The sequence below is a fragment of the Sus scrofa genome, chromosome 11 (assembly GCF_054392235.1).
Source record: "Sus scrofa isolate SSC_HxYL_T2T_F1_AM1 chromosome 11, Sscrofa_HxYL_maternal_Yorkshire_Landrace_v2.0, whole genome shotgun sequence".
Classification (NCBI taxonomy): Eukaryota; Metazoa; Chordata; class Mammalia; order Artiodactyla; family Suidae; genus Sus; species Sus scrofa.
The window spans coordinates 47,406,969-47,479,057 of NC_139393.1; positions in this window are offsets into that span (position 1 = coordinate 47,406,969).

Sequence of the window (72,089 nt, forward strand, 5' to 3'; positions counted from 1 at the left end):
ACAAAAGATCCAGAATTGCCAAAGCAAAAACCAAGCAAGAGGCATAACTCTCCCAGACTTCAGGTGATACTGCAAAGCCACAGTCATCAATACAGTGTGGTACTTGCATGAGAACAGACATACAGAACAATGGAACAGAAGAGAGAACCCAGAAATAAACCCTGACACCTACAGTCAATTAATCTTTGACAAAGGAGGGAAGAATACAAAATGGGAAAAAGACAGTCTTTTCAGCAAGTACTGCTGGGAAAATTGGACAGCTGCATGCAAATCAATGAAATTGGAACACACCCTCACACCATGAACAAAAATAAACTCAAAATGTCCTCAAGACTTAAACATAAGACACCATTAAACTCCTAGAAGAGATAATAGGCAAAACATTCTCTGACATCAACTATACGAATGTTTTCTCAGGTCAATCTCCCAAGGCAACAGAAATAAAAGCAAAAAATAAATCATTGGGACCTAATTAAACTGAAAAGATTTTGCACAGCAAAGGAAACCATAAAAAAACCAAAAAACAACTTACAGAATGGGAGAAAATAGTTTCAAATGATGCAATTGGCAAGGGCCTAATCTCTAAAATATACAAACAACTTATACAACTCAACAGAAAAAAAGGCCAGCAACCTCCTGGAAAAATGGGCAAAAGGTCTCAGTAGACATTTCTCCAAAGTTATACAGATGGCCAACAACCACATGAAAAAAACGCTCAATATCCCTGATTATTAGAGAAATGCAAATCAAAACAACTATGAGGTACCACCTCACACCAGTCAGGATGGCCATCATTAATGAGTCCACAAACAACAAATGCTGGAGAGGGTGTGGAGAAAAGGGAACCTTCTTTCTCTGGTTGTGGGAATGTAAATTGGTAACAGTATGGAGGTATCTTAGAAAACTTAATATAGAACTACCACATGACCCAGCAATCCCCCTCTTGGGCATATATCTGGACAAAACTCTCCATGAAAAAGACACATGAACCTGCATGTTCATTGCAACACTATTCACAATAGCCAAGACGTGGAAACAACATAAATGTTTATTGACAGATGATTAGATTAAGAAGTGGTATATATACACAATGGAATACTACTCAGCCATAAAAAATAACAAAATAATGCCATTTGCAGCAACATGGATGGAACTAGAGATTCATCCTAAGTGAAGTCAGAAAGAGAAAGACAAATACCAAATGATATCACTTATATCTGGAATCTAATATATGGCACAAATGAACCTTTCCACAGAAAAGGAAATCATGGACATGGAGAACAGACTTTGGTTGCCAAGCAGGTAGGGGGAGGGAGTGGGATGTACTGGGAATTTGGGGTTAATAGATGCAAGCTATTGCCTTTGGAATGGATAATAAATGAGATCCTGCTGTATAGCACTGGGAACTATATCTATTTGCTTACGGTAGAGTAGATGATATAAAAAAAGGAATGTATATGTTTGTGTGATTGGGTTACCTTGTTGTACAAGTAGAAAAGTTACAAAATACTGTAAACCAGCTTTAATGGAAAAAATAAAAGTCATTAAAAGGAAAACTAGGGTGAAAAGAAAACAAAAGAATAACCTCCATTTTCACTTTTCTAATACTCCCTGCTCCTTTTAGATTTCAATTAAAAATAATGTCTTCATTAGCAAAGTAATATTAATACTTTATTACATACAGTAGTGAAGAAGTGCATTTGTGTGTATGTATAATAGAACAGTATCTTAGGTTTTACATAAACTGAATAAGATAAATACTTTTTGTTTCTTTGTTATTTATTTTAGAATATATATTAAGTAACTGCTTTGTGAATTTTTAGGATAGTATTAGAAATGCATAGTTTATCTTAAGAACTATATGAGGTAAACTCTATTTTATTATTCTTAATATGGCAAACATAAGCAGAAAGGATTTCTCAGAAGAATGATTTGAGGGGAAAATGCAAGAACTTGCTTCTTATAATTTTGCAGATAGTAGCTAAATCTCAGCCACTATTTTTTGTACTTAATCACTGAATTTTGCTTTTATTCAGTCCAAAGAGATTGTTTCATATCTTTCTCAAACACCCTTCCTTAAGAAAGGAATCCCACCACCATCTTCTCCTCTCAGCAGACCTTGCTTCTTGTTTCAGAAAAAAATAGAGTCCATCTGTTGAAACTTCCCTTATTTTTTTTTCTTTTCCATCTTTAAACTTGCCTTGAGGAAATGGTATCCCATTCTAATGCACTTCATTATACCGCTTTGCATCTTTGGGACAAAATTGACCTTTCAGTTTTAAGTTCTTTAATTTATTTTCAATCTCTCACCCTCCAATGAGTCCTGCTTCCACCCATAAACATACATTTTTAAAGAATATGAAACTTAGCAGTTGAGCAACAAAAAATACTCATATTTCCAACTGCCAATCAGATTACATGCTATTTTCCTTTAACATCAAATTTCTCCCAAATTACTTACTAGCTCCCTCTCCTTGTTTCATTTTTTCCTTAATTCTTTCCTAAACTCCTCCCTTTCATTTAATTTCTTAAGTTAAAAAAATATGTATTACTGGGTCACTTTGCTATAGAGCCAAAATTGGCACATTATAAATCAACTATACTTTAATAATAAAAAATAGGTATTAAGTACTTAATATGCACAGGCTATTCAGCTAAATGTTGGGGCTGGCTGTGCAGCTGAAGGAAATAACATCCTGTTTATATGTCAGTTCGTAGAAGTCTTATTGATAACAAATCACTATAACTCACTGCTATGATAATCCCAACAAAAAGGCAGATGTGAAAAGAATAGAGAAATGTGCTTAAATTTATAAATTAAATATTCTTTAAAAATCAATTGGAAAAGGAAAAAGACAGCTAACATATAATCAGGGGTTATGCATCTATTCATCCCCTTCACTTAATGACCAGTTACTAGAAAACAGTATCAACCTGAGTATCATCTTATGCAGTGAGTACAAACAGAAGGAAAAAATGGCATGGCCCTTAGGTAAGTAAATATTTACTGAGAGCAATGGAGTAACTGAAAAGGCAAAAGGAGGTGACTATTTCAGTCTATCATAGAGAGATTATAGGGGTGGCTATTTATGACTTGTTCATGGAAGTTCTGACCGATGAGTCTATAGAGAGATGGAAAAAGGTGAGCACTGCAAAGGGTACACTGAACTCCAGAGAATAATGGCCCATAGAGCCTCAAAGTGGTTTTGTACTGGGAAGAGTATGTCCCTATTTTGCCTTAAAAACACATGCAAACTGTGCATACTCATGATAAGGGATTTGGGTTTTTTGTTTGTTTTCCCTTTCCTGAATTCTATAGTAAGGTAGCAGAAGATATTCAGATGAAAAGTGACATGAGTAGAGTTGATATTTCGATGCATCATTTTGTCAGTCTTATACAGGTAGATGGACTCTCTCATCCTGCCCACTGCTCACCTTAGTAGTATATTCTAATCTAAAGAAGAAGTACAGGGACAGGGTGATGTTAAGAAGTTATTTGAACAACACAGGTGAAAATGTGAGAGTTGGGAATGAAGAAGAGTGGGACTGAATGGTGTGGCTTTATTATTGAAGAGAAAGGTTGAAATTTGAAAATTAAGGAAATACAATGCTATATCACTGAGGGCTATTTGGGAAAAGATTTTAAGAGAAACAAGAGTACCTGCAAATTTACAGGTTTCTATGCTGTGCTTCTGAGTGAGAGAAGCTGCTCTTTATGGAACTGGGTAACATAAAAAAGTTTTGGAGAAGGGGAGGGACTCTCTCATTGTCCACACACTGTTTCCTAAATAAATGTATGAGAATCACCTGGGTGTGTATTAGAACTAATGATATCCAGACCTCAATTTAGACTTACAGAAACAAAATATCTAGAGTTACAACCTGGGAACCTACTTTTCTTGCAGTTTCCCTATAAGAATGTTAATATCAGTTGACTGAACACTACAAGCCTGCCTTTGCAAAAATATTTCATATAAAAATAAATCTAAGTTTCTAAAACTGGTCACAAAATGACCATTTACATATTTCCTAATCACGTTGATTTCTGCAACAACTACCACTTCAGTCTGGATATAAAATTTGTCTCCCCAATCAGATAAATTCAAATATGAATTTGTTATTAGTTGCTAATAAATTAATAATTTTTGAGAGATAATTACTTAAAGATGGTGTATTCAAAAGAAGTTCATAAAAGATTAGTGATAGACAGAAGTATTATGGATGAAAAGAAATCATGTAAAATCTGTGTTTATAAAGTGAGCAGAGACTAAATTCAACAAAGACTGACAGAAAGTTGTATGAAACTGTAAACAATAAAGTTTGTTATACTACACTCCTTACTTTTATAAATGCTTGAAATATTCCAAAATATACTTTGTGAAGCACTAAGGTTGTTGGTGGTACAGGTATCACTTTTTATATATTTTTTCTAAGTTCAGTAACAGACTACATTTTCCAGGCCTGTTGCAGTTTGTGGATGACATTATGGTTAAATTCCTAGCAATGAAATATGAGCAGAAATGATTTCTGCTGTGTTCCCTGCTCTAGGAATTTTAAGAGAAAAAGTCTCCTTCTTAGTCATTATCTTTTATTTGTCACTGCTAGAACCTGGGTGTGGTGAGCCAATATCAAGAGAGGTCTTTCCATAGCAACACCTTATGAGGTGGTTGGAGCCCTCAAGGAAAAGGCTGGGATTTTATTCAACAATTGGAAAAGAGTCATCCTCAAGTCTTAAACGAATAAACAGATGACAACAACAAAAATAGTTGAAAGGTCATGTGAATAAGAAATAAATTACTTTTTTTGTTTTTTTAAGTAATTAATTTATATTCAAGCATAGCTGATTTACAGTGTTGTGCCAATTTTCTCTACAGAAAAGTGGCCCAGGAATACATACGTATATATTCATTCTTTTTCTCATATTATCTTCCATCGTGGTCTATCCCAAGAGATAGGACATTGTTCCCTGTGCTATAGAGTAGGACCTCATTGCTTATCCATTCTTTTTTTTTTTTTTAAGCTGTGTTGAAGTATAGTTAATTTACAGGGTTGTAATAATTTCTGCGTATAACAACATGACCCAGTCATACTTATACACATATTAATTCTCTCTCAGATTCTTTTCTCACATAGAATATCACAGAATACTGGATAAGCTACTTTGCATTTAAGCCATTTTATGTTGAGTCTCTCTTGTAGCAGTTTAGCCTACCCTGATGACTGTGATGAGAGTGTGTTGGGTACACTTTTCTGAAAACAAAACAAATGTTAGAGATTTTTAGAGAAAACATTAAATATTAATTCAAAATAACACTGAGATTAATTATTAGATTATTTATAAAATTCATAATATCTGTTGAGATATAAATGTAGCTAATTGCAGATAACGTTAAATATTCAAAGAAGGGGGACTTCCCGTCATGGCGCAGTGGTTAATGAATCCGACTAGGAACCATGAGGTTGCGGGTTTGGTCCCTGCCCTTGCTCAGTGGGTTAAGGATCTGGCGTTGCTGTGAGCTGTGGTGTAGGTTGCAGACGCGGCTCAGATCCCGCGTTGCTGTGGCTCTGGCGTAGGCCAGTGGCTACAGCTCCGATTCGACTCCTAGCCTGGGAACCTCCATATGCCGCAGGAGCGGCCCAAAGAAATAGCAAAAAGACAAAAAAAAAAAAAAAAAATTCAAAGAAGGAAATTTTGTGAATGATGATATACTGCTAAACTTATGATAAAATTATGCGATCAAGTTATTTTATCATTATTGTATTATGTAAGCTTTTGGTATAAAATTAAAAGTACAAATTTGATATAGCATATAGCCTATAGAGTTTAGGAAAAATATTATTAAGGTAAAATAATAGCTTATATGATATTTATTTTTTCTTTCATTTACTCAAAATACTTTTGAACATATATTATAAGCAAATAACAGATCATTCATCACATTGTTAGAAAAAATGAAAAACTTAAATAAACAGTTTAGTGCCAATAAGGACCAAACACAAATTACTAAAAAACTCAGCAGTCAGATAAATTTGGGCCTTAGAGGGATGTGTAATTACGTTCTGTCCAGGAAATGAGTGCACAGGATTTTTGAACACACACACACACACACACACACATACACCAGTAATGAAAAGCCTTTTGGTATCCAGTAGAGCTGGATCTTCAAAACAATAGATACTAAAATTCAAAATGCATGTAGAAGTATGAAATAGACTGTCTCAGGTTTGGCTCTCTGGTAATAGCTGCTCTGATGGAGATTTGCATGCATAATATTTTTTAGGGATAATACTCTTGGAAAGGAAAGGGAAATGAAGCAATATTGGGTAAAAGTCATCTTTTAAAGCAGGCCCTGCAAACCCTCGGTCAATCCCATCAGGAGCTATACAATACAGCCTTTCAGAAGAGTCTTGCAGGGGCTCAAAATGGCTGCATATTTTTACCCCTGGCTGATGCAGGCTGGTCAGGATGAGGACCAGCTGGTAAAGTAGTTATGAAATTGAGATGAACCCTGACATAGATAACAGCTGGAAAATGTATTGACACTTGGAGCAGTGTCTTCCCTTTAACAGGGATCTAAAGAGCATATCTCCATGTTAACCTTAAACTTGGAAGATACAGTGAACTAGGGATTTCCTTTGACCTAATGCAAATAAGAAATATGAACTGGTTATAGAAGGAGAGCTGGCTGGGTTAGGATGGGTCCCATATCCCATACTTTACCCAAGCAAATGATGCTTAGAAAACATATTCCATGTACCAGATAAGAGCTATGATCAGTGTTGAAGTAGCATAGGTTATCATGCTAACTGTGCTAAGGGGATCTGAGACCTCAGTAGAAAGCACCTAGAGATGTACCTCTGGCTATCTGCATATCACCAAAGGAGTTGAAAGCAAGACAGAATAAGGATGCATGTTAGTTACTGAACTCAAGCTATCATTCTAATTGCTTAAAACTCTCTTTTATTATCTGAAAATTATCAGAAGAATATAGAGTCCATCCAACTTTTCTTCTAGAAAGGTAGGGAAAAATTAATTTTGCAGAATAAGATAAATATCAAGTTCTTTGACTATTTTCTGTGCATCCTACTTGTTCAACAAAATGACTGCTCACATTGAACTTTATATTTTTTATGCTTGCTTGCATCATTTTGCTTAAATTACATGTAAAATATGTATTTTATAAAATAGGAACTAAGGTTACATTTTTTACATGAAATTATTATGATTCATTTCTTCTTCATATATCCTTAACATGTCTACATTTTGAGGTATTTTTTCAAAAAATCCTAGAAACCAAAGCTTCTACAAAGCTTGTAATTTAATATTACTAGAAACATCAAAATTTGAAGAAATCAAAATTCCCATCATGGCTCAGTGGTAACAAACCCAACTGGTATCCATGCGGACATGGGTTCAATCTCTGGCCTTGCTCAGTGTGTTAGGGATCCAGTCTTGCCATGAGCTGTGGTGTAGGATCCTGTGCTGCTATGGAACCTGTGTTACTGTGGCTGTGGTGTTGGCCAGCAGCTACAGCTCCAATTCGAGTCCTAGCCAGGGAACTTCTATATGCCATGGGTGTGGCCCTAAAAAGACAAAAAGAAAAAAATTAGGAGAAAGCGAAATATCATATTAAGCAATTTCAAGTGGAAAAACTTGGACTGTGTGCTGGGCTCTATAATTATGCTCTTATCACTGAAATAATTTGCCAACTTGCTCTGAGAACGAAAGAGGGAACCTTGTCTTTGACAATGGCATGGCTTTGTTTGAACCAAATTAGGAGAGACCTGAATAAAAAATGTCTTGATACATAATAATTACCTGAAAGAATAGCTCTATAACTATAGTTTTTCTTTTCTCTTTTATACACAGTTTTGCCTATTAGAACACATAGTGGCCATTTAAACCTTACTTGACTAAGGCTGTCATACTCTATAAACGGTAAAATAACTCAGCTGTGGTTTTAACATGGAGTGTTTTCAGTAACAAATTACAATAGAGTATAATCAGAAACTTCAAAAGGAAAAGACTGCATTTTTGCTTTTTCTACCCACTTATGTAAATTTATCATACTTCATGGTTAGTGAGTGACATTATTGCTGAGAATATTCACCTTGTATAAAAATAGAAATCAATCACTGGGGTGAGCATATCCTCAGGGAATAATAGCATAAAAGAACTGGAAGGAGCTTAGCAATTATCAAATCCTGTGGTTTTGTAACTGGATCTGTGAGAATTTGTTTCTCCCAGAGATGCCACAAAGACTTCCTTGGGAAAGAGGACCTATGCCTGGGTTTCATTCTGTTGGCTCAGCTAGAGTGCATCAACTTCTTATCTGTTCAATAGATTGTGGAGGTATTAATTTTATTTACTAAAAAAAAAAATGTTCATCACTGAGTTCAAAACACTTACTGGGCATATAAGAAAACCAAAACTCAGAAGAAGATTCCTAAACATTACAATGAAGCAGTAGATGAGGACATGTTACAGTGATAGAAATATGGTTTAGCTTACTGTGATTTACTTAAGCAAATTTTATACTTAGAAATATTTCCTTATCACCAGAGGGAATTCCCATGGTTCTCTATAAGTGATGCACCCTTTTTAACTCTTAGTATAAACTTTTGATTATTTTTCTTCGAGACAATTGTAATGGGTTGCTAAATGTTCTTGTTGCCTGTATCCTCTCTGTGTCTAGTCCATAGTCTTTACACTACCTCCTCTACTAAATTGCCTTCATTGGCTCCCAACACTAAGGCACATTTTAAACTCCGTAACAAAACCAACCAATTATTTTATGACTTGAACCCACCACTCATTCCAATCTCAGCTTTAACCATTCCATTCTATACACACCATGCTACACTCCCCCTGTTCCCTTTTAATACAATGATTCCCCACACAATATCCAGACATTATTTTCACTTCCTTGAATAATAATCAGGGGTCTCTGCCTGTTAAAATATTTTTTTTCCCAGAAATGAGTGTCAACTCCTCTATGAGGCTATCTCAGGCAAGTCTAGCTCTTGTTGCTTCAGTGTCTTCACAGATGTTTTCCGTATATCCACATGATGTGAGTGTTACTGTTTTACAAAAGTGTGTGTGTTTGTATAGGGCCCTCTGCTTCTGGCTGCCTTGATCTGGACTCTTTTAAGGCCTCATGCCCTCAGAGGCCACAGAGTACAGACAAAGAAGCAGTAGGGACCCTGAAAGTCTTTTCTCCCCCTTCCACACTCCCCACCCATACCCCTTTCCCCTCACTGCTACATGTATGCTTCTGTGATTTCAGTTTGTATATTGAAGGGTTTGTATATTAAATGTTTGGCTAGTCTAAAAATAAAAACACTTCCTTTAAAATTTCTCATATTTGTGAAAGAAATGCAAGACTGAGAATAGGAGATCCTTCTTCTGATCATTTACTGAGTACTTTGTCTCCCATCTGACCCCTTATTTGAATTCCACCTTTTACCATCCCAGTGAATCAGCAAAGAAGTGTTGTTCTTCTTGGGAAGACTAATTCTAATAGAACTAAACATGGTTTGAAGAGGCAGTCTATTTTTCCTGGCTATGAGATATGGTATCTGTAGGCTGGTGAGGTGCTTCACTGAGCTGGGTTGATCCTTACCTCCTGTACTTTAATTCCTGAGGTCTCCTTGGTGTCCCTGACAAATTGAAACTATTGCAGAGCTCTCTTTACCCCCATCCCAGTCTTAGTTCCCTTTTATTATTTATAGCTGAATTTTTTAACACTCCATGATCTTGAGCAACCATATCAATGCATCTTTGTAACTGACACAGTCTCTCATGTCAGATTTCCCAGTGGCAAATTTCCTAACTCATAATCAGGCAAGGAGGGGTACTGATGCAGAGATAGTGAGCTTTTTGATTTTAATACAAAAATTTGACTTGATAGCAATAAAATATGAAGGAAAGTGTTAAGACTATCTGATGAACTAAAATCCTGATGACATGTATCAAGGATACTGAGTCAGAGCTGGGACATCTTCTGAATGCAGTGTGGATCACAGTAATTCTTATACAAAAGTCCTTAAACTGGAAGAATACCAGTAACCATTGTTGTTGGCTTTCTTGATTTTATCTTATAATATATAACTTAACTAAATCTAGTATAAATGTTCTAGTCCAGAAAGGAGAACTGGTGATTTTATGCTGAGAAATCTCTAAGGTACATTTGCCCACATGTCTCTGGCAGAAAAGATAAGCTGTGATCCCTTCACCCTGGGAAAACTGAGCCAGATGTGATTAGAACATCTGTCTTTCAGATTTCCTGTTTGGCTTCCTTCATAAGTTGAAGATACCAGTGAGAATTTAACTACTCACCCTTCAGAAAGGGGATGAATTTTTTTATTTCTCTGACTCTCAGTCTTAGAGTATTTTAGTTTATAACCTTGTTGTATTCAAACTAGGACTTATCTTTTTTTTTTCTTTTGCTTTCAATATTATATTTAGAGCAAATCATCTATGCCTTAGAGCAGGTGCTCATTAAGAGACATATGATCAATAAGTAGATCAGATTCCAGTCACTAGAGATCTGTGACGTATCCTATTATGCACTAGGCACATTTTAAGTACTTAGACTCATAATTTTAATTGATACTAAGCAAGCATGAACTAATCAAATACCAAAACAAGCAAAGCACTAAATCTCCATATCGTATGATATAAATGTATTTTAAGTGTACAAACTCAATATATTTAATAATATACATACTGTATCTTCACAAGGGTTATATATATATATTTATTCTGTTTATCTTTGTATCTCTGTGCCAGGCAAACATAGATAATCTACCAAGTTTTATTGAATAAAGAAATAATTTTGTTCTTGTCTAGAATTTTAATACCATGCTTATATTGACCTTTAATAGTTTATTTTTCATAAATATTCCTGAGTCATACAAGTCAAGTAAGAGCCTTAGTATTCTTTTCCACTTCTCACATTTAGTTTGCAAAATCGGTGAGTAAAATTTATAAGCATGATGCTCAACTTGTGGTTCGTTATATTAAAATTGTAGAAAAGAACAAAGTTATCTCTTTATTCAATAAATCTTGGTAGAAGATAACCTCTTTAACTAATGCTCACTAATTTGAAAAACGTAGTGTGACCCTATCTACTTTATCATAAACAAAAATAACAATTCTCAGCCATGTAATTTTCTCTAGCACAGTGTTTTAAACTGTCAGTTTAATCCTCCTAATCTCCCATAATCTGAGGAACAAAATGTCATATTTTGTAAACTGATAACAATGCTTGTTGCTCTTCATCTTTCAATATAAACTGAAGAATTAACTTCAAATATACATGTTTGAACTAACATTGAGTGATAACATTTGAATAGTAATCTTAAAGTGATCTAAGTAAAACAAATTATCTGTTACTTAAGACCTATAATCTTCTTATTGAAGACAGATTTCTTTCAAAGGAACTCAACAGTTTACAACTTTTTAACAACCTAGTTGTGTAGTATTTGGATTTCATTTATGCAAATATATGTAGTTACACACCCAAATTATTTCTATACCCTTCTCACTACCCACTAGGTAATACATACCTCTTGGATTTACGAAAGGATGAAAATCATAATGGCTTAAAAAAACAGCATATGCTGCACAATCCAGCACTGAGACGCTGGATAAGTTTTCAGGGGTGAATGTGATTCCCATTGAAGGTCCAAGAAGAAGATTCAAATAGGTGTAACATTGGGCATTGGTGACATAAAATAGAAAAGCAAAATGTCACTAGAGGTATCACAGAGAATTATACATATGAGCAGACATAATTCTATTCATAGATACTGAGAATATAAAATATAACTTTACTTACAAAGAATATCAGGGTATAATGTAGATCCCAGAACTGAAAAAAAGGATATTGAAGTGCTTGCAAGGTAAAAACTTGGATATATAATTTTTAAAAATGCCCAATTACTAAAACTATGTTATAAGGCAAAGGATCAGTTATATGAAAACTTTCTCACCCTAATTTTTTTCACTTGATTTAAATTATTAATTTTGAGAAATTATCAGTGTAATTTTAGGAGCTGGGTATACAAAGATAAACAAAGCATACTTCTCTCGGGAAATAATAATATTTGGAGACAGACAAATAAAAATGTATTATAGTGTGCTGGGTGATAACTGAAGTATTCCCAAAGTATAAGAGATGACACAAAGAGAGAGTGTTGAGTCTATTAGGAGACAGAAAATTTGGAGATGCATTAAATGTTTAGTCTTACATGCTTTTCAGGGCTTACCTTAGTGGTTGTGGTGAAGGATTTGGGAAGAATACTTAAGGATGAAAACAACAATATATACAAAGACATGGAAGCATGAGAATTCCTGGCACATTCTGGAAATATCATAACTGATTTTAACTAAACAAACTCTCTGAAGAGTGAAGCATCAAAGATTAAGCCTGGGGAGATAGGGCTGAGAAAATATTGGGAAACATTCTTTGTATAGAAATAAATTTGTGATCTCCATCTTTGATGTGAAGAATCCTGAAATTTTCCACTGTGGTTGTATATATGGACTAGTATTTTACTTTAGAAAATGAGTTTAAAGTCAAGAAAGATTGGTTTGGTTTACAGAATGGAGACAACATGGCAAGAAAATGTTGAAGAGTTCCTTCTGTGACACAATGGAGTCAGCTGCATCTCTGGAGCACTAGGATGCAAGTTCAATACCCAGCCCAGCACAGTGAGACAGTGGGTTAAAGGATCCAGTGTAGGTCACAACTGCAACTGGGATCTATTCCATGGGCTAGAAACTTCATAAGCCATCTGAGGCAGCCAAAAAAGAAAAAAAGAAAAAGCTAAACAATTCAAAGCCAAGGATGATGAGTACCTAAATAAATATGGTGGCTAAGTTGGTGAAGAGAAATGAACATATTAGGATTCTCTTTGGAACACTGATTATAAGATATCATAAGTGATGGAGAAAAATTGTCAATCACACCTGGATTTAATGCTTTGGACATATCAGCCTCTAGTCTGATATCACTGTAATATGTCCATGGAGATTTTGAGCTGGAAATGAAGGTCTGAGATGCATAAGATGAGTGTGCATAATAAAGTAAAGGTCTTCATGCACTTTTAATTATTTGCGATTACTGTTGAGAATAATTTGTGTATGTGGGTTGAAAAACAACTATTTTCTGTCAAGGTCTGATCTTTATCAAAAAACTTTTCAGCAGTTCTAAAAGTTTTTTTTTTTTTTTTACTTTTAGTCAGAGTTAAAGCACAATGATTAGCCTCTGATTCATCTTGTTTGCCTCTCAACATGATTTTCAGTTTTTACCAAGAACTGATTTACTGAGAAAGCGCAGTAAGCAGAAATTGGCATGCTTATTTGCTCTCCTGAAAGTGAAACCCAGACCCTGAAGGATAGATTTCTGGAAATAGCTTTTTAGAAAATTCGAAGGCAATCTTTACAGAAAATTAGTTAATAGCCATGACTTTAGTTTCTTAAAACACAAACTTTTGGCCATTCTTCTTTATGGTTCTGCCTTACTAAGAGTATTATAAATAAGATTGATCATATAAGGTAATGAGAATATTCACGATCAGGGGAATGACAAAGTTTTAAAACTGATCAATTTACAGGAGATTGAAATACCAACCTGATAAAATTTTGTAATTATGTGAGTGAATTAAACCATACATAATAATAGCTAGTAGTTCTGGTTCTTAAAATTCACTGGGAACTATATCTAGTCACTTATGATGGAGAACGATAATGTGAGAAAAAAGGACCTATAGATGTATGTGTAACTGGGTCTCCATGCTGTACAGTAGAAAATTGACAGAACACTGTAAACCAGCTATAATGAAAAAATAAATCATTATTTAAAAAGTCAGTGATAGTAGAATGAGCAAATGCCACTCCCTAAGTGTGGAGATTCTTTCTAAAGACTCTTTACTATTGTGTGATAAATATAAGCACAGATATATATAAATGCTAATTTTGGATGATCTGGGTATTGCTTATCAGAAAATACAATAAAATTTATTGGAAAAACTAGAAGTGGAAAAGGTAGGAAAAATTTTGGTTAAGAAATGTTTGCCAAAAAACATATAAAAAGTAAAGTAACTGAGAGGTTATGTGTAGAGAGATATATGTAGAGGCAAGTGTAGAATTAGGGAGAATTCCTGAAGAGGCTCTATTTTCATGCCTAGGAGAAGAGAACAGCAATTCACTTTTGTGGGGGCTAGGTGGGAGAGAACATTCTTCCATTCATGCTGTCACAGACCTTCTGGAAAGAGAGCAATCTCAGGGAAAACAAGAGAGTTCTTTCTCTGAGAAGCCAGGAATAGCAAAAGCAAACAAAATAAACAACACACAAAATGTTCTATCTTGTTAGTGGTAAAGGATCTTACAGTAAACCTTGTTATTTCTTAAATACAAGCAGGGAGAAACTAATTCAATCAATCAAGCTTCTTATTTGTACAACATAAAGCTATCGCTAGTGACTGTCCTTCATCAGAAGTATGTCTAAATTTTGGAATGTGAAATTATCCAGAAGAAGAAATGCCTGCATACTGCTTGGCTATAGCATCTGAAAAATCACTGTGGCTTTGATGAACACCATTGTGCTTCTGCTAATTGGCACCCATTAACAATGTCAGAAGTTCTTCAAATTGAATTTGATTTGTCTATTTAATTCCTATACTCAGATTAACTCTTTACCTTTGGTCATTCCTAATTGGAATCACTTTTATTTTATTTTTTTAAATTCGTGCTTCCTCTAGTAATCATAATTGATGTCTGAATAATTTTAGCTCCTTAGTTCTCATCACCTATCTTCATTCTGTGTTAGATCCAAGCTTGGGAAATCTTCAGTTTTATTCAACTATCCCACAAACAGTAGGTCTCCATTTATGGCCTGTGTTAGGACAGTAGTTGGCGGCATTTCCTCCGGACACATGTAGGGTAACTTAGAGATTGCAAGTCACATCCCTATTAGCTGCATTTATACTGTCTCCTAACTGCTCTGAGGCCAAGACTGAAAGACTAAAATGATCTAAGAGAGTCTTCATGGATACTCATGGAATTCCCATTCTACACAGTGTAGTAAAACCTAGTACGGGAAAAGGCAACACTTCAGATTTCCTCTAAGAATGACTTGGTTACATTTTTAGGAAGCCACTTTACCAGTGATGCAGAGAAGTGGGTTGGGTCAGAGGCAGGACTAAAGTTGCCTTAGATCAGTAGGAATAAGCTATGGTTGAAATACGACAATGTTTGGGATATAGTTTTATCAGGGTACAGTAATCAGTCCAGCACAAGGCAGAACCTTCTTCCTCATCAGCTCAGAACATGATTGAAACAAATCAGAAGCTACCACCTAGTCTTAGTGAAGGAAGTTTTTGATAATTTTCTTGAAATAATTTTCTCCTTATATGTATAATAAATAAACTCCCCAGCCCTCATCATTCATGCATCTTGGTAGAGGTAACGTTTGTATTTTAGATATATGTCTAAGCCACAATCCTGTGCTAGCTACATTGTCCAATGGGATCCATTTCAGAGATTGCATTGATAAGCTATCTTACTTTTGTTATTATAAATAATTCAAGATGCATAGTTTCTCAATACCAGTGAGCTGAAGACCAAACTCCGTTTTCACTGTTGTCAAAGTAATCATGTTGTTTGAGTATTATTTGAAATTTGCTTCTCTGCAACAGAATTAATGCAATTAGCCCTTTCCAATAAATGTCTACATTCCTATGCATTCTGCCTACTATAATGTCTTAATCCTATAAAGATCTTTAAGTTTCTCAAGAATTTTTTAAGAATCAGAAACTCTATGGAGTTCCAACTGTGGACCAGTGAGTTAAGAACACAACATAGTGCTTTTGTGAGGATGTGGGTTCGATCCCTGGCCTTGCTCAGTGGATTAAGGATCCTGCATTGCTGCAAGATGCAGCATGTATGTCACACATGTGTATGTCACACACATGTATGTCACACATATGTCCACATTGCTGTGTCTGTAGTGTAGAACTCAGCTGCAGCTCTGATTCAACCCCTAGCCCAGAAACTTCCATGTGCTGAAGGTGTGGCCATTAAAAAAAAGGAACTGGAAACTCACATTTATATAAGCAACATAAGTCTGCCCCAGTTCAGACTGTAACAAAAGTAAAGCAACTATGAATGGGTTATTACATTTAATGGGTCAGTGCGAACTGAACTAGAGATTGCACCCACAATCACTGGTCTCTGATGTTCTAAACTCATTGTAAGAGAACCTAGATTATGTAATTCATTTTGTCACAGCCTTGTGAAGTTTTAGGAGTGTTTAGGATGAACTAAATAATCTTCTAGATACATTCATGCTAAACAAGATTGGCTGAGAATGCATTTCCAAAAACATTGAATCAATGGGTTATGCTAGTTAAAAGTTATAATGTCCATGTGATCCAGCGATGAATGACCAACTAATCAAACTGTTGTGGGATATTTTTAATGGAATCACTTTCTATATGCTGAGATAGAGAAATGCAAATTTGTCTCTCAGTGCTTTGGAGTGGAGACAGCTGCTCACACATTTTGTTACCTCCATCTTATTTATTTATTTATTTATTTTGCATAAAGCATTGACCTTGAAAAATGGAGTGTTCTCCTATGTTACATGTTCTTCTCTCCATGGATGATATACTTTTCCTAGTTTCTCATTTTTTTCTGAAATGTAATTTTAGACAAAATGTGGAAAGATGCATTATTAGCTTATAGATAAAAGAATATAATGCTGAAAATATTTTTAAATAGTGTATAGTCATAGTATCAAGACAATGTACGACCATGTTTCAAAACATCCAGAATCTGAGCAATCTCACCTCTTGTGCTGCCGCAATCCTGGTCCAAGCCACCACCATCGCCATCTTCTGTCTGGATTGTGCTAATAGCTTCACAACTGTCTTCCAGGCCATTGTCCTTGCCACTCTCTAGTATATTCTCAAATGAAGCAGTCAGAGGGATTCTTTTAAAATATGAAATTGGAGTTCCTGTCGTGGCTCAGTGGTTAATGAATCTGACTAGGAACCATGGGGTTGAGGGTTTGATCCCTGGCCTTGCTCAAGGACCGGGTCAAGGACCGGGCGTTGCCGTGAGCTGTGGTGTAAGTCACAGACGCGGCTCGGATCCAGCGTTGCTGTGGCTCTGGCATAGGCTGGTGGCTACAGCTCTGATTCGACCCCTAACCTGGGAACCTCCATATGCCACGGGAGAGGCTCTAGAAAATGGCAAAAAGACAAAATAATAATAATAATAATAACAATAATAAAAATAATTTAAAAAATAAAATAAAATATGAAATAGATGACAGTATTTGTATGTTCAGATAACTGCTGCTATTTCCCACCACTTTCAATGTAAGAACAAATCTTTCACTTGGCTTGGATTACCCTGGCCTCTTTCACCAAGAACCAGTATGTTCTTCACACCTGCCCCTTTTCTGACTTCATTTACTACTAGCTCACCTGACACCCTCCTGATTTGTACATTCTGCTCTGGTTATACTAAATTTCACATACTTGGATCTCCATAAACACATTTCTCCCACAGAGCCTTTATACTTTCTATGGAACTCTTTATCTAAATACCTAATCCACCAGCCTCTGTCAATCACATCCTTTGAGTATCCACCCACATATTACATTAGAGAGAAGTCCTTCCCTGACTACATGAAATAAAACAACGCATGTCCTAACCCAGAGCATGTCTTTTCTCATCCATGGTTATATTTTTCTCCATAATATTAAAGTCACAGATGTCTTTGTTTTATCTGACTTCATTACTAGACTGAAGGTAAGAATTCTGTCCATATTACTCATTTGTGTTCCTGTCATATTGGGAATGATGCCTAGCATATGATAGGTACTTAATAAACGAATAAATTAAATAAACAAACAAAAAATAAATAAATAAACGTGTTAAGTGAATGACTGGGATCATTGCTTAATGATGGGTTAACCTATGACCACTGGGTTTTATTTTACTTTATAACTGCTTTTAAAGCAACCTTAGGTGAGTTAGGGCAATGTCTTCGCTTTCAATAACATGAAAACCAATTTAATCCCTGGATATTGGAGTTATCTGAAGAGAAATTCAAATATATATTTATGTGAAGATTTTTTTTAAAGCATTCTCTGCTAATAAATTATTGTGAATTTGATACTCATAAACATTGTCTCCAGAATATTCAGTTAACTGACATAGTTTGATACGAGGTAGTGTTTCATCAGCAGATGACCAAAACCTATGCCTATTTTTAGTATGCTTACAGATGTGTTTCTGAGAAGTGCATTATCAATGGATTCTGATTAGGTTATAAAGGAACATTCAAAGATACCCAGTTATTCCCTGAAGAGTGTGTTTTACAAGGTTAACTCAAAACTTGTAACATCTGTGACAAACAAACAGAAAACCAATGCAAAGACATTGGAGCTTCTGCTTTCACTGACCCCTAGATGGCTCTATGATATTGAATTCATTTCATAGTCTTGCTCCCCTGGTCACAGATGAAACTGTGACATATTTTATTTAGAATCTCTTCAGACTCCATTTCCTCCCAGGTGCTATACATTTGTATAAAAAAAGTCATCTTTTGATGGTCTTTTTCTAAAAATCAAATTATGTTAATTTTCACCACTCACTACATTCTCAAGGCCTTCAAATATGCTGATACATCTGTACGGTGATACCAAGATATCAAGATTATTATATCCAGCTAGTTTCATGAGGAAGCAAAACAAAATTTGTGCGACCTTGAGTGAAAACTCTTTACTTTGTCTGTCCTTCTTTGCACTTCCCAAAAGTCATGGTGTCATTCTCACTACCACAGAATAGAATGCCACCTCAAAAGCAGAGGGTTTTGTGAGGAAAACATTTGTAAGAGCTTTTAGCTCATTTTCTCATTCCTGTTGTTATTAGCACTGATATTAATTCATACTTATATCCATAGAAATTTATCTTATACATTAAAAAAAGGAGGACTCAATTTCTCAAAAATATGATTGTGGCAAAGCGTATATCAAGGCTTGGTGGAAAGGTTTTCAGGATTATAAATATAAATATTTTGCGTTTTCTTCATTTAAAAAATTACGGCTACTTTACAGCTTTCGTAGAGTTGTGAGGAGACATATATATATATATATATATATATATATATATATATAAAATCAATTCAGGAAAACCAAATGAAATCTTAAAAGATTATTTATTTAAACCTTAATTTTTCACTGGAAATAGTGGTCAAAATAATTAAAATAAAAGTAAATTTATAGTGAGTTTTGTAAAGTTTTTATCCTTTTCCTATTTGTCTTTCTCTGTTCCCCTTAAACCTTAATTATAAAAATGAGATCATGGGAGTTCCCACTTTGGCTGAGCAGGTTAAGAATCTGAGTTGGACCCAGGTGGAAGCAGGTTCGATCCCTGGCCTTACTCAGTGGGTTAAGGAGTTGCTGTGAACTGTGGCATAGGTTGCAGTGATGGTTTGGATCTGGTATGGCTGTAGCATAGGCTCACAGCTGTAGCTCTGATTGGACCCCTGGCCTGGGAACTTCCATGTGCCTCTGCTGGGAGCTATAGCCATAACAAAAAGATAGAGAAAGAGAAAGAGTGATCACACTGAAACATGTAACCTAACTCCTGACTTCTACATTACTGAATGTACACAAGGCCTTGCCCACCTCACCGAGTCCTTTCCAGGGTTAAAAGGAGTAAGAATGAAGAGTTCAGTAGTTAAAGAGTGACTGACTTTCCACTCCCAGCTTCCTCTTAGCAAATTTACTGGTGGACAAATTGGGCAAAAGAAGATCCAATTGCAGGCCAATTGGATCCAATTTCCATGAGCAAGAGCATCCAAAGAAAGAACAAAAGTCAGCAGTTTTGCATGCAAAGGAAAGGTTATAAAGAACCTGACATCCTACCTTAATGACTAACTGAGACTGTTCCCCTTTTATTCTTTAAAAACTGTCATGGCTTAGCACAGTTTTCAGAGCTGCTCTTGGGACATGAATCCACCTTCTCCCCAAATTGTTAGCATTTCTGAAGAAAGCATCTTTTCTTTCTGCCAACACTTGTCCCTCAATTATTGGCTTTTGAACAGCAATCAACTGAAACTGAGTTTGGTAATATTTCCTTGAGTGGATCCTGATTCTTCTCTCCTGAAACTTTGTTATCTGATTTTATCTAGTGCCTTGGCTCAACCTTTTGAGATTTTTCCTTTATGATTATATGTTTTGGGATTATATGTTTTGGGATCACACTCTACCTGGATCATTTGCCTTTTAAGTCTGTCTCTCTTTAATGGTTTGGTGGCCTGAAAGCTGCTTTATAGTTCAGAGAATTAAAGATATTTTTCAGGGTTTTGCTTTTGTTTTTGTTTTTGTTTTTTCTCATTGTATCTTAGGTAATATGGTTCTCTAATCAGCTTCTTATTTCTTCACGTTCAGTCAGTTCCTTGCACAAGTAGTTGTTTTCCATGACTTTTTTCTCTTGCTGTGGGTCTCAAATGCATTTGATTCCTTTCTTTAACATCCATATGCTTTTTTCCCATCTTGATGTGGCTTCCTTGAGACCAAGACTTTCATGTGAAGACTATAAATTAATATCTTTGATTCCCATAAAATTTTCTAATTAAAGTATTTTGGGGGGCTCTTATCTTTGAAAAGATTTTAAGATCTTTAGCAAAGGCTTTACCAAATCTCCAAATTCTGAATTTATTTAATGTTATTTTTGGCATTTTTTGCTGGCAGAGTGGCTCATTTCTATCTTGTCAACTTTGCTAAATATAAGCAGTAATAAACCATACACTAGGAGCTTGTTCTTGAAACATTTCCTCTAAAGTTAAAGTAAGTATGTGGCCTGTCTCACAAGTGATTGTAGTTGTCCCTTTTACCAAATGTGTTACCACTATCTGGCATGTATCATGGTCTTTCAAGCCCCTGATATTGATTTATTCACTCCCTAGTACTTCTCCCCTAATGACATAAGTATTTTTAGATTTTTTATATAACCATACCTCTCCTCTGATACCAATTTCTGTTTGAAGGTAAGTAATGCTGGCATCCCCAAATTTAAAAATCCCTAATTCTCAGTTTTTTTTTAATCCCCATTCCCAAATGTATTTGTCACTAATATAAAGCCTAATGCAGGTTAAGCTGTCCTCTTTCTTCCAACTAAACCTTCTAGGATAAGTTGCTTCCAAGATATCTCTAGCATGGAATGTAAAGAAAAGAGGATTGCATGGTAAGATTTTAAGAACCAGGCCTAGAAGTGACTTTAATTACTCCTATTCAAATCAAATAGACTAAGACCTTGTCTTATGAGATCAGCATAAAGGCAAGAGTCTAGGAAATGTAGATGAGCCTATGAATCCTTGGTGAGAACCAGAAATGTTTGCCACAGTGTTTCACTGATAGAGAAACACAGGGGAGAAAAAGAAAAAGCAGCTGTAGTTAAATAAGCAAGCTCTTAGAGCTCATCAATGAATTAGGTAATGTTGCAAGATGCAAAATTAATACACAGAATCAGTTGCATTGCTATATACTAACAATGAAAGACCAGAAAGTGAAATTAGGAAAACAATCCCATTTACCATCACATCAAAATGAATAAAATACCTAGGAATAAACTTACCTAAAGAGACAAAAGAACTGTACTCTGAAAACTATAAGATGCTGATGAAAGAAATCAAAGATGACACAAACAGGATGGAAAGATATACCATACTCTTGGATTGGAAGAATCAATATTGTCCAAATGACTGCATTACATAAGTCAGTTTACATATTCAATGCAAACATTATCAAGTTACCAATGGTATTGTTTACAAAACTAGAAAAAAATATTATGTCAATAGAAAACACAAAAGAACTTGAATAGCCAAAGCAATCTTGAGAAGGAAAAATTGAGCTGGAGGAATCAGGATCCTTGACTTCACTCTATACTACAAAGCTACAGTCATCAAAACAGTATGGTATTGACACAAGAACAGAAACAGATCAATGGAACAGGAGTGAAAGCCCAGAAATAAACCCGTGCACCTATGGTCGACTAATTTACAGCAAAGAATACAAACATATAGGCAAGACGACAATAGAGATAAGACAGACTCATCAATAAGTGGTGCTGGAAAAACTGGACAGCTGTATACAAAATAATGAAATCAGAACATTCTCTAACATCGTACACAAAAATAAGCTCAAAATGGATTAAAGAACTCAATATAAGACTGGATACTATAAAACTTTTAGAGGAAAATGTAGGCATAATTGCAGAAGTATCTTCTCAGATTCACCTCCTGGAGTAATGAAAATAAAAATAAAAATAAACCAAGGGGACCTAATTAAACTTAAAAGTTTTTTTCATAGCAAAGGAAACTATAAGTAAAACAAAAAGACAACCCACAGAATGGGAGAAGTTATTTGCAAATAAATTGACTGACAAGGGATTAATCTCCAAAATTAATCCTCCTGCAGCTTAATATCAAAACAAAAAACAATAAAAAAATGGGCAATCTAAATTGATATTTCTCCAAAGAAGACAGATAGGTTGGTAAAATAAACACATAAAAAGACGCTAAACATCACTAAGTATTAGAGAAATGCAAATCAAAACTTCTATAAAGTACCAACTTATGCCAATCAGAAAGGTCCTCATCAAAAAGTCTACAAATAATAAATGCTTCAAAGGATGTGGAGAAAATGGAATTCTCTTACACTGCTGGTGGGAATGTAAATTGGTGCAACCACTATGAAAAACAGTATGGAGATTCCTCAAAAAACTAAAACTAAAACTACTTTCTTATCCAGAAATCCTAGAATCCTACTCTTAGGCATCTATCATCTATACAAAACCCATAATTCAAAAAAATACATGCACCCTTATATTTCATTGCATCATAATTTACAATAGTTGAGATATTGAAGCAACCTAAATGTCCATCAACAGAGGAGTGGATAAAGGAGATGTGGCATATATAATGTCGCAATAATTAAATGTTTATTTCATTGTTGGATAATGAATGAGCTACACCACAGCTCACAGCAATGCTAGATTCTTAACTCAAAAAGCCATGAGCTATGATGTAGGATACAGACATGGCTCAGATCTGGCATTGCTGTGGCTGTAGCATAGGCCAGGAGCTGTGGCTCTGATTCAAGCCCTAGCCTGGGAACTTCCATATACCCTGGGTGAGGCCCTAAAAAAAAGACAAAAAGAAAAAAAATACAAGAAATTCTTAAGACATTAGAATGATAAGGAAAAATCATTGTGAAAGTAAAGCAAGCTGGACAAGTCATATACAAAAACATGGAAGAACTATTTAGAAAATATAAGTGGAAAAGTTAGCATGACTTTAGGAGATATAGCTATTATGACCAAAAAGTGTATTCATTATGTCTAAGAAAATGTATTTCTTTTTTTAAAAATCATTCAGAGAGCAATTTTAAATGCGGTTTTGCAAAAGCGATATTTCACAATTTTACTGATGATAAAGTCAGTATATTTAAGCATACACAATAAAAATTTTAAAACTCATTTTAGAAGGCCATCATTGTGATTCCGACTGAAAAAAAAAATCCTGAAGAGAAAAAAAATTATGCTTGTTTCTATGATAAATGAAAGATTCCTTTTTTTAAGTTGCTATATAATAATCTTGAATTTAAAAGAAAAGAAAGAAAAAAATCTTGAATGTATTACAAACCATTGGTTAGAAAATTGGGTTGTACAAGGATTGACTACTTCAAAAAAATATATTTGTACAATAGTTCTGTGTTGCTCTATGAAACGGTAATGTTCTCTTAAGAATACATAGTATTTAAAAGAGAAGAAAGGAATGATATTCAATACAGTTTACAGTATATTTGTAAATGCTATTCATATATCCACTAACTTTAAAAAAGATTCCAAAAGAACTGAACTCTGCCATGAAACAAAGAGATTGCTGAGCAGTAACTTGAAGATCATATGTCATCTATCATTTTCTTAAAGGATATTTTTTGACATGAATTTTAATTTGAGACATCAGTTACCATCTTTAAAAAAATCCCATGGTGCTTTTTTTCTACCATTTCTTTTTATCAATTGTCAACAATGAAACTAATCCAAAGTCAAAGTGTTCTTATGACCTACAATTTCAAAAATAATGCTCATCTACCAAACTCAACTATGCACATGTATCTCTTTGACTTGCTTAAGAAAGAAATCATGTTAGTAAAGGAAAAGATCAATATTTCTAATTCAAGTTTAAGAATAAATACAATAGCCCTTAGCTATTTCAGACAGTGTGGAGAATGTGGTAGATAGTACTTTCTAGGGTGTGATGGGAAAGATGAGAAGAGTTTATATTCAAAACCAAGAATGATATTTTAAAAAGTTGAGGACACACCATAATTTTACCTTTGAAAATTAAAATAGGTTTAATTCTAATAAAAGAGACAATATTATATAATAGACTCAAATTTCTGGATTGAATATAAAGATTTTTATATCAAGGAATATACATAGGTTTTTTTAAGGTGATATTTGAAATTTTACTTATTGAAAGAATTCAATTTTATTATCAAATAACATAGTGTTTTATGAGAGGATGTGTATAAGCTAATTTAGGAAGGAAAGAAAGAGAACTAAAAACATTTTGAAAACTCACAGCTGCTTTATGTTGTCACAAGTGAAGCTGATATTTAGATACTGAAAAATAATTTTTATGATGGACACATATATAAGTGATAATAATCTTGTCTTAGTTGGCTCTCTTGGGAATTTTTGATAGCATGGAAATCATTATATTCCTGAAATGATAAGTTATATAATATCCAACTACACTGTTACCTGATTTATGTTAATAGAAATGATTAATGGCCCCTATGCCAAGATAATCAAAATTGTTCTCCTCAGATTTACATAGTGATGCCCAGTTTCTTGAGCATATCAATATAATCCATTCAAGTGGAAAATAAGCCATCAGCAGCAGTAATTTGTATTCAAAATTTCTTTAAAATTCCAGCTGTGAGATACAGACTCCCAAGAAACAAATTAGAGAAGGCATGAAACATTAAGTTTATCATTTCTTACAACAAACATTATTAAATGCCTATTTACACAGGTAGGAATATGACTTTGAATTTCTAATGCTTTCTGTATTAATATCAATACCATAGAAAACTTAGAAAAATCATTGGGTTATAAGTTATGAGACCTAAAATCTAGTAATGATTCTATTAACCAACATTATAGTTTTTGATACATCATTTAACCCCTTTGGGCAGATTATAAATGATTTTGGCTCTTTTAAAAATGTCTCTATTATGTTATGAACTAGTGATTCAGTTACCAGATAACAGACTACTTATTGTTAAACAAAAACATCATTTAGGAATTTAGACTACCTGTAACTAGCTGAATAGAATTATTAAATCATTTTGTGTAGTACCACTGTGGCTTACTCTCTTAATATTATATCTTTATTTATGTTTGTTTTGATATAGAGCCACTAAAATGACAAGACAGTTTAGAAGCTAAAAGCACGTACACAGATCACACGTTAAGAACATGTACTCAGGAGCTGGGGCAACAAGGTTCAAATCCCAGCTCAATTTACTAGCTCTGTCATCTGAGAAAGTTGTTTAATATCTATTCTTAGAGTTTTCTCACCTGTGAGAGGAAAATAATAACTATACTTAGCTTATACTGTTGATGCAAATAGTAAATTATAGAGCCTTTTGGAATTTATGCTGAGTATCATTTCTATGATTACTATATACATTTTCTCCACACTATTAAGATCTACTAAAAGATATATGTTTGTCTTAATTATGCATTTGCAGACAATTTTCAATGTAGAAGTAGATCTATGCACATTTAGGTTTTTTTTTTTTTTAAATTCATTTCGGAAAGCCTAGCGTATGGAATTATATAAATTTTAGAATATATAATTTTTTTTAGGTAACTTCCATTTATTTCTACTTCTTTTTGCCCTCCATGATGTCTAGAGAGTGCTGTGAAAACAGTAATCACACTGTGAATATGTATTACTTTTTACTGTGTTGCAATGATTTCAGTTAAATTAAAAATTCTGTATAAAGTTAGACAGGATTGAATGCATGGGTTCTAACAAACAAAAGTATACAAGGGTCCTGAAATGTAGCTAGATAAATTGGATAACATGAAAGAGTTATCTCATACTTACCTAACTCACCCACATGGGCGCAACAAATTGAGAAACAAGTCTTACTACAAGGATAAGAGTCTATTAATTCTTCAAATATATCTGGCTAAAAATAAATGAATTGATAATGCCTTATGTTGGACCAGGCCTCAACTTTATTTTGGTTGAGGTCTGGTTTAGCTATATTTTAGCTATCTGTTCAAGGGAAAAGTTGAGTAAGTAATTTAGGTCTTAAAGAATTATGCAAAAAGCCTTATCTATGTCAGAGCAACCTCTCCTTTCCTATGTCTGTTTTTAAGAATTCCTACCATAGTGAACCATTATTACTAATTAAGAGTTTCTTTATTTTTTACATATATTCTAAAATAAAAAGAGGCTAATGATACTGCCTATTGTTATGTGAATCTTAAAATGACTGTTTAAATGGTAGAATAAGCATAATGAATAATAAAAATGTCAAATGTTGAATTGTCCATTTGATCTTTTTTTATGCACCTGCAGATAGGAGTAGCTTCACCAATTTTCATTTTGAAATGTGGACTCCCTAAGACACTGAAGCTTGTCTATGAAGACTAGGTCAAAACAGATTCTGAGTGTTACCTGCATTTTAATGTCAATATGAATATATTTGGTTATGGCTTAATTGCTCAAGACATGGTCTAGTCTGAGAAAACTATACCGATAATGGAGTATGGACATACTCTCCCTTTAGAATTTCACTAAACACTTTTATTTTAAGGGTAATCATTTCCTTGATCATCTATTTCCTAGGAGAGTTCTTCAAATGAGAACATGTGAGATTATTTTAGGTTGACAGCTCTCCAGTGGCAGCTTACTTAAACCAGTAATAAGCTCATTAAATCTAAAGATTTCACAGAAACTGTGATAAGAGACACAATCAACTTAAGGGCTTTTCAGGGGAAAAATCATAAAAGTATACTTTAAAACAACTGAATAAGAGCTATCTGATTGCCACCTTTCTAAGTACCACCAAGTCACTCTCAGATTGATGGATAATGAATACCAGAAATTCACCAGGCTCCCGGCTCATTTCAGCAAGGTACACTTTGGTTGGAATGCTCTTCATTCCTTTCATCTATCAAAATCCTGTCCACTTATCAACATTTCTTTCCCCACCAAAAAAATCTCGGTATCAGACAGCCTTCAATGCTATTCAAATTCAATGCTATTCAAAATTCCTTCTCTGATTTCTATGTTAATTTTAGTCTATACAATCTTGTTTAGCATGCCATCATAGAATTTTGTTTTCAAATTCTATTTTTAGTGCTGGTTAACATAATTATTCACTTATTACTTCTTTTTTTTTTTTTTTTTTTTTTTGACTTTTTGCTATTTCTTGGGCCACTCCTGCTGCATATGGAGGTTCCCAGGCTGGGGGTCCAATCGGAGCTGTAGCCACCGGCCTATGCCAGAGCCACAGCAACGCGGGATCCCAGCCACGTCTGCAACCTATACCATAGCTCACAGCAACAACGGATCGTCAACCCACTGAGCAAGGGCAGGAACCGAACTGAAACCTCATGGTTCCTAGTTGGATTCGTTAACTACTGCGCCACAACGGGAACTCCCACTACTTCTGTTTAGCAGTACATGCCAAATTATCAGAGCTCCTCAAATCTGAAAATATTTTGATCTTTTGTATGTTGAATTCCCTGGAAAGCAAACTCAGATTCAGAGATTATTATATAGGATATTTACTGGAAACATCTAATTTAGGACAAACATCTTTGGGGGAGGGATTGGGAAAAAAATGTTTGTGATTTAGTCTAATAATGATCTCATATATATGACCCTACAGGGAACTCTGAAACTGTGATGGCCTTTCAGAGGTGTTTTAAATTGAGACAAAAAACTAAGTATTTTTATATTCTGTTACTGAACAGTCATTAGAGGTTGTCCATCCAGGAATTCCTGTAGTGGCTCAGTGGATTAAGAACCAACAAAATGTCTGTGAGGATGTGAGTTCAATCCCTGTCCATGCTTACCTGGGTCAAGGATGTTGCCATAAGCTGCAATGTAGGTCACAGATGCAGCTTGGATCCTGCATTGTCATGGCTGTGGTGTAGGCCTGAAGATGCAACTCTAATTTGACCCCTAGTTTGGGGACTTCCATACACCATGGGTGTGACCCTAAAAAGAAAAAAAAAGAAAAAAAAAGGAAAAAAAAAAAAAGGTAGGTTATTCAGGGAAGGTGGATGAAGTAGCTCTCTCTAAGTAAGAGAAATTTATGAAAACTGTATGATCTGCAGACAGTACCTGAATCTAGGGAATTAAGTCCTTCAGTTTTGGATAGAGACTTAAGTATGTAACACAATATCTACTATATATCCTTAAATGAAAACTGGAAAAAGAGAAAGTCAAGAAAGAACTCAACTAAATGCATCAATATTGAAGATGGAATATGGTGCTTCTGAAAACTACACCCAAACAAAGAAAGGGTCTAAAATAGTTCTATATTTGCCCCTCTCTGCAAAGAAGAACAAGGCCATAGGATCATTCTGTCTTCAGAATTCCCCACAGGATTGTCAGAGTTCTTTATCTAGACTGTATAATAGCCCAACTTCTATATCCTCCCAGATCCTTTTTCCAGGAGTACAGTCTCTAATAAAATTCCTGTTTGATAACCTGCCTTTCACAATTTAATCTATAAGCATATAGATGGTTTGCTATGCTTTGGAAATGGAAATATGGTTTTGTTGCCTCTTTTCAACTTTCTGGAGCACTTGGGTATCTCTGAATAACCATTCCAAAATGGCAAGGAAGTTTTAATCTAAAATCATCACATTGAAGATATAAGATGAAAGAATCCACTATATTGTATATTGCATATTATATTTAACCAAAAAGCAGATTTTGGACTTCTAGGTCTTTCCTTAATGTAATGCCATCTACTATTGATATGACAATAGGAAGCTCTAGCCACATGGTACTTGTTTCTAGAGCATAGGCTATCTGATCAGTATCATTTTAATGGAATGTCAAGACATAGTGACAGGCTGCAGGTAGGAGCCTCGGTGAGGATCTGGGATTTTGAGGTGGTATGAAGTGGTAATGCACCATGAAAGACATGTGTTGGAAATGGTAAGTATAAAGAATGAAAGCAAAAGTTGTTATCAGACATCAGAAGAATTTAGAAAGGAAGATGAACACTTAAAAGAGAATTTACCAGTAGAAAGGTCATATTAAACTCTTAAGAGACACTGTATCACTAGAAGGGAAAGAAAGGGATAAAGAAATTGAGAACATAAGGGATATGAGAAATTGGTTTTGATACATGTTAAACAAAATGATTAGACAGTAAATTCATTAACACAGGTAGTAAAATTATATTCTCAGAAATTCCTGTCATGGTGCAGTAGAAACAAATCCAACTAGGAACCACGAGGTTGTGGGATTTGATCCCTGGCCTTGCTCAGTGGATTGAGGATTTGGCATTGCCATGAGCTGTGGTATAGGTCACAGATGCAGCTCGGATCCACTGTGACTGTGGTGTAGGCTGGCAGCTGTAGCTTCTCTTCACCCCTAGCCTAGGAACCTGCCATATCCCATGGGTGCAGCCCTTAAAAAAAAAAAAAAAAAGTATTCTCAATATAGTTTTAAAATTGTGTGTGTATATGTATTGGGTGTGTTTTGCTGTAGATTAGGGGAAATTAACAGAAAATTGATAAAAAGCAATATTAATACCAAACACTTAGTATATGTCATATAATGTAGTAGACATTGGAGATTCAACAAAATAATCACTAAATCAACACAAATTTGAGTGTTTACTAAGAGCCACTAAGTTTTCTTGAGGCTGAGGATATGGAATTTGTAAAATAGGCAAACATTCCTGCCCTTGTGATATTTACATTCTAATGGATAAGGAATTACATTCTTGCAGATCTCCAATTCTTTTCTAAGGTGTTTTCATATATACAAAGGCTAAAGTATTAAAACCGAATTCTGGAGTCCTGTATCTGGATTCTAGATGGAAATTAATGTGTTCCTTTTAGATGGAATCAAAAGTGAAATGAAAGCCATCTTCCACTCCCTATCTTAAATTATTTTTCTTTTGTTAAATAAGCCGATGAAAGATTTTCTACAGAGATGGTGTTCAAAATTGGATGCTGCTTAGTTAATTCTATTTTTATGTCTGAGTAATATTTCATTATATATATGTACCACATCTTCTTTATCCATTTATCTGTGGAGGGACATTTAGGTTGCTTCCCATGCCTTGACTGTGGTAAATATTCTCCAAAGAACATTCAGGTGCATAAATCTCCAAATATATGTCCAAGAGTGGGATTGGAGGTTCATAAGGTAGCCTTACATTTAGTTTGTCAAGGAATCTCAATGCTATTTTCCATTTGCAGCAACATGGATGGACCTAGAGATGATCATAGTTACTGAAGTAAAACAGACAGAAAAAGACAAATATTATATGATATAGCTTATACATGTAATTGTAAAAATAATAGAAAATGAAATTATATACAAAATAAAAATAGAACCACAGACATTGGAAACAAACTTATGGTTGACAAAGGGAAAAGATACATTACGAATTTGAGATTAACATATATACACTACCATATATAAAATAGATAACTGACAAAGACCTCCCATATAATTCATGGAACTGTACTCAATATTTTGTAGTAACCAATAAGGGGAAATCATATGTAAAAGAATATATATAACTGAATCACCATATTGTATATCTGAAACTAACACAGCATTGCAAATCAAATATATTTCAAAAAATAATGGATGCTGAGGGGCAATTTCAGCAGCAACAGAGATTAATTTCTTTTTTCTTTTGCTTTTATTGAGACATAATTGACAGATGACACTGTCTAAGTTTAAGATGTATAGCATAATGTTTAAACTTACATACCTCATGAAATGTTTACCACAATAAGTTTACTGAACATCATCTCATATAGACACAAAATTAAAGAGAATTTGTTCTTATGATGAAATCTCTTAGGATTTACTCAAAACAACTTTCATATATAACATACAGCAGTGTTTATTATATTTACCATGTTTTACATTACACCTATAATACTCATCTCATAACTGGAAATTTATACCTTTTGACCATGTTTATTCCGTTCATTTTCCCTACACCACCTGCGTCTGATAACCATGAATCTGATCACTATTTTTGTTTGTTTTTGAAGTATAATTTACCTACCATACTGTGTTAGATCTTGTTTCGCAACAAAGTGATTTGGTATTTCTATACATTGCATGATGATCATCATGATGAATCTATTACAATATATTACTATACAAAATATTAGTTATTGACTATATTCATTGCATTATTCATAGCAGTCTATAAGTAATATGATTACATTTCTGATCTCTTAAATACAAATACATTTTAGCAACAATGAATTTTAACTCCCCCACCCCCAATGTTTACTGTTTTTGACATCATATTTTACATCTTTTTATTTTGTGTGCCCCTTAACTACTTATTATTTGGAATTTCTTTTTACTTTTATCTTTTAACCTTCCTACTAGCTTTATATATGGCTGATTTATCACCTTTACTATATATTTACCTTTATTAGTGAGATATTTTTCCTCCTATAATTTTCATGTTTCCAGTTGTGGCATTTTCTTTTTTCCTTAAAGATGTCCATTTAACTTTTTTTTTTTTTTTTTTTTCTTTTTAGGGCCATGCCCATGGCATATGGATGTTCCCAGGCTATGGGTCAAATCGGAGCTATAACTGCTGGCCTATGCCACAGCCACAGAAACACGGGATCCAAGCTTTGTCTGTGACTTACACCACAGCTCATGGCAACGCAGGTCTTTAACCCACCGAGCAAGGCCAGGAATCAAAACCTACATCCTCTTGGATACTAGTCAGATTTGTTTCTGCTGAACCAGGATGGAAACTCCCCTTTAACATTTCTTATAAAGCTGTTTCAGTGGTGCTGAATTTTTTTAGCTTCTGCTTGTTTGTATAACTTTTGATCTCTCTATCAAATATGAATGAGAGCCTTATTGGGTAGAGTATTCTTGGTTGTATGTTTTTTCTCTTTTATCATTTTGAATATATTGTGCTACTCCCCTCCACCCTGCAGAATTTTTCTGAAAAGTCAGGTGACAGTTTTATGGAAGTTCCCTAGTATGTAACTTGTTCTTTCTTGCTGCTTTTAATATCCTCCCTTCCTTTTTAATTTTTTATCACATTTAGGCATATTGTATCTACTGTGGTCCTATTTGGGTTGATCCTGTTTGGGAACAGAAGGAAAAAGTCCTGATTCCAGCTTTGGTATTGCAACTAAAAGGGTATGTTCTTGATTTCATGACTTATGTTGCAGTCTCATTGGTGGTAGTAGAGGTAAATTCCTAGGTGAGTCTGTTTTGACTTTACAGGACTCATCCTGTATACACAGTTTTGGCTGCATTTACAGACATTTAAACAATTTTGTTAGTATTTAATTACCTGTATGAAATCTCTTCTTATTCAAAATACCTGCAGTGATTTCTGTTTCTCTCACTGAAATTGTACTCATGGTGTAAACATAGCATTATCCTATCATTTGAGATGTTTATGATACAGGGAAATAGGTTAGAATTTATCTCTTTCTGGAGGTTGGATATATTCTTTTTTTGCTTCATTTACTTAAGCAGACTAAATCAATGTACATGAAAGTAAAATTAACACAAATACATATAAATAATAGTCTAATTTGCTTTGCTAGATAACTGCAAATAAAACATATGTTTAGTTATAACTAGACTCAACTACTTTCAGTGATAACAAAACAATACTGAGCAATTACTTTACACTTTATCAGTGGACTTTATTTTTCCAATATAACCAAAATAATACAACTATTCCCCAATTCCTCAGTAAGAGGAATTTTCTCATTCATTGTTCACTTGACTAAGTCATGCTAAAGAGTACCTCATATGTGAATGTGCTAAAGAATCTTGCATTATTCAACTATAACTTTAAATAATGTCTCTATCTCTAACTTTATCCATTTATTTTCATTTACCCCTGGAGAAATGAATTTCATTTCTCATTTCACAGTTAAATGTTCATTTATATATAACTAAAATCAATTAGGCATCATGACTTTTTGTAAATGAATGAGATCCATTTGGCCATATTTTTTTTCATATTTCTTCATGGTTTCAGGATTTATTATTCAATGTCAGACATGACATTCACTTAAATTCTAAAGTAATGAATACAGAGACAAATTTATCTTCTTAGCCATTTGCTTATATTCTAAGATAAAGACCATCCCCATCCTTCCCTAGACGAGATGTTTTTATCCTAGAAAATAAAGGTCTATTTGTGTCTCTCTGGTGGAGGAACAGCAGATGTGACAGATATCCTATTTAAGCCTCAAATCTCATAATTTTATCATTTTCTCTGGTGCAAGTTTCACTATCAACTCAGGTATATCTGACCTATATCCTCTCACCCTATGGAGAACTGGGACAAGAGGAACCAGTGAAGCTAAGATGATCTGTGAGTAAATAAAATAACTTTCCACTGATCAAGAGTTGTATTTTCTCCCAGAATAAATGAATAAATATAGACATTGAAAAAACTGACAAGGTCATATGGTCATAAAGGCTTAAACTATAATGATTGTGGCTCTTTTAAAGTATTAAGAACTCAGCAGCCCTCCAGAGATCCATATAGCTATTTCCCACTCTTGTACTTTAAAACACTTTCTAAAAAAAAAAAATCTAATTTCATGTCTAAGATATAATATTATTATAAAAGAAATATAATGTAAAATGGGCCTTTAAAAACTCATAACTCTGCACTTATGTTCAAAGATTTAACTCGGCCTAGCACGTGTTTATATGCTACGTGTTACGATGATGAACATATCAACAGATTATGTCTCTTTCCTGCAATATATTCCTATAAAATTATTCTTTCTGGCTACTTTAATATTTACATATACTTTTATTCAAGTCTCTCTCTTCTTTTTTTTTTTTTGCCTTCTCTAAGGCCGCTCCTGCGGCATATGGATGTTCCCAGGCTAGGGGTTCAATCGGAGCTATAGCCACCGGCCTACGCCAGAGCCACAGCAACGCGGGATCGGAGCTTCATCTGCAACCTACACCACAGCTCATGGCAATGCCAGATCCTTAACCCACTGAGCAAGGGCAGGGACCGAACCCGCAATCTCATGGTTCCTAGTTGGATTCGTTAACCACTGCGCCACAACAGTAACTCCAAGTCTCTGATTCTCTTATATTATCTTCTGCAACTTATTTTTCAATAATATTTCCTTTTGGTCACCTTTCCTATCATGTTAATAATGATCATACACATATATATTATTGGAGTACTAGCTGACCTTGTGATATGGTGAAATTTGAAACAAAATAGAGGAATTAATTTCTAGACTAGTCCATTTAATAGCCCTGTGTATCATTCTGATGGTCATATATGAAATTTCTATTTGGGGGGCCCTATAAGGAGTGAGGCCTACATGAGCTAGTGAGGTTCAAGGGAGGGCCCAGCAATTTTTAGAAGGCAAAGGGGATTTGAAGAATTGATGCATGCTTTCTTTGGTAGTAGAGTCTATAATAATATAATTGGTTTTCAGTATATCTGCTTCCTTCCTCTTAATCATGGTAAATGGCATTGGCTAGATATTGATTTTAAGCATCTAAAATCTGCCTGTCGCTATCTCTTACACAACTTAATGGAGTCAACCTTGAGTCTAAATGCAACTATTGGCTTTGATTGGAAACCTATACTCTTAGTCCTGTATCTGTCAGAAATCTCTTAACCTTTGGTATGGCAGCACACAATTTTAATATCCTGCTATTGCTGCTCATTCAAAGTTGCTTCTTACAAATAATCCATTGAAAGGATCAAAAGCTACTGGATTTTAAAGTACTTTAAGGCTGGAAGTTATAGTGTTCTCAATGATCTTAGTTTTCAGACCTCCGGCAGACATTGTTTTTCTAAGTATAGATGTATTCATGTTTATGGATGCTTGCACACTGGTTATTTCTCACATAAATTTGTCTAGTTGTGGGAGCTTTGCAAAATGTATCAAGAAGCATCCAACCCACACTAATATTCTGTATCTTTCTTTTTATTGTTCCCAATGTTAAAAACTTTGTTGGTTTCTATTTGCTATTATAAGTCGATTTTACCTAATCTGTTACCTTAGACTAATAAGGACCATTAGCTTTCTAGCTTCCCCATTCTGAATTTTTGATTCTTAATATTTAACAACTAAGCAAACACCATTTTTAGGTATGTATGTATATAGATGCATGGACATATGTACCTATATTAGGTTTTTTTTCATATTCAGCTCTTTATTTCCAGGTTAGTTAGGTTTTAGACTTGGCAGACTGGAACTATCTCACAAAGTACAGTGCCTTGAGCAAGGTAAAAGCTTGTATAAAATTCTACCTGTAGGCAGTTTTGGCCTGGCATGGTAATTATCCGTGATCAAGGACCCATAGTCTTACAGCTTCCTACTACTTTATCCATAAGATATGACAATCTTCTTCATGCACCAAGATGCACATCTATAATTCAAAACAGCACACATACACACAAAATGTTCATTTTAGGAACTCACATTGACGATGGCTCAACAATTGAAAAGAAAAAAAAATTCTCAAAAGATCACCTTAGTAAGTGAAAGGACAAAAATATATATGAATATTTCAATAGATGGAAAGCAATATTAAATAAAATTTAAAAGATATTTAGTCAATCAACATCTGTATATTATGGGTCAAAATTATATAAGGAAGTCAAAATTCTAGGCATTGTATATAGTAAGAAAGAAAGAAAATGTTGATCTCATGGATACTTAAATTCTAGTAAAAAAATCTCTTAGGAAAATAAGAATAAAATAGAATTGCTTAACTTGACTTTTTATCAAAAGTATCTGATAAAGGGTTAACTTCCAAAATATATGGAACTCTTACAACTCAATAGCACAAAAACTAATAAACCAATTTTTAAAATAAATTAAGAACTTGAATAGAAAAAGACTCCAAATAGGATTTACAGAAGAACAAGTATATCCCCAAAAAAAAGTTCAATGTCACTAACTGTCAGAAAAATTAAAACCAAAACTACAAGGAGATATCACCTCAAATCTGTTGAGATGTCTAATATCAAAAATAAAATGAAATAAAATACAACAAGTGTTGGCAAGGATGTGGAGAAATCAGAACACTTGTACACCATTGAATGTAAAATGGTGCAGCCATTATGGAAAACAGCATGGAGGTTCCTAAAAAAATTAAAAGTAGAATTATCACAGGCTCTAACAATCTCACCTCTGATTACTTATTCACATACTTTTAATTAGCAATCTCCAAAGTGTGTGATAAATATAAGTATTTAAGATATGCTTAAATCACACTGGGGGAATTCAGAATTTATACAATTTGTTTGGATAGAAAACTAGAATTTGATAATACTGGATGATGATGATGAACTAACATATTCATTTCTGAGTAAAAACCCTGAAGAAATTTTCAGTCACCTGCCCAAACTGACATATGTAATATGAACATCAGAACATTGTTTGTAACAGCAAAATTGGTAAATAACTTGGTACAGTAAAAATACTGATGAATAAAGCATAAATTTTTACAGTAAATCATATAGACTTTGAGTGATATAAAACATAAATCAGAACAGATAAATTACAAAAAAGTATGATGTCAAATGAAAAATCACACTGTGGAGTGATAAGTATTCTGCAAAACTCAATTTTTAAAAAATGTTCAGATGTAGGAATAGGCACACAAGGAAATTCTAAGTATGAAATTTACCCTAATTATTAGATGTAGAAAGAAAATGGGTAATGTCTGATTTCTTCTATTATCTTGTATTATAAAAAAAACAGAAAGGAAAATATTGAATATCATGGTTATTTTTTTTTATCTTTGAAGATTATTTTACTGAAGATGATTTCAGCAGAAAACAGTAATTACAGTTTTAAGATAGGCAATTAGTTACTAGGCATTTGTGTGATATAAAGGTCTTTAAAAGCAATAAACACTTGCTTCCACTTAATTTTAAAGACCTTTGGTTCATTGTTACTAGTTAATTTCTAAGGTGATTTCCAGGCTAATTAAAACCTTTAGTACCTGCACTGAAGGATCCTATCAAAAGCAACTTAAATGTTTACGAATCTAGAAAAAAAAATCAAGACTTTAGAAAATCTGAAGTAACAAAATGTGATATTGAGGAAAGTATTAGATTGCAGAGACAGGAACAATTTTCTCGTAAGCCATTTCTTCAGTCTGACCTTTCCCCTCAGGTAAAGTTAATCACCAAGAACCCATTAAACAATACGTGAATTTAGAAAAACAAATATTTAGGAACAAGCTCTCATGGTCTTTGCTTATTTCCAAGTAATGATATATCCTGTAATGTGTATGAACCTCTAACACATTCCACTAAGTAAAAGAAGCCAATCACAAAAGACCAAATATTGTATTATTCTCTTTATATGAAATACACAAGTAGCAAATCTAGAGTTACAGAAAATAGTTTAGTGGTAACCTACAGTTGGGTGTAGGGTGAGAGTTGTTGGGGGGAATAAGGAGTGAATGCTAAGAGGTACAAAATCTGTTCTGGAGTGATGAAAATGTCCTAAAGTTTGATTATGGTTATGGTTACTGTGTAAATATACTAAAAACCATGGTATGTAAGGTATATATCAGTAAAGCATATAAAAAGACTTTAAAAATTAAATAAAATTTCAATAGAAAAACAATTAAACTAAGTACTGTAAGTTATTTCAAAGTGTATTCGTTGATACTAAAATATGATTTCAAAATATCCAAGTAATTCATTCATTTACTCAATAATATTGACTGAGAACCTAAAGCATGCCAGCTACTATGGTATTTATTAGAGCCAACTATGATAAAATTGACAATTTTTCCTCTGTCATTATGCAGCTTAGAAATTTTTAATACCTCGACAAACATCACTGATTTTATTTTTTAAGCAGAAGAACACTTTCTTTATAGGTACTTTCATGTGTATGAACTTATAAAGAAAATGCTATTCTCATTGAAACAAGGGAGCTTTATTCGTTCAGCTTATTTCAAGCCATCTTCCTTATAAATTCTGAAATCTTGAACATTTGTGCCACCAGTGAAAATTACTACACTACTGTTTAGTTCGTGGTCCAGTCTTATCTAAACATTTATGATATCCCAAAGAGAAGGCTATTATAATTGTGAATAATAAGCTTTACAATTCTTCATTTTATTCTTTTGGTTTTAGCTTTAAAATATAATTCAGGACTTTTGCTAATTTCAAATTAGGTAACTCTGAGGAAAATTTTGAATGGACCAGTACTTTAAAATCCCTCTGATAACATACTGGAAAGCTTTACTTCACAGGGGAATGAAGAAATATTAAGTAGGATCCAGAGGAAGATGGAAACCCAGAGTTCTAATTTGGGGAGCATTTTTGCACTATACGCATCTGCAGATACTCTAAGAGACAGCAGGGAAACAAATGAGAGGCAAAGCTTTCAACATGAACCTGGACTTGAAGGTAAACTGGAAATGGAACAGCTTTGCTGGAACTGAGGCTGAGGTTTAAACATTTTTAATTTGTGATTCAATTTGAGAATTAAGTTGATTCGGTATTGTTACAGCCTTTAGATGGCTGCTATAAAGCAAATATGTATATATTTTGAAGACCAAAAGCCCTGTCTTAGGTTCCAAACTCTACCTAAATGTAGTGATTTTGAGACGACTGTTTACTATCTTCAAAGAAATAAATGACTAATTTGAGATTTTCTTCCATGAACTGAATCAATGCTATACAATCAAATGTACATTCTAGAACCGAGAAATACTTAAAACTCAATGGATGTATTCAACAGAGGATTAGTTTAAAATGAGAACTAATAATAATAAGTAAACTGGAAAATAGGTCAATAGGTGCACTGAATCATAGAGAGACAAAAGAAGGGAAAATACGAGCATGGAATGTACGTGTTAACAGTGAAAATGTTTAATGTGTATATAATTGAAATTGCAGAAGGAATATTGTTGTTCCTAGTCATAAATGTTTATAATGTGATTAGTGTCTTTCTTTTAAATAATAAATAAACCATGTTTAATTATTGAAAACAACTCTCTCTTTTAACCATATTGATATTTTAATTTTTTACCTTGTTTGCTTCACATTCTCAGTTAAAAGTTCCCCTCAAATCTAGTTTTCTTTGTCAGGAAAGAAGGGTCTGCTGAATCTTGTCTGCAGAATAAGCTGGGAAAAACTAGTTGTTAACCTACTAATTCTTTGCCTGACTCAGGGAGAGGCACAGGCTTATTTTGCCCACTCCAAGACAGGCTCCTCTGAAGCTTCTCTGAAAGGCAGAGATATTTCTGTGTTCCTGAATATTCAACTCTTGAGTGTTCAGCAAGCAAACATAAACTGCTCTGAATCACCTCCATTCTCTCCATCTCAAATATGATTGAAAACATTGCTTCTGTCCTGCAGTTTTAATTTTGATCATTGTGGCTCGTGGTTTTAAATTCCAAGTTGGAGTAGGAATAGAAAAGGCTCTGAGTTTTTTGTTGCTTGTCTTTGTTAGCTAGTTGGTTTGCTTTGGTCTTTTATTTTGTTGTGGTTGTTGTCAGTATTTCCCTTTGACTGTGGCTTTTTGTATCCATGGCAAATCTTCTGGGGTACACGGTTTCCAGCTGAACATGGCTATGAGATTCCATCTTCACTTTGTCCTACAATATCTGTCTCTGTCTGATCTGGCCTCGTGGATGGAAACTGTACAATGACAGTGGAGTCACTGGGGATAAAACAAATTATAGCTTTCTAAAATCAAAACTTCATTCACTTAAAAAACATTCGTCAAGTCTCCAGTTGTTATAAGCCAAACTCTATGACTTGAAATAAAAACGCAAAAAAGACATGTTGTCTGCTTCCAAGACAATCTCTTCCAAGGACAGCAAAGTAATAAGTAAATAAATTAGGAGTTTCCACTTGGTGCAACAGGTTAAGGATCTGACCTTGTCTCCGTGGCAGTGTGGATTCAATCCATAGCTCAGCAACTATGGGTAAAGGATCAGCATTACTGCAGCTGTGGTATAGGTCACAGTTGAGGTTTGGATTCCATCCCTGGCCTTGGAAATTCCAAATGTCATGGTAATACAGTAAAGTATTTTATTTGGATTGGATGTTGGACAGGATGTCATGCAAGCATATAGAGTATAGAAATTACCTTTCATTTTTACTCCTAAAAGTACAAGAAGACTTTTGTATATGTTGCTCTTTCATGTTCTTCCAGGGAATATTAATTTAGGAAAAATGAAAGTTTGACAACAAAACTTCACCCTGCCTCTCCAATTTCCTTTCCAGGATATCTGAAGGGATAAAACTCTTTTCAGCCTTGCTACATCAAAGACGTTTTAACCACTAAAATCCTAGAAATACATGCCTTGTTAGGAACTCTGCTGTCCAATGACTAGACAGAATCTATAGTCTGTATCTTTTTAATGGGCATCCCGTCCTGATAGTGGCATTTAATTTGGAATATTTTCATTACTATAGCAAATTGGCAGTCAACCAAGAAAAGTGACAATTTCTATGAAACAAAATATGTGGACTGTGGGGAGGTGAAGGAAGAGGATATACTGCAGAAGGGGGTAATGAGACTCATTACCTAAAGTCCCTGCTACTAATCAGTCCATAATGGATTCAAAGGAGCTAAGGTTTCCAGGGTCTAGCAGCCTGCTCCTAATGAATCTTTGACTGGCTAAAAACTTGACCTTCATTTTAATAAGACAGTATAAATACCAACTTTATGCCTTTCTTGGGAATTTCCACCAAGTTTTTTTTTTTTTTTTTTTTTTTTTTTAACTAGAGAAATCATCTAACATTAAATGAAGTTGCCTGGGGAAAGAATAAAGATTATTATTGACATTCAGTACTAACAAGGTAACTAAATATTGTATCACCATAGAAGGGTGAAGCATACTTTTTTTGTTATTGCTGATTGATGGATCTAGAATTTTGAAAGCGCTCTGTAACTTTATAACTCACAGTCTGATAATCCTACCATTCTTTATATATTTATGCGTACGCATGGCAACACAAAATTGTAAGGGATTCTTAGCACAAACTGTATTTAAATATTTGGTAAAGACATGATTTTATCAAGTTATTGTTCATTATAAACATGTAGCCTATAAATGACCCTAGGGTGTCAAGAATTGTGAAAGGCCAACTTGCACACTAAAGTGTTACCCTACTTGCACACTGCCACATTTTCATGGATGTTAGCTGAAGACACAAGACTCCTGGCCCAAGACCTAGGACTTTCTTACTCATGCCACAGAAAGCAACATGAACATGAGCAATTTTACATGAGTTCACCTTGCCCCCAAATCCTGAAGGGGAAATGGGATGGGCACAGATGGATGCCAGCCCATATACTGGACTGTTATAGAAAAAGAATATTGAGCTTAGGAAATCTGGCTTTTGTAATGGGTAATAAGCATGCTTACCCTCCTCTCTAAAGAAGGACATCATTGTCATCATACTAGAGAGCAAGCATGCTTGTCTTTTCCTATGAAGGGAGATACTGCATCTTCCAAGGTTGTTCATTATCGAAACACTTTTGGAAAGATGATCTAAACTTTTTTTTTTTTAAGGAGGTAATTAGTAAATATCTAGCTCATAATAAATAAATAAACATGAAACATAATAGACAGGTGGAGCATTATCTCATGAGCCTGCCACTTGGTCAATCATTCTGATTAATCCATCCCATAGAGACAGGGACCATATCTGTTCAGTTGTCACATTTGATGCTTAATTAAGGCTACTGTCAACAGATCCCAAAGGGGCAGGATGGTAATGACCTTAACCATTTCCTCAATGTCCTAGACAAAATCAGCTGAGAAAATCCCATAAAGCATCAGAGTCTACCGTAAAAAGACACACAGTCTTCTTGTTATGTCTCAGTACTGATCTTTATACTTTTCCTAAGGCATTAATCCACACTGAGAAGGTGGTTTTAGCAACTAAGTCTCCACATTGACCTTCAAAGAGGAAGGTAGGTTAAGTCCATCAGTCATATCAATCCTGGCTAATGAGATTACTTGATCCCCTTCCAGTGCCAAAGTCCCAATACTCAAAATTTCATCTAAATTGGGGACAAATTCCATTATAGCTTTTTAATTGGATGGCTCCTGTTATAGGAGTAACTGTCCATAGAGTACACATGAATAATGTGTTAGTTGTCTTTCCAGGAAGGTTGCCTAAATTTCCAAGGATAGCCTCATTTTGGAGATGCATTTTCAGTCATCTGAGGGCTTTATGATCTACTAATGGTGTTGACCTAAACACTTGAAGAGGTCTACAATTTAAGAACAAATCATCATGTTTCCAACAGGGAGGGCAAGTAAACACCTGGTTTCCTTAACAAAAAGTATGTTGTGACCATGCACGTGGTCACCCTAAAAAGAAAGTCATCTATCTTCATTTGTTAGGGCCTCAGAAGAGTGACCTGTATTATTTGAGGGTACAGCCTGATAGGGACTCAATGTGACTTCTGGAGTGATAGTTCACTGCAAATACCTGAGTCAGGCTCTTGATTTTGTCCTAAGTCCAGATTCTGATAGAGCAGCATGGAGAGGATGGGCTGGGATGCGCTGAGCATCCAGGGTGGCACAGAGAATGAGAGAATCAGGCCAGAGACACTGTAGCAACAGCCGAACTTCCCAGAGGAAGCCTGATCTCACAGAAATCCTAGGGATTTACAGGGCCAGCAGGTTAGTCCTGGGATGAGACATGCCTGGGTGTCCTGATGCCCAAGGCCCCTTCTGCCTGCCTGGGATAACAGGAATTTGCCTCACATATTTATCATGTACTCCCAGTGCTCCCAGACTCCGCCACCTTCCACAGTCAGAATCACAGTGATGAAGCGCCTCCCCCTGAGGCCTTCACAGAACAGCTCTGGCTCATTTGCTGTGCACCAGGCAGATCTCTGAAGCCAGAATGGGGGAGTGAACTGTCCAAATGCTGGCCAAGAGTTTATAACCTCACAGGAGCTCTCAGGCAGTCCAAACTGTCATAGCCAAGTGGGTCTAAACATCCACCCCACTGACTGACTCCATGCTGACTATGGAATCAGTGTGTAAAAAACATCCAGAAGTGCTGGTATATGTTCCATGTGGCAATTACAGAGGCTGGGAGCCCTGTTGTTTCTGATAGACATCTCAATAAGATCAGACAGTGATCAAATCACAGTAAGTGATATCTGTCAGGAAATGGAAACACCAGCAATTGGTTAAACGATGTGCCGCAAGGTTTGAGAAATTTGCTCCAGTAGGCTTTTCTTCTTTGAGGAAGCCTTTGGGGTGAATCTTAAGGATCATTAACGTTCCTCCTTTAGATTTCTTTGGGTCTAAAACACCCAGAGAGGTGTTTACCACAAAAATCAGAGTGCCCCATTAGATAAGTTATAACCTCACCCTTTCTCCATGTATTTCCTACTTATATGAAGACCTTACATGTGAAAAAGTCATTTTAAGGACAAGAAAACTTTTTAAAAAATTGCAGAGTTCTATTATGATCTCACTTTGGCCACTGTGGAAGGACTTGGCAAGCAGGTACTTGACTAAGTGATAATAATAGTTGTGATCCAGGACTCTTTTAACCAACAATAGTTTAGATGACTGAATCAAAAATTAAATTTGAATGCTCTGGGCCCTCCTTTGTCTAGTCTGACACCTGCAGAATATTGCAGTTAAGGGAAGGAAAGAAACAATGTATTCCAGAATGAACAGGTAGAATCCTAAATTTGAAAATAGATCTATAGGAGTTCCCCCAGTGGCACAGTAGATTAAGGATCCCATGTGACCTATACCACAGCTGCAGATTGGATTCGATCTCTGGTGCCTGAACTTCCATATATTGCAGCTGCAGCCAAAATAAATTAATAAATTAAAAAATAAATATAGGTCTATATAATTCCCCACTCCTTTTGTCATGAGCATTAACCAGGAAACAGTGGAGGTGGGTAATCCCATTCTGGGGACAGATGAATAGAGCGACAAGGCTTCCTTACTAAATTTACGTGAGGAAAATTTGGGGGGAGGGGAATAGCAGGGCTATGAAATTAAAAAAATTATCATATTGCTATTTGTTTGCTTAAGTCAAACAACCCAGCAGGTCTAGAATAAACTTTATTTAATCTTTTTCTAGTTTATGTCAGTTCAATGAGAAAGGGGTTTTCCAACATTGGTTTAAAAATTAAACATTTTTATATACTATGAAAACATTACAACATTCTCCTGCATATTATATGGAGAAGAACACTGAATGTAGTTCTGGAAGGGTCTTAGAAAATTTTATTTGCTTCTCTATACATGTTCCCCTGCTTATAAAATGAAAGGACTGGGCAAGCTAGTCAATAATATTTTTTAAATCTAACCACTGATATAAATATCTCCTGAAAAGTTGGGCTGTATTTACATTTGCTTTCCTATAACAAATATAAATAATTTATAAGTTATTAGATTTTATCTACTCAAGTTATTTGGCTAGAAATCTAGAACTATCTCTGTTATTATTTGTACAGTACACATTTTTCATTATACCGATCTTTTCTGCGGCTCCTGCTTATGATGATGGCACAGTATTATGGTGTATTTTTTTCCAACTTCTTTGAGATGAAATGGACACAGAATCTTGTGTATGTCTAATGTGTACAATGTGTTATTTGATACACATGTATATTCTGAAATGATTGTACAATAAGATCAGTTGATGTATCCATCACCACACATAATTACCTTTTTAATTAATTAATTTTGCGGGGTGGTAGGATTTAAGATCTACTCTCTCAGCAATTTTCAAGTATATAATGAATATTGTTGACTATAGTCACCAAGCTGTACATTAGACCCAGAGAAATGATAAAATTAATTATCATTTATAACTACAAGTTTTACCCTTTGACAAACATCTCCCTATTTCTTTCATCCCCTACACCCTGTGTCACTACCATTTTACCCTCTATTTCTATGAGTTTAGCATTTTTCAGGTTTCACACATAAGTGAGATAATATAGTATTTGTCCTTCTCTCTTTAAATTATTTTACATAGCATAATCCCTGCAAGGTTTATCTATGTCATCAAAAACAGAAGAAATTTCTACTTCTACCTCAAATTTTGTTCTTGAATCTTCTATTTCCTCACTAAAAATTTGTATTACTGTAAGGTTGACTTTATTTTTTAATTTGAAGACAGCATTTGTTTATTCTATATTTGTTGGTTGCACCAAGAGCATATGGAAATTTGTGAGCCAGGGATCAAATCCAAGCTGCATCTTCAACCTATATCTTACATCACAGATGTGGCAATGCTGGACCCTTAACACACTGGGCCAGGAACCCCAAAGGCAACATCTATGACTACAACTTAATTCCAAATATCTTTATTGAATTATAATATTTAGAAATAATTATTCCTAGAAGAAATTTTTACACATTTAAAAAATTACCCTAACATTTACATGCTTAACATTTTATATATGAATAAGACTCAAATAGTAATAACACTTAGTTACTCTAGGCTGGGCATGCTCTAAGTGTTATTACATTTATTCACTCATTGAATCCCTATAATAAATTTATGAGGATAATAAAGCCACTTATTACCATTTTTATAGATGAAGAAATTGAGGCACAGAGATACAATGTAATTTGCCCAAGGTTACATAGCTAATCTAGTTCTTGCTCTTAGAGTTGAAAACACTGCAACCCAGATAGCTGAACTGAGCTGCCAAAAGTGGCACAGCTGGGCAAATATCAGCACCAATGCTAAGACTAAACTCTATTTTATTATAGTCTCCACACATCTACACTGGCCCTCCTTCCCATTCTGTGGCAGTTTATTAAATCAGGGTAACCCAAGTTAATATTAGGCTCATTAAATCTATGATATATAGAAGATATATGTTATAAAACCTAAAATTCAGTAGTGGATTAATATATTGATCCTTTCTTCTCTGAATGGCTTATAGACATACAACAGTTATCACTTGTTTGGCATATAATATCAACACAATATCTAGTGTTTCTTACACTTTCATTTCAATGATAATCAAGTAGTTTTGAAACACAAAACATGACCTTTGGTTAAGGAAATACCACATTATCTGTTGAAAAAACTGGGAGATTGGGTAAATTTCTGGGGCAAGACTGGTCTTAGAATTTAATTTTTTTTTTTTGTCTTTTTTTGGGGGCTGCTCCCACGGCATATGGAGTTTCCCAGGCTAGAGGTTGAGTCGGAGAAGTAGCCACCAGCCTATGCCACAGCCATAGCAATGTGGGATCCGAGCTGCATCTTCAACCTATACCACAGCTCACAGCAAAGCCAGATCTTTGACCCACCGAATGAGGCCAGGGATTGAACCCACAACCTCATGGTTCCTAGTTGGATTCATTAACCACTGAGCCACAACAGGAACTCCTTAGAAATTAATTTTAGGCAGAATGAGGAATTGACATGTACATGAGGAAATGAGACTTTTTTTCATCTCTAAAGATGCCAATATGTAGAACAAATATTGGTGATATCGATAGAATATGTATAGAATGTTGGTGATAAATGATGACTCCAGGATTTATTGCAGGGACACCAAAATGAATATTGGAGATTATATTAAATGTAAGAATGCATGCTTGATGCAAACGATACATGCACTCTTGGGATTCAGATAAATTTTGTTATGAGGTAGTGTAAGTTTTGTGTTATATGATCTTCCACAATTTTAGAAACATATAGAGAGCTGAGAAATTATCTTAGGCACTTAGGATTAAGCATTAAGACAGACAAAAAGCCATGCCCTCATAGAACTCAGTCTACAGAGGAAAGTACCAGCAATGTGCATAATAAATGAGTAAATTGTATAATATTTTAAAATATGATAACTGCTCTGGAGAAAGAATAAAACACAGTAAAGGAGACAGAGAATAATGTGTTGGGTTGCAATTTTAGAGAGTAGTCAGTGTACTTATAACTTGTAGGAGGCAAGGGAAAAAAGTCATGCTGATTTTTAAGGACAAGAACTGTAGGCAGAAGAAATTGGTATTGTTCAAGATAGTACACTGGATATTGGATGGATGAGAAGGAAACCAAAGTGGCCAAAGTGAAGTGAGAGAAATAGGAAGAGAAATCAGAAAGGTAAATCTAAGGTTTGTGCAATTCTTTTAGGTTCTTATACAGAATTCTGAGGAAGTTTGTTTCTGAATGAAATGGAAATCCATTGAAGAGTATATTTTTTTTTCCATGTGAAATCTCAAGCTTTTAAAAGTTGGCAACTATTTACTTTTATTTTCCTTCTTTTATAACATTGGAAGGGTCAATCTAAAGATGTTTATGTGCAGCCAAATTTCATGTGGCAGGCAGCCAGTCTGTCATTCTGCCATTGAAATGTTTTTTACTGCCTCATCCTTTGATAATTATAACTTGCCTTTTATCTTTTTACTTTTTAATTTATTTTTTATCAAAGTATAGTTGATTTATAAATTTGTGCCAATTTCTGCTGCATAGCAAAGTGACTCAGTCACACATATACACACATTCTTTTTTTATATTATTTTCCATCCTGATCTATCTCAGGAGATTAGATATAGTTCCCTATTCTATGCCATAGGACCTTGTTGTTTATCCTTTCGAGATGTAGTAGTTTGTATCTACTAAGCCCAAACTGCCAGTCCATTCCAACCCAGTCCCCCTCCCTCTTGGAGAACCCAAGTCTGTTCTCTAATGTCTCTGAGTCTGTTTCTAAATATATCTTACCTTTTAAATATTCTTTGTCTTGTATTTAACATATTTCTCCTTAATCTCTTAAACTGGATTGTTACATAGCATATTTCTATTTCTTAATTAATCTGGAGGATACTCCAGTCCTACCTACTATGCCCTGTCTACATTTTGTTTCCCACCATGTCTTCCATAATTGGGCTAAAACCTGCTCTTCTGTATAACTTTGGCTCCTAATTAGATTGCTAACAACTGCCCCTTTCCCCTGCTTGCTTGCAGTTGAAGTTGAGTGAAACACACACACTGATAACTAATAAATCTGCTCCACTGTCAGAATGAGCATATTCTCCTGACACCTCTTATCCTTCTGATTCTTCCCATTATAAATGCTGGCTCTTCAATCAGCTTCTCTCAGGTTTGGGATTCTTATGTGGAGGCAAGGAAATTAATCCAGCTTGCTCCATTGCAAAACTTGACTGACTAAAAGCAGGCTTGCTGAAATCTTTTTAAACAAAAGCAGTAGAGGTAGCTTTGAAATAGCTATCAGGAATGTTATGTTCTTTTCCAGTTACAAAATTTTGCCTGTAGAAAATGGAACTGCTCCACATTTATATGAGAACTTTCATGAGTAATGAGATCTTAGAATTTAAATGAGAGAGACATTTAAGCTCTACTGCTTCTAAATTTTCAAATTAAATGGTCAAAAGAGTCATCACAAATATAGCTCTGCTTAGGGCAATCAACCTGCCCCAGGCCATCAGAGCCAGAGCCAGAGTCTTTGAATTTGGCTAATAATTCATTTTGCTGCTGATAAGATGATAACTCATTCTCAATTAACACGAATAAATTACTACTTTCCAAATTCATTTGAAAAGGAATTAGATTAAGTGAAGCAGTTTTGTATTGAATATTTGCTAAACAAGATGTTTTAAAATTGGTAGTATTTTGGAGATAAAACAATAGTGGATTCTACCTTTGCAGAAATGAGATCCTGACCATTTAGATAAGAAGTGCCATCTAAAGGAAAACGTGAGTCAACATAAAGCAGTAGCTTAACTCACCCCCCTAATCCATAAAGTTTAAAACCACCGAGCAGGTGAGTGACATATCATTATGTAAAGTACAAATTAAATAAATAATATAACAAACATTTTTTTTTTTTTTAGTAGAGTTTTTGGTTTTTGCAAGATAGAAAGTTTTCTGCAGGATTTTTAAATTAATTCCATGGAGACTTCTTTTAAATATGTCTTTCTGAACATAATTCTCTGTGATGTAATAACAATAGATGTTCTAGAATTGAAACTGAAACAACTGTGACTCAAACCCAGCCAAAAGCCAGCTTGGTTGGGACTTGAACTCACTTTTATGTTTGTTTGTTTTTTAATTAGAATCAATCATTTGGTGTCTGCACTTACCGAGGCTCAGGTTTCTTATGTCGTATAAGAGGAAGAATTTAGCAAGAGCAAAGTAATAGACAAATAATATATTTATTAAGATAGGATAATTGTGAGGGATACAAGCAGGCAGGCAAGGAGGCTCTGCCCCAAGAATTAGGTGGGATCTATTTTTATAATCTAAGGAAAGTGGGAAGGGGGACAAGACTGCTTTCTTTCTCATTTGTTGGGTAGATGTGAGGCTTATATCACCAGCTCCTCCTTTGTACTGGGTAAAAGTATATTTGACCTTTTGAGATCAAACTAAAACTGTCAGGGTGCTTATCAAATCATCAGAGAAGTGGTAACATAAGCTCAAATATGTTGAATCATCTCAGGTTTCTGCATAATAAGGGTCTTATACATTGGAATGTCATCTTTACCTTAAATTCCTGTCCTTGGTCCTAAGGATCATTCTCTTACTAAACTTGAGTGAAGGCCTCATTTTGTCTTTCACTTAAGGACCTGAGGCATATGTCCTGCTTTTATTTATGGTTTTATAGTTAAGCAAGTCTGATTCATCCACTTTCTTCATAATCATTAACTTACAACGGTCTCCCAAAGTTTCCCTAGGTTTCCCTCTCTATCTATAGTCCCCAACTGGGACTTCTACAAGTGCTTATATAACTATCCTACTCTATCCCTATCAGAATCATTCACTCTGGAATCAAGAGAGATTATATTGAAATCCAGAAATTATTTTAAAAGGATAACAAAGTATCAAAATATATTCATCACATTATAAATGAACATACAAAATAAAAAAAAAATAAGTAAACATTCTGAAATGCTTTCAACATGGCTTGTGGATGATTTCTTTGATTGTTTAAAATGTTAGTAGTAACTCTGTTTTATTATTGCTCTTGTTTTTGTGCACCTAAACTAAAGGTTTACACTTAGAAGAAATGTGTACCTCAGTCACTTATGTCACATAAAATAAAACCACATAATTTGAGCCTTTGTAACATAGAAAATCTAATAAATATAAAAACTAATCCTAGTATTGAGAAATCAGATTATTACTACCAAGACGTTATACTAGATGACTTTTCAACATAAGTTATTTCTCAGGAAAAAGCAATCTGAATTCTTATAGCTGTTTACATCACAAAGACTGTTTTTCTTTGGTGATTTATTAGTGTCCTTGTCTTGATGAAACAGCACCCCCCTTCTCTAGCTTTGGTATTAACAAAGAGAAAAAAAATATTCTTATCGAACATGTTTGGAAACTTGGCAAAACCAACAGGGCCCTGTGGGGCCTACCTGGGTATGAATCCTATCTATATCCTCCATTTCTGGTTTGTAGAAAATAGACTTCCAGATTGCTTGACTTTCCTAAGTCCCAGAGGAAGGTTAAAATAACTGCTAATCAGGGAAGGGAGGAAATGCAGAGTCAAGAGAAGAGCAGTCAAGAAAAAGTGGTGCAGATTTGGGGCAGGGTCCTAGTTCTTCCTCAAAGAATATACATAACAATACCCATAGGATATTGTATAGGAACTAAGGTCCTCGCCCAGGTAGAGGATAGTAACTTAAGTCTGAACACAGATTCCTGGAACACTACCCTATTACCTCACCACCAATCAATCAGAAGAAAGTCACACACCCTGCAGCCTTCACTTCAAATTTTGTGCATAAAAACCTTTCCCTGAAAATCATTGGGAAATTTGGAAGGTTGACTATAAGCCATCCATTCTCCTTGTTTGGTCCTGCAAAAAAACCTTTCTCTGCTCCAAATTGATGTTTTCATTTGTTTGACATCATTGTGCATTGGGCACAGGGATTTGTGTTCAGTGACAGTATTAAGCTGTTTACAAAATGTGTTTATGTTTATGCACAGCTAAGACGTTTCCTTTTTGGCCCCGACCACACAACATGAGGAGTTCCTGGGCTAGAGATCTAATCTTGTGCCATAGCAGACTCAAGCCACAGCAGTGACACCTAGGGGCACCTGGATAGGGAGCAGCAGGCTAAGGGAGCCCAAGGGAACTTCTCCATCATGTGGTTCATAAGCTCCAGTTTTATGAGAATGTGGTTAGTTTCTCTGGCCAATCTTCTTATTGGCCCATATTTGAAAAGACTTAGGGTCCTTTTTAGTGGCACATGCATCTCTCAGCCAAGATGCATTCCACCACAAGGATTCCAGGAAGTTGTTTGTCTCCACTCTCTTACTGGTCCCTCCCAATTCCTCCCAGTTAGTCTTCAGGGCAGCACAATGTATCCCTATCTCCTGCAGTGAGACAGCTCATGCAAGTGGCTATTATCATGTGTGGCAAAGGTGGGCAGTTTCAGTCAATGACCTCTTAACATAGTTACTAGTTACATTATCAATATATTATATATACATAATATATGTATGTGTGTGCATGTGCAAGATAATGTAACTAGTAAAATGTATATATATTTGAACTTCCTTGGGCTTTTGTTGCTCTGTGTAAAGTCATTTTTGCAGTGCAGTTTAAGATAAAATGAGTCAGGACTTGTTAAAATTGTTATTTTTTAAGAACTATATAGAAAAAAGGAAAGATGGTGATATTGATGATGGCAGATAGCAAGTAGAAATTATTGGTAAAATATAAATACCTTCAAAAGCCTGATTTAGGTCCAATAAAATATTTTATGTTGGCTTACTTGCTACTCTTGTCCTACCTTCAGAATCCAAGTTCTTGAAGTTAGATTATTGCACCTGCTAAACTGCTAAATTATCAGAGTTCCCTGCTGGCTCAGGGGATTAAGGATCTGGTATTGTCACTACTGTGGCTCAGGTCACTGCTGTGGCATGGGTTTGATCCCTAGCATGGGACCTTCCTCATACTGTGTGAGTGGCCATAAATAAGTAAACAAATATAAAATTAAATTAAAAATAAACTGCTAAATTATTGCCAAACTAAAGGATTGCACATGATAATCTATAAATGGTTCAGTGTGTTGTCTATCATAATGTGACATATAGCTGACATAAGAAGAAAAAAAAATCACAACTTTTTCCAAATAATATTTGAAGATAAGGTTATTGTACAGAGAGTTGTGAGAAGTCAGTTCCAGATGGCTGGTGTTCAAGAAATGCATCATTTTGAAGGTGAGGAGAAGATTGCTACCCTTCTGATCTAGTCACTCCAAAGAAACTTGATTAGAAAAGTTTCGGTTGGCATTATGATGCTTTTAATAGTGAAGAAGCTTTACGTTGACTAACATAATAAGAAAATAGATTTAACTGCAACCAAGAAGATGTTACATGTAGAAGGTATGTGAAGAGGAAAAGCAATAATCCTAATAATCTGGCAGGAAAAATGAAGTTTCTTCCATCATGTAGACATTTCACAGATGGATGTGTTTGTCTTTTTTCCTTTTGTTGTATTTTGCATATTGCTTAATTTATATTATTTCTCCATTTTAGACTCATTGTAATTCTCATCACTATTGGAAGATATTATCCTGGCAAGCAGCTCACACAAAATGACAGAGAATTCAGGTTATATAATTTTAAATACAGCCGGTAAATTTTAAAAGTGCAAGAAAAAAGTTATACCAATATCTTTAAACATATCCAATTCTCTATCCACACAAACTGACAATCAGAAACACATAATGACTAATGCTTTAAAAATCACGGTTAGACCCATTTTTTAAGCCTGTTGAAAAACAAAGAAATATTTATGAGATATTTTTCAATCTATATCATAGGAAATGAGGGAAAGGAGAGACCAGGAAAGTACCCAGGAAGTCAAGAGAGTGGTCCATCATGAATGCTTGGAGAATGGGAAATAGAGTATTTAAACTAAATTTTACCTACATTTTATGTATATCTGGGTACTTCCTAGTATTTTATGCAATTCATGAGGCTATATGTTGGGTTGTATACATTAGGTATCAAATAAAATCCCAAGAGGAGTTCTTGCTATGGCACAGTTGGTTAAGAAGCTGACCTTAGCAGCTCACATTCAGTCCCTGGTCTGGGAACTTCCATATGCCACCATTGCAGCCAAAAATGCAAACACAGAAATAAAATCTAAGATTTGAGCTTCTTTTTTAAAGAAAATATTCCAGAGAAATATAACAATTTTGGTCTTCTGAACCTAAATCCTCATCCATAAAAATAGTCTGTAAATATTTCCCTTGAAACTGAGATACTACAAAATAATTACCAACTTCTCCCTTGCTGAAATCAGCCAAAAGATCTCCTAAAATACCAAAAGATATTTTCATACTAAAGACCATTGGACAATTTCACTTTTTCCTTTTCCTCCTTTCTTTATTCTTAAATTTCCACATCCTAGTATATCATAATATCTGGTATTTATTGACTGGGAAGCTGCACAGTTTTCTATTCTCTGTATTTTCATTTATTTCAAGTAGCATAATAGGATAGCACCATAAAAGTATAATAGTCCACTGGATGTGGTATAAAAAGATTCATATATATTCCAAAGTCACACTTTTACTATAGGTGCAGAAAGTAATCTGGGTTAAATTGCTACATATCTCATTAGTTTTCAGAGTTCTGAGGTTCTGAAAGTTTTAAGAAAGAGTGGTGTCATGAATACCACATGCTTTATGCAGACACATGCTTTATGCAACCAGACTGGATCCCTTGTAGATCCTTAGGCCAAAAATTAATGCTAATCATCAACCTGTTGGTCCAGTTTTTTTTTTTTTTTTTTCTTTTTGCCTTTTCTGGAGCCGCTTCCATGGCATATGGAGGTTCCCAGACTAGGGATCTAATCGGACCTATAGCCACCAGCCTATGCCAGAGCCACAGCAATGCGGGATCCCACCCGTGTCTGTGACCCACACCATAACTCACGGCAATGCCAGATCTTTAACCCAGTGAGCAAGGCCAGGGATTGAACCCTCAACCTCATGGTTCCTAGTTGGATTCGTTAACCACTGCGCCGCAATAGGAACTCCCCTGTCCAGTTATTGATGCTGCCAACTTATTCTAAATTATACATGGCATGTGTAAACCAACAATGTCTATCAGCCCAGAAAAATCATGGCAGTACATATAATTGTTCATCTGTTCAAAACAGTGACTCATTTGGGACCTGAGGACCTAAACTTCCAGGGCTGCCTATATCATTAGGATTCATATTCTGGTTTGCGATACTTAACTGCTTTTTAATCAGTGTGGCTTCTCTTGATTCTTAGATTGGGGGTGGCCCAGTAATTTACTGATTTTGATATCTTACTCCAAAAAACCTGATTCTGACAAAAAAAAAAAAAAAAAAAAAAGCAAAGAAAAGGAGTTCTCATCCTGGCTGAGTGGAAATGGATCTGATTACCATTCATGAGGATGCAGGTGCAATCCCTGGCCTCGCTCAGTGTGTTAAGGATCCAGCATTGCCATGAGATGTGGTGTAGTTTGCAGATGTGGCTTGGTTTCTGCATTGCTGTGGCTGTGGTACAGGCCAGGGGCTACATCTCAGATTTGACTCTGAGCCTAGGAACTTCCATATGCTGTGGGTGTGGCGCTAAAACAGATGAAACAACAACAACAAAAAAAATCAAACCTGGTTCCAAAATATTCTAGGAACTGTGGGAGTTCCCATTGTGGCTTAGTGGGTGAAGAACTTGACTAGTATCCATGAGGATGCAGGTTTGATCCCTGGTCTCACTCAGTGGGTTAATGATTCAGTGTTGCTGCCAGTTGCAGTGTAGGGAAATATATACATATTTATATTCTGAGAACTGAGACATAATATAATATACATCATGATATGTGATTAAAAGCAACTGGATAAGATATGCCTGAATGTAATTACTGTTACACAGTAATAGTAATAAGTGGGCAACCATATATTGAACTAGTGCTGGATCTCTTACAATAGGTATATTACTATTTTAATCTCTTCAGAATGTTATAACAAATCACCTTAGACTGGGTAGATTGGAAACAATAAATATTGTCTTGAACAATAGTTGCTAACTTTGGTTGAGATGGCTGACTCATCTCCATATCAGATGGTTGCTTTGACCGCACCTCATTTTTTACACTATGGATAGGCTGAGAATTTTCCAAATCTTTAAGTCCTGCTTTCTTATTGATGAACAATTCCATCTTTAATAATTTATCTCCTTTCATTTTATTAGTCATCCAGAGAAAGTAGGCCACCATTTCAGTACTTTGCTTAGAAATTTCTTCAGCTAAATGTTCAATTTCATTGCTCACAATTTCTACCTTCCACAAAACACTAGAACATGACAATTCATCCAAGTTCTTTGTCAGTTTATAGTAAAAAGAGTGGCCTTTCCTCCATTGTCCAATAATATTTTCCTCATTTCCACCTGAGCCTTCATCAGAATGGCTTTTACTATCCATATTCCTACTAACATTATATTCAGGATTACTTAGATATTCTCTAAAGACCAAGGCTTTCTCTATAGCTCTTTTTTTTCTCAACTGAACTTTCACCACAATCACTGTTAACGTTTCATTCATGGCACTGTAGGCATTTTCTAGTGTGCACCTCCAAAATCTTCCAGTCTCTACCCATTAAACAGTCCAATTGCCCTTCCACATGTGTAGGTGTTTGTTAGAGTAACACCTCACTTCTGGTACTAATCTATGTCTTGGTCTATTCGGGCTGTTATAACAAAATCACAGACTGGGTGGTTTATAAACAGTACACATTTACTTTTCACAGTTTTGAGGCAGAGAAGTTAAAGATCAAGGCACTGGCAGATTTAGAATTTGGTGTCCACTTCTCAGTTCTTCACATGGTGGAAGGGATAAGGGAAATCTCTGAAGCCATTATTGTAAAAGTCCTAATCTCATTCATGAAGATGTCATCTTCATGACCTAATCACTTCCCCAAGTCTTCACCTCCAAATACCTTCACATTAGTGAATATTTCAGCATATACATTTTGGGCAGCACAAATTTTCAGTCCATAAAATTTGCCATAATAATCCAAAACTATTAAATATGTAAGTTATTATTTAGAGTTAAGGGAATAGCTTTTAAGGGACTCACCTAGAACCATACAGTTAGTAAATTACAGAGATAAAATTTCAGATCAGCTAACATATTGTTTATCATGCTTTTTGAAAGTAGTCCCTTATTATCCAATAAATATTCATTCTTTTCAAGATATTTTATTAATCTCTCTCTCTCTCTCTCTCTATATATATATATATATCTCAGAATGGAAAGAGAGCTGCACAGTATTTCACATTTCAGCATTTTGTACTATAGGAAATGTACCATTTCTTCAGTTTAGTATGTTGACTGTATCAGGCTGATGAAAATATACAAGGAAATATTCTAAAAAAGCAATATTCTCCCCTAGATAAGGGATTCCCACCTGGAGACTCAGGGGTCCTTTAGATTTCAAAAGAAAAGCATCATGTTTACAGGGCTTTGTGTCCTGGCTAATACTCCTTGAAACAGCATTTTCCTAAAGGATTTAAGATCTAGAACTACAGCCTTGTAGCCAGGTTATAATCACTCCTCCAGGTTAGCCACAGCCTGTCTTCTTACACACCTCTGCTCCAGTGGGATCTCTCAGTAACAGGAAATCCACTCACGGATGCTAATTATTCAACAGACCTTGCTTTGGCTGTGTGCTCTCACTTCCAAGACATGGATTAAACTCTTTTTTACTGAAAGATTAGGGAAAAGGAAAAAATAAACAGGGTAGGGGGGGTGAAAAGAATGAAGGCAAAAGAGCAAAAAAAGAAGAAAATATTTTTGGCATCACAGCTGAGGTTTATTATTTTCCCCAAACTCTTAGCAGCTTATCAGGGTTGGTTGATATTTTTGGTGGGAAGTATAGAGTCAGCTATTGATTAATTAGGGAATATTGAGACAAAATTCAGTTACACAGAGGAAAAAGAAATCACAAGACAGATTCAGATAAAGTGAAAATGTGTGTCAAAGAGACCACAAAAAAGACTGCCCAGGGAGTAGATGGAAAGCTTTAAAGTGAAAGGGTGATGAATTCACAGGAGAGAATTCATATTCATTGCACAACTGGCTAAAATCCTAAGTGCTTCAAAATGTAAGAAGAGAACTTTTAGTAAGTGTAATTAATGGTTTGCCCTCCATTGGTATTGCTTTGCCACTCCTTACATTAGACTTATTAATAAAAAATGAAATCCCATTTCAATCCTATCCTCCAGGAACACAGAGTTCATGGCTACTGAATTGTGATGTTAAAAAATATAAATTTTTTTACAGGGAGGAACTGTTGTTTCCTTAATACAAAATAATGCAAATAAATATTTGTATGTATATATATATATATATATTTTTTCCTTTTTTGGCTGTACCCACAGCATATGGAAGTTCCCAAACCAGAGACTGAGTCTGAGGCAGAGCTGTGACCTATACAACAGCTACAGCAATGCCAGATCCACCTCCACAGAGATAAGTTGGATCATTAACCCAATGCACCACAGTGGGATCTCCCAAGGTTAACATTTTTATATGAGTTAAATGTATGAGAGAAAACACAGTGGTAAACCTAAACAGTTATATGCTATTAGAAAGCCATATTTTTAATTCTCTGACTAGAGGGAAGCAATTTGACATTAAAAAACGTAACATAATTGGAAAAGAAAACTTTTTATAAGACTGTCATTTGTTTAAATCAAAGCTCTCTTACTCATTATTTGTGATCATGTGCAGATTACTCCAGCTCTTTTTTATTTTCTTATTTTAAAATAGACACTAAATAGGCCTTTTGAGAGTTCCCTTGAGGTTCAGAAAGTTAGGGATTCAGCATTGTCATTGCAGCAGCTTGGGTAGCTGCTATGGTGTGGGTGTGATCCCTGGCATGGGAACTTCCACATGCTGTGGATATGGCCAAAAATTTTTACAAAATAAATACATAAGCTCTACCCCTTAGAGTCTTTTTTTTCTTTTTTTCTTTTTTTGGCCCCACCCATGGTATATAGAATTTCCACAGCCAGGGATGAATCAGCCACAGCTGTGACTTATGACACAGCCCTGGCAATGCTAGATCCTTAACCCACTGCACTGGACTAGGGATTAAACCATCACCTCTGCAGCCAGTTGAGCCACTGCAGTCAGATTCTTAACCCACTGCACCATAGTAGGAAATCCATTTAGAGTCATTTCTGAGAGATAAATGAGATAATGCCTGAAAGGCTTCCAGCACAGAGGAAAGCAAGAACATATACATAACTAAACGTTTGTAATCATAATTGCCATTGTTATTATTTGAAGAATCATCCATTTGACACACTAATATTTATCTCTACCCCTGATCTCTCCCTTGAGCTCTAAATAGACTTCAGTATCCAACCATCTTTCAACATACTCACTTGGGTACAAAATACACAATTCACATTATGTATATTCTGAATATTACATTTCAACTCCTGCCTCATCTCCACCGCCTTCCTTCTTCCCATTGTTCTGAACAACACTACCATTCCCATATGTGGTTAATACCAAAATCTCAGAGGGATCTTTCATCTTTCTCTTTTTTCCATCATGTTCATCCAATCTATCAGCAAATCCTGTTAACTTTCGTTCCAAAAAATAGCCGATATCAAGCCAGTTCTCACTGTCTCAGTTGAAAAACACTAGCACAGACCCCTATCACATTGGCTTATATGACAATTTCATAACTAATATCCTTCTTTACAGTTTTCTACAACCACTTTTGTTCATCACACAGAAGCCAGAAAATTTTCTAAAATGTGCATGTTACTGTGTCACTACCAGAATGGATGGGCTGAGCTCAACATGGCCCCAGCAGCAACTGTAAGGAGATGTTAAGCTTATAAACAGTCCATAGTGGGAATCTTCGGTGGTAGTTTATGTCAGGAACTTGTGATGAGAACAATTTAAAAAAAAAAGGAGGTGAATGGTATCCAATTCAGGGGAGGGATAGAGGTTTAATCTTTGCAGGTGGTTAACCTATGCAGGTTGTTCTTTGTTTCTGCAGGCCATTGTTTCTCACTGCCCAACTCTAACAGCAACATTCTGGGGGTGTTGAGTGGGGGGGTTCTGCTACCATCCCCCAGGGAACCTGTCACTGTATTGTTTGAAAGTCTTCATTATTGTTAATTGACCAAAAAAAATGCACAATCTCAAAATTAAGAATTATGTTTTATTCAGTCGACATACTGAAGATTTAAGCCTGGGAGAGAGCCTATCAAATATCTCTGAAGGACTGTTCTGAAGAAATAAGGAAAGAGCCAGGATAGATAGGAGTTTCTGCAAAAAAATTTCCAAGAAATCATAACATCAAAAGATTACTGTTAATTTCAGAAAGAAGATACCTCAAGTTAATGGGAAGGTGCAAGAATGTGGGCTTTTGAAATCATTCCTTTGCTATGCACCTTGACTATTTAGGAACAGCATCCTGTTTTTCTTCATCCTGAATACCCTCAGGATGCACAATTTTGTGTGGCTTCAGTGACATAGTTGATGGCCACAACAGCCTTTGCTCACTGATATGGCAGGTGATGTTCCTCTTCCACATTAGTTTCTAATTACAATTATTTTGAATTCCTAAACATTCGTCATGATCAACAGGATTAATTATAATCACGTGTCTGCCTTCCTCCACTGTATTATCTTGTCCCTCTCTTACCATTGATCATAGGGTTTCATCACATTAGCCTTCCCTCATCTTCTTTATTTCCCATGTAGCCTGTTTCATCTTTTCTTAAGTAATGGTATCTGATGTTTATTGGATGTTACAGACACTGCTAAAAATACTTTACATGATTTAATTAATTTAATTCTCAACTACAACTTAACCTAATATGGTAGCTACTATTTTTTTGTGAAATGAATTTGAGGCTCTAGGGGTTAATAATTTGTCCAAAGTCACAAAATTAGTAAATAACAGAATCTAAATTCAAAACCTGGGTATAGTTTTCCATAAATTGCATTCTTTGTTTCTACTTTATGCTATATTCTATTTGTTTTTCAGACCTTTGCAGATTTTCCACTTTGCATTCTTGTAGTTTTAATACACTTGTATTCTTAATATATTGGAAGTATAAATGTACTCTGGTCTTGTTCTTGTTCTTCAAGTTCACCTACTATATTTTGTCCTCTTAATTTCCACATACATTTAAGAATCTATTTGTCAAATTTGAACAAAACTCCTTGAATTTCAACTATGATTGCAATGAATTTATATATCAATTCAGAAAGAAATAAGATATTTGCTACTGAGTTTTCGTGAACACAAGCATGCTATATGCCTGTTTCATTCATTTGGGTCTTATAATATTTCTCTGACAAATGTTTCATAGTATTCAGTACAGAAACCTTGTATATCATTCATTAGATGTATTGTTAAGCATCCAGTAACTTGGATGTTATATATTTTTAACATTATCTTTCAAGTCATTTATTATTAATCTATAGAAATACAATTTATTTTTTTATTTATTATGTAGCTTACAATCTTGGAGTTCCCTCATGGTGCTTCAGGTTAAGGATCCAACATTGTCACTGCAGTGGATTAGGTTGCTGCTGTAGCATGGGTTCAGTCCCTGGCCTGGGAATTTCTACTAGTCACAGTTGCAGCCCAATCTTGTCAACAAAACCCCCAAAATGCCCAATCTTGCTGAATTCACATATTTAAATAAAACTTCTTTCTTTTTTTCAGTTTACTTATTTCTGATATTATGAGTGTTCTGTGTCAGATTCACCTGCATAGTATTGCAGTACCAATTTTTTATTCCCATTTTTCCTCAAAGGTTGACATGGAGAGAATTGGGTGAACTCTGCTTGTATGTGGTTGGTCTGTATATGGGAGAAGAACCCCAGGCTTATGAAAGTTGGAGTTTACACATGGCAGCTTGTACAGCTTCCCCCTTCAAGCAAAAAGGAGAAAGAGAAGAGAGATTGACAGAGAGTGAGCTTGCAAGGGAACCTGGGCACTCATCTTTCTAAGGTATATAGAATTTCTCTAGGACTAGGAGGGAACAAAATAGTCTTTATCCAATCACCCTTTGAAATGTGAATAAATGGCCCAGGGAGTTAAACCTACAGATCTCTCTGGCTTCATTACTATTTCTAATTTCCAATGTTTAATGGTCTTTCAATTATACTTTAAACCAGGTAGTCAGTAATTTTTGCTCTGAAAGTCCTGACTATGAAGAGACTTAGAAATATTCATATAATATCCCAACAGGTAGAGCTATAGATTTGCTTTTGGATTTTCTTGTGCACAGAGTTTTTCTTCCTTTATTTCAATCCTATGCTTTTAAAATTATTTTCTCCTCTTATTGCACTTCCAGTACAGTGCTTAATGAAAGGGGCACCCTCTTCTCATTATCAGAGAAAAGGGAAAAGTTTTATATTTCACCATTAAGTGTGATGCTTGCTGTTAGACTTGTATCATTAATTTTCATATCATTCAGTGAGTTACCTTGTATTTCTCATTTGTTAAGGATTTATTTATCATGAATACATTTTGTGAAATTAAATACTTCTTTTTCTGTGAAAACTCATGTTGTCTAATTTTCTTCATTTGAATATTAAACTACTCTTGCATTTCTACAATAAATCCTACCATCTAAACCATTTTATTATTTTATATATCACCAGAATTAATAGGCTTATATTTTCTGTATATTTATATATAATTGATGTGAGAGTCTGTATTTTTCTTCTCCTGTAACATTACAGTCAATTTTTTAAATTAAACTTATGACGGACTCAAACGAACATTTGTGGGATATCTTTAATTATTATTATTAGTTTCTGGATGAGTTTGTAAGATTGCTATTATTCAGAAGAAATTATTAGTGAAGCCATGAAGACCTGAGTGGTTTCTGCTGTTATTTTGATTATTTTTTTCTCTTGCTTCTTTGAGTTTAAGGCTATCTTTATTTCTAGCGCTTTGAGAAACAAATAACATCATTGCTTTTCAGTCTTTCTTTTTTCACCTAATAAATGCATTTAAGACTATACATTTCCCTAATGTTTAGAGTTGGTTTTGTCTAAATTTTGATATGTTCTGTCTTTACTCATGTTCAAAATAATTTCTAATTGTTTTCACCATAGGTTAATTCCCCAGAGGTTGAAATATTTCTAGTTATCTCTTTTTATTCATTTAATTATACTGTGTTTAGAGGCTTCCACTCCCCCCCCTTTTAGGACACACCTGTGGCATATGGAAGTTCCCTGGAGAATCTGATCCCGAGCTGTGGCCTATGCCACAGCTGCAGGAACTCCAGATCCTTAACCCACTGAGCTAGCCCAGAGAATCCAACAAACACCTCCACACATACAACTGCATTAAACCACTGCACCACAGTGGGAACTTTTAGAGAGCATATTCTAAATGATTTCAAGTCTTATAAAATGTTTTGAGGTCTTCTACCATTACAGATTATTTGTGTATCAGCACACAGGTCACCCATTTATGTGTTTTAAGGTTTGTTTTTTTTTTTTTTTTTTTTGTCTTATTACATTCAGTAGTGTAAAGCAAAGAATAATGATTTGATTTATTATCAGAAAATATTGTCAGGAAATATCAATATCGTTTCTCATAATTATAGAAAAATCAAAAAGTGAGAATTGAAAATCAAGAAGAAAAAATTTTGTAAAGTATCACAGTATTATTTATTTATTTATTTATTTATTTATTTATTTATTCCTTTTTAGGGGTGCACCTAAGTCATATGTGCTGGGGTCAAATTGGAGCTGCAGATGCTGGCCTAAGCAACTGACATAGCAATGCAAGATCTGAGCCACATCTGTGATCTACACCAGAGCTCAAAGAAATGCTGGATCCTTAGCCCACTGAATGAGGCAAGGGATCAAACCTGCATCCTCATGGATACTAGTTGTGTTCATTACTGATAAGCCGCAATGGGAACTCCTGTTAAAATTAAATCAAAGCAGCCATTTATGAAAAATGCCTAAGCATCATGTAACACAATAAAGATGCTTATTTTTTAGTGGGTTTTAAGTTATCATTATCATAAGTTTGATTAGAATGGCAAAATTACACATTCATTTGTTACTGGTTGTATCTAACAATTCTTGGGCTTCCACTGATGATTTTAAATGTGATTGTGATTATTTGTACAAAAGGATAAATTTGATATAATTCCTTATTCTCTTAGAATTTACAAATACTTTTTAATATTAAAAATTAATACCACATATGTATAATACATAAGAAATATGGACATTAAAATCTCATGTTATTGGGCGTTCCCGTTCTGATTCAGTGGTAATGAACCTGACTGGTATCCATGAGGACAAGGGTTTGATCCCTGGGATTTCTTAGTGGGTTAGGATCAAGTGTTGCCATGAGCTGTGGTGTAGGGGCAGAAGTTGTTTGGCTACTGAGTTGCTGTGACTGTTGTATAGGCTAAGCTATAGCTCGATCTGACTCCTAACTAGGAAAGTTCCATATGCCACAGGTGAGGCCATGAAAGGAAAAAAAAAGAAGAATTTATGGAACTAGGATTAGTAACAAGCTAAAATCAAGACCAGCAAGACCAGTGTTTTTCAACCTGGTCCACATAGTTTTTCTTATTTTTTGGTTTGTTTTTATTTTTGTTTTTGTTTTTCATTATGTAAAGCTTTATTGGAGTAGAGTCAATTTACAATGTTATGATAATTTCTGCTGTACAAAAAAGTGATCGGTTCTTAAAAATACTAATCCCTGAGTCCCACCACAGACCAATTGGAACCAGTTCTCAGGAGTAAGGACTATTTATCTATGGTTTACAGATGTCTCACTATACTGTACAATATGTAAAAATGTTCAGTACTCTCCCTCCCAACAAAAATAAAATCTAATAGTCCTGTGCACATACAACACTATTAAACTAGTGGAAACAATGCAAAATAAGTAGACCACTGGTTAAGGGCAGGACTGTGTGTAGATGTGTGTGTGTGTTTGTGTGTATAATATACATATAGAACAGTTCTGTATGGTTGCAGATAAACATGGCTTTTCAAGACCAAAGCACTTGATACTTTAAAGAGGTTTATTACTGATATAACATAAGTTTCAATGCACTTCTGGTACTTATTAGAAAAAATAAACAAAACAATAAAGCCATTTCTGTGTATTTTAGAAAATTAAGTTTCTGTGAATTTTACCTAGATATTTTTTATAAGCAAAGAAAGGTGCTTCTCACTTGTAAAGAAGCTCATTTATTCTATTTAACTAAATGTCAGAGCAAAATACCTAATGGTTTTGAAAGGGCCTAAATTATTCTTTGAATTAAATATGTGCATGAAAGAGTTTTTCAAATATATAAAATCCAAGGAGAATTTCATTTATTTCTCATATGCAGTGCTACGTGCTTAAATACTTAAAAAGTCAAAACGTGAGAAAAACAATTTCGTGAAACCAGCTAGCAAGATATTCAGAAATTTACTGTGATCGCTGCAACTAAGTGTGTAAGAGACAATAGAATTTTCTTCTATAAATGGAAAACAGAAAGTGAAATCAAGTTGTTTTTTTTTTTTTTCCTATGAGCTATAATTTAAAACAGCATGGGCTTTTTGATAGAACTTCTTAATCCAAAACTACCCAGAAAGAACAAAATATAGACTTCTGCCAATCCATTGATGCTGTGTGACTTTGCCCCAGTCATCTTTGAGAGATTTTGTAAAGAACTAAAACTTTCTTCGCTAGTAGCAGGATTTTATAGACCTACCTCACCTCCCATTTAGGCTTTGGAAAATATTGTTTCAATGTATTTTGAGACCAGAAAATTTTAGGTTATTAGATAACTTAAAATCTAAACTGGAACAATAAATTATCTTTTGTAGTCCTTCAAAATATTTAGTAACAATATAAAAAAAAAAACACCTCTATGAAACAAAGCTACAGAACTCTCACCATTCTCATTTATATCCTAATCTATTATTAAGAAAATTTTATTTATTATCAAAATTTACATCAAAAATATTTCTCTGAAATTCTTTCTGAAAGTTCAGATTCATTGAACTATGAAACAAGAATAAATTTGAGTTATGTTTAATTCATGAGTTCACTTGTATTACATGTATTACTGCTGTTCCTTTAATTGTCCTTTTTGTTAAAAATGTATTTTTATACTTCTCAGGTATATTTTAAAGAATTATATATGCAGAAATGACACATAAATCTAAATCTCATTTTTAAGACTTTTGACCAATTCTAACATATTTTACAAGAAGTTGAATCAGGGCAACTTATGCCTCTATCTTCCATATTTAATATTTTTTATTCAAATCACAACTTTTTTTTCCTTGAATATTTATTGAGTTTTTATGTACAGGGCTCACTGATAGGGGCAAGTGTGCTGTTGATGTTTCTTAAAAAGTTGAAAAACATCATCTAGTGGGAAAGGCAATCATTTTAGGTTAAGATGTGGTTACCAACATGTATTGGTGCTGAATGTGAAATCTCTTATTAAACAGGATCTAAGGAAAAGACTGTTGATAGCACAAAAGAGAGGAAGTCAGTTTCCCTTCATGGTACTTTTTTAATCTCCATTTCCTTTTTTTTTTTTTCTTTTTTTTTTTTTTCTTTTTATGGCCACACTTGCATCATATGGAAGTTCCTGAGCTAGTGGTCCAATTGGAGCTGCAGCTGCTGGCCATAACAACATCAGATCCAAGCTGCATCTGCAACCTACACTACAGCTTGCAACAATGCTGGATCTTTTAACCCACTGACTGAGGCCAGGGATCAAACCTGCATCCTCACAGACACTATGTTGGGTTCTTAATCCTTTGAACTATAAAGGGAGCTGCCTAATCTCCATTTCTTTAAATTCTAGAATTCTACCCCCAACCTCAATGCCTCTGCCCCATCCAAGCAATACTTAGGATGCTCTAAAACATGACCAAGGTAAAGGATGATAAAAATATAAAAGAGTCTATTCTCAAATTTTGAATTCCATCAGTGAATTTCAGAGTTGGGACTTCCACTGTGGCAGAGTGAGGGGTTTAGCAAAACCTCTCCCCAAAAATCAATTATAAAGTTGGACAAAGTTGTCAACAACAACAATTACTGGCCTCTGAAATTCACCAAAGGTTTACAATGACTGAGACTTTTTTGGTTGTTATTTCATTATTATTATTATTATTATTACTATTATTATTATTATTTTGACTGGGCTTGCAGAGCACAGAAATTCCCAGGCCAGGGATCATGAAACCTCACTACTGAACCTCACTACAGCAGCAACCAATGCCACTGCAATGAAAACACCAGGTCTTTAACCTGCTGTGCCACCAGGAAACTCCAGAAACATGTTATTCTTAATAATTTATTAAATTGATGGAACAGTGGGGACTAGGGGAATTCTTGCCTGAAACCCTCCCCTCCCATCTGTGGTAAGAGAAACTAGAAAATAAAGTTGCTTTGCTTATAGATGGAGTTTACTTATTTTAGATTGGAAAAGAAAAACATTTACCTAATCAATAACAATAGTGATTCCAGTAGCTAATGAACAAGGATGACGAATGACTCAACTATCTTTAGTTTGTAAACCTGATAGAGAATTTCTTTTTTCTTTCTTTTGTCTTTTGTCTTTTTAGGGCCACACCCATGGCACATGGAGGTTCCCAGGCTAAGGGTCTAATCAGAGCTGTAGCTGCCAGCCTACTCCACAGCCACAGCAATGGGGGATACAAGTTGCATCTGCAACCTACACCACAGCTCACAGCAATGCTGGATCCTTAACCCACTTATAGAGGCCAGGGATAGAACCCACAACCTAATGGTCCCTAGTTGGATTCACTTCCACTACACGATGATGGGAACTCCTGTTAGGGGAAATTTAACAGTGAAATCTTAGAAATGAGAAATGCATAGGAGGCAGTGAGAAGTTCTCATACACACCCATCTTTCCATGAGCCTGAAAAAAATATGCAGTGGAGACTTAAATTGGCTATGCAGAAAACAAAAGCTGGGAAAGACTTAAAAACTGAACTTGGAATACACACCATAATCAATTCACAGATTTATTGGAGTGATGGAAGTATTTTAGTTCGAGATTTTAGCTTTTATTGTAAAAACCTAGATATCTACTAAAAGTCATTGAATTGTACACTTAGAATGGATGAATTTGGAGTTCCCTTCGTGGCGCAGTGGTTAACGAATCCGACTAGGAACCATGAGGTTGTGGGTTTGGTCCCTGCCCTTGCTCAGTGGGTTAACGATCCAGCATAGCCCTGAGTTGTGGTGTAGGTTGCAGACGCGGCTCGGATCCTGCGTTGCTGTGGCTCTGGCGTTGGCTGGTGGCTACAGCTCCGATTTGACCCCTACCCTGGGAACCTCCATATGCCGCGGGAGGGGCCCAAGGCAAAAAGACAAAAAAAAAAAAAAAAAAAAGTGGTGGACATATATTCTAAGTTGAATAATATTAATCTCCAAAAGTTATTGAAACAAGCACGCAGGTGAAACACAAATCCAGAAATATGAAAATAGAAAATTTCAATATTTAACAGACCTGACTTTAAAGCCAGAGATCTATACCTTCTCTATATTTAAAATGTACACATGACACAACATGGATGGACCTAGAAACTATCATGCTAAGTGAAGTCAGCCATACAATGAAATACCAGCATCAAATACTTTCACTGACATGCGGAATCTGAAAAAAGGACAGACAGAACTTCTTTGCAGAACAGATGCTGACTCACAGACATTGAAAAACTTATGGTCTCCGGAGGAGACAGTTTGTGGGGTGGGGGGATGTACTTGGGCTGTGGGAGGGAAATCCTGTGAAATCAGATTGTTATGATCATTATACAACTACAGATGTGATAAATTCTTTTGAGTAATAAAAAAATAAAAAAAAAATGATAAAATAAAAAAATGTATACAGGACAAATTTTAAAGACATAGATAAGTATAACAAGACTATCCTCTTGAGTTAAAAATATTTTTTTTGACTCTGTACCCCCTCATATTACATAAAGTACTACTTAGGTATTGTCATAATCAAAAAATACATATTAAAAATCTTCCTTTTCACATGAATACATCAAATGTAAAAATTTAAACTTTTTTTTTTTTAATATTCAGCATATTGAAAAGGAACTGAAGTGTTAGAAGAACTAGGCTCAATTCACATTCAACTATTAACTAAACCTGGGAAAATAATTTAAAATTTCTGGGCCAATGCTTTCTTATTTTTATAAAGGAGATATGAAGCAAAATGATCAAAAAACCTCTTTCAATAATGAAATTTTATGACTATAATATAGGCTATATGCTGCGTCACATACTTTGTGCAGCAAGATTGGGCATTTAGTTAATTAGTCAATTAATTAAATCAGTCAACATTGTCAGAGATAACTAAACTGACACTGATAAATCCATAGCTTAAATAGAATGACTTGTTATTTATATTAAATTTATTACATGAATTAAAATGTATTAAAGATATTAAGAGGCAATGACATTTTGTGACATGATTCATAATGTCAGGGGATGAGATTTTGAATGTGGGATAAACTACCTATATTTCTGCGTGAAAATATATAGGCAATAATCTTGTCAGCAGTTTGATCCTTCTAAAAATATTTGTACTCACCATGAATGGTAAAAAATAATATACATTTAGATTTATATCACACCAGTAAGTAATTTTTGAAAATACACAAAACTCTTCCAAGCAAGTCCAAAAAAATATGTTCAACAATTGCCAGTGAGACAAGGAGTTACTAACAGAGGTTACAAATGTGACCAGAAGCTACTGGGATCACAACTACCTTTAATCATGTTCCAAACAATGAAACACAAACAAAATCAATCTAATGAGGATACAGTTGAATTACTAGGAGAAAGTTTCAGAAAACCTAGTGATTAAGTCGAGTAAAAAAAATAATAAAGTGCTGCACTTGTACTTACCGAACCACAAAAAGGCAATTATGCAAAAAGACATTTAAAAGCTGTGCTGCTAAGAATATAAACTGAATCTTTCTTAATACTAATGCCCCTTCTTTCAAGCACCCTTTTCCCTAAATTTTATTCATTTTAAATTATCTTCAGAAATATACCTTATGTTCGCTCTCAGGTAACATTTAGTGAATCTATTTTTCTTCCTACTGTCAAACTTAAATAATACTCCTTTCACTGCTCTAAAACTCATATATGTTTCTTCTTAATAATTATCTTGAATTTTTTCACCATTTCTTTTTCCGTACATGTACAGAATTTTAGGAACTCAGATGATAAGAAGAGTTACTCCTTTTAAATGCGGTTCTTGGAGTTTTCTTCGTGGCTCTGCAGTTAACTATCCCAACTAGGATCCTTGAGGATGTGGGTTTGATCCCTGGCCTTGCTCAGTGGTTTAGGGAGCCAGCATTGCTGTGAGCTGTGGTATAGTTCGCAGAAGCAGCTTGGATCTCATGTTCCTGTGGCTGTGGTGTAGGCTGGCAGCTGCAGTTCTGATTCAGCCCCTTGTCTGGGAACTTCCATATGCCACAAGTGTAGCCCTAAAAAGTAAATAAATAAACTAAAATAAAATAAAATAAAAAATAAATTCAGTATTCTTATGGAATTTTGGAGAGTGACAAATAAGGGCCTTTTAGCATTCTATTTCATGTCTTGCACTTTATTCCTCTCTAATATCCATCACCTGTCATTAGGTCTAAAGTAAAATATATATGAAGAGGAGAAAAATTTGCCACCCTCAAAATGTGTCTTTTTGGCATAAGGATTAATTTAGGCTGATTATTTTTAAGGAACAGAAGATTCGGGAAGTTTTTCTTGATTTTTTCCCCCTTAACTGAAGGGCCTATCCCAGAAATATCTATAAAGGATGTGGCATAGGTGTGGTGGGGGAAAGTTGAAAGGGCCTAGAAATCATAGTCTATCCCATAGGCTCTGCATGGCTCAGCACATATTCCTTAACCAAATATTTGCTTTTCTATCTCCATGTGAATTGCCTTTCTCACCTTGAAGTTCCAAAGCACTACTCCAACACCCTCCTTTCTCTTTAAATGAAGATAGTATTTAAGGTGAGGGTTTTAGCCATTTTTGCAAGTTGCTCTGTTTCCTGGATCTGTCCCATGTAATACATGTGATAAAATATTAGATTTTCTACTGTTAATCTATCTCATGTCAATTAAATTCTTGAACAGCTAGAGGGTAGAAGAAAATTTCTTCCTAAGAATGCAGTCTTAGTATTTAATAACTGTGCAGGATAAAGTAACTGAATAACCATTCCCAGAAGTGAAATCGAAAGCCGAAGGATCAACTGAAATGGAAGATGTAGGTGAATATTTGAGGGTGTTTCAAGTGGTAATATCTAAGTGGATGCATAGTCCACCAATTTAAGAGGCCAATACAATGCATAAATCCAACTGGAAGGAAAGATGAGCTCAGACGGGAGAGTCAATTTCAGGAATGAAGTGCATCTCAATTAAAACTTTATAGCTGGTACTGCTTATTATTTTTTAAATCATTAGTTCAGTAATTTTTTACAGTCTTGATTAGATTTTAAATATCAAATATTGAATAATTTTCTTGAAACAAATTAACAAATATTTTGTTATACATAGATGATAGATTTTTTTCATAGGTAGCAAGCACAAATATTATTATGAATAAAGAGAAGAAAAAAACCTTTAAAACAAAATAGACAAGAGTTATAAAGACAGTGCTGAAATGTAAAACAAAATAGACCAAAGGAATAACAATTTTAAAGAAAAATGAGTTCATCAGAGACTAGACAAGGAGGGACTAAGAAAAATAAAATTTTTCTAGTTGGGTTTTAGAAGATATTCTTGTAAGAAATATCCCCTATAGGATTTTAAAGTATTTCCATTTAAGCTCTTTAACCCAATTTAAAAATCTCTATCCTTTTCTTCCCCTTTCTTATTTAGATTATTTATATTATTATTAGATTATTTATATTATTATTTATATATAATTATATATATATTAATAATATTATATATTATTATTTATATTATTATTTATATTATTATTAGATTATTTATATTATTATTAGATTATTTATATTATTTAGAGTCCATGAGATACTTAATATTTTTTTACACATAATCAGAAAAAATGAATCTTCTTTTATTTGCACATTTCAAATACATCAAAATATCTATTTTATTTACTTTTATTTTTAAAAAATTTTGGCCATGCACAAAAATTTCATGCAGGGCCTGGGATAAAATCCACACTATAGCAGTGACAGGTAGGATCCTTAACCTGCTGAGCCACCAGTGAATTCCCAAAATATCTATTTTAATCAAATAGATAACATCTAAAGAACCATAGTTAAGGCAATCAGGACATTCAAATTATCACAAACAATTTAAATTTAAAACTCTTTCTGTGTGCTTTCTTCAAAATAGAAATAGAAAATAAAAACAGCCTACTGTTTTTTGGTATGTATGTATACATGTATTCATTCATTCAGCCATTTGTTTATTTCTGAGGTTCATATATCAAACACAGGACAGAAAGCACAAGATAGAAGGGGATATGACACTTATCCCATGCTTACTATGTATGACTCAGGCATCTCTACAGCAATAATTTTCTTACCCTTACAAAAACTTTTAGAAATATGCCATCAGAAACAAAACCAACATACTTTCAAGTGCTTATGTTAAAATAAATAAACAACAAGCATGATTAACTTTTAATTACAGTTATACTTGCTCCTGAAAGATAAATCTGGGAATAAAATCCAAGTTCCTACTTGTAATTTTAAGAGTGC